Here is a 72089-nt window from a genome sequence, read left to right on the forward strand (position 1 = left end):
AAAATATGAAAGATCTCCCATTCTTATGTATTGTATTAAAAATTGTCATCCTACCAAAAGTAATCTACCAATTCAATGTAGAGTTCTGATTAGGGCTGCTGTGGGTATATGGAGGTCTTTATAGTTACTAGTTCTGAGAAATTCTATATAAAACATGATTGGGATTATGTTGAATCTGTAAATTGCTTCAGTAATATAGCCAATTTCACAATATTAGTTTCTAAAATTAATTCATATATCTTACTTCATATATATTTCTATATGTTTCTATATCTTTTTGAACCAAAGGGTCTATTGAAAATTCTTAACAACTGTATTCTTTCTTTAGTATGTTGTCAGGGTCTTTGATCTTCCACCATACATGTTTTCCTAGGTATTTTTTAAAGTTACTGTAGATGGAACCATTTTTTCCCCAAGTTCATTATTTTTTGTTTGTTCCCCTTTTATTAGCAATAGATTCTTTTCTCATACAATATATCCTGGTTACAGTTTTCACTTCATCCACTTTTCTCAGTTTCTCCCTACATCCCCACCTATCAGATCCCTTTCTGTCTTTCATGAGGAAAGACCAGGTTTTTAAGGAAACTACAAAACATAATAAAAGAAAATATAATAGAAAAAGAGAAAGCATCACATTGGAGTTAGACAAGATATACCAACTGAAGGAAAGAAGAACTAAAGAACCCAAGTGAGGGCAAAGAATCAGTGCCCTAGTCATTCATATACTTAGAAGTCTTATAAAAACACTAAACTGAGAAGCATAATATATGGGTGAAGATTGATGCAGGATTTATGCTTGGTGCTTCAGTGTCTTTCTGCCTCCTCTTCGGTGTTCCCTGACTTCTCTTCTGAGGAAGGGATTTAATGTAGCCATTCCATTTAGAATTGAGTGTTCCAAGGTCTTTCTCTGTCTCTGCCTCTGTCCTCCCTCTGTCTCTGTATCTCTGTGTCTCTGTCTGTCTGTGTCTGTGTCTGTGTCTGTGTCTGTGTCTGTGTCTGTGTCTGTCTGTGTGTGTCTGTGTCTCTCTCTCTCTCTCTCTCTCTCTCTCTCTCTCTCTCTCTCTGTCTCTCTCATACCTGGCAGTTTCTCTCTCTATTTGTTCCAATTTCCTACAGTAGGAAGTTTTTCTGATGTTGAGGAAGGTACTGATCTATGAGTATTTCAGAATATCCTTAAGTACCATCTTGTCACTACTTTTATAAAATGTGCAGTCCGATGCATGGAGCTAGGCAAAAATCATCTCGAATGAGGTAATCCAGATCCAGAAAGATAAATATTTTATGTATTCACTTATGTGGGGATTTTGGCCCTTAAATAAATGATAACCATGCTACAGTTCATAAACTCAGAGAGGTTAGGTTAGAACAGGTCTGGTTGCGGGGAAACATGGGTATCCTTAGAAGGAGGATATAGAATAGATATTATAGGGCTGTGAGCAGGGGAGAGGGACTGAAAAGTAGAGTTGCAGTGAGAAGGAGAAGCAATGTGGAGGAATATATTTAGAATTGAGGGACTTTTGAGGGATGATAGGTTTCAACCTAAGTCATTAGGAATTGTCCTTAAATATATGAAGGTAATTCTAATAAAGTCTCAAAATAATGGATGACATGGAGTCCCAACTGTCCAGCTCTTGTCACCAAATGAACATTCTACTTCTGGAACTGGATTAAATCCAACTGACATGTGAACCAAAGGGTCTAGTGAAAATCACCAAACAACCCAGGTTGTTGCCAAGAGAATAGATTGTTCTTCACAAATGGACAGCTCCATTGCTAAAGATAATGTCCACCCTCTTTATTAAACACCAAGTAATACAGCTTATGCCTAAATTGAACCTTTGCCCCTACATTCTATTCTCTTTGGTATATGAAACAGTACACTTCCAAAAGAGAAATAAAAACAACAACCCAACTGTTAAACCTTTGATCTACAAGGCTGTCCTATCTGTAAAATATGATATGGCAAAAGAGGACACAAAACCTGAAGGAATAACCATACAGTGTTTGATTTGACCACTCCTTTTGGGAGACCAAGAACCAGAAACTAGGTAGCCCAGAAATTTAGGACAAAATCAAATGTAATAAGTGAAACAAAAATCTCTATTTTTTTATATTCATTTTGTTAGTACCTTACTACATTAATGGAAAAATTATCAAATAAGGGTTTTCTGAAGCAGTCTTTTGGGAGGTTTTGTATAGGAGTAACTTAACTCCATGTTGTTATTCACCTCGGAAATATCTTTCATTTGTCTTAGTATAGTAGCTTTTCAAAGCTTGCATTTAGTAGAAATGTTGATAGTGAGTATCATACACCTTTTCAGTTTGGGGGGAGGTGGATGCTCACAATTTTTGAACTTTATTATCATATTGGTTACATTTTGGTCATGTTGTTTACTATGTTGATATAAAAGTAACATCAATTACATATTTCTTCAGGGCTTTTATTATGGAAGGTGTTTATAAAAGTAACTTTGGTATGCCTGATGTAATTTATTTCTTACCCTCATTGGTTCTGTCTGTTAATCTAGGCTTAGGCCTTGATTTTTCTAGCCTCCATGCAATCTAATCTATGCCAAGAATGATTTCAGCCTCTGAAACTTACTGTTAAATAAGCTCACCCTTTCTAGTTCTTTCTGAACTCTAGGTGGCTAGTTCAAATCAGCTGTTCCGGCTAAAACTCCTCTTCAAGCTGACTGATTCAATCTTAATTCTATCACCTTCTCACTGAATTACCCTGGCTGGCTTCAAACTAATTCTAGCACTTTCATCTAATCTTTTAGATCCTTCTAATTTTATTGCTTCAACTGCATCTGCTAATGTGCATTAACTCCTGAATGAAGTCAGCTTTACTCTCTTGTACTCACCGCATTGACTCACACTTGATTGTCTCAAATCCACTATTCTGAATTCAACAACTGAACATAACTGACACATCCTGTGCTGATTAAATGCCCTCTCTTTCCTATGTATTCTCAAAACAGTTGGTTATATTCTATCTCTCACTCATTCTGTCAAATTCTTTTTGATTCATCCATCACTTTGTGTGCTTCTAAATTGTTTATCTGTATGCTAGCCAGAGTATCCATGTTGCTGGATTAAAATTCCTTCATAGATGTTTCCTATTTCAAGGCACTTCCCTTCTGTATTGAGATAACCATATGCTTCTGTCTTTGTATAGATTTATGGATGGTCATCATGATAATAGACAAGAGGCAAAAAAGGTGAATACTTTCATAATATCTATTGTGAGGATATTTATTAAAGTACTTTGTATATATACATGTTATTAATAGCTTGGAACATAAAAATTATTAAATAGGGGTTGGGGATTTAGCTCAGTGGTAGAGCGCTTGCCTAGGAAGTGCAAGGCCCTGGGTTCGGTCCCAAGCTCTGAAAAAAAGAACCAAAAAAAAATTATTAAATATTGTTTGTGGTAGCCTTTCCTTATTGCACATAACCCTGAGGAAACACAAGTTTGAAAAAAGTAGAAAGTTACCATTTTTGAAATTTCTAGAAATGTCAGCCTGAATACTCACAAAATTGGAATATACTGGGGTTAGACACATAGAGAAAGAAAGAAAGAAAGGAAGAAAGAAAGAAAGAAAGAAAGGAAGGAAGGAAGGAAGGAAGGAAGGAAGAAAGAAAGAAAGAAAGAAAGAAAGAAAGAAAGAAAGAAAGAAAGAAAGAAAGAAAGAAAGAAAGACTTATATCATATGTCTCAGAAATGTTGTTACATGCCAGACTAGTGGGGGAATTCTGAACCCCAGATTTAGTTTGCCCGACTTTGAACTCCTCCTTATCATATATAATTGATTACCTGAAGGTTGCGGATTTAGCTCAGTGGTAGAGTGCTTGCCTAGCAAGCTCAAGGCCCTGGGTTCGGTCCCCAGCTCCGAAAAAAAAAAATTGACTACCTGGGTATCAGATAAAGGGTAAGTTTAAGGTGCTTAGTCCACTGTCTTCACATACTGCCAGTTCTCGGAATAAAGTAAAACATATAGACTAAAACTTCTGTTTCCTGGCTTCCATAAGGACAGGAGTCAGGAGCTGGGTTGTACTGGTCACAGTTGACGTTTATGGATTGGCCTTTATGGAACCAGCCAAGCATTCATCCCCAGGATGAAATCAATGTTGTTCTCTTGCATGATATTAATGATTTTTCTATTTAGTTTTTAAAATTTCTTGATAAATTTTGTAATTTTGTTCAGTAGGGAAATTGATCAATAGTTTTCTTTTGTGTTGGTCTAAATCTGGCGTTGGTATCAAATGAATGTTGACATCTCATATTGAGTTGGGAGTCCTGTATCCCTTTCTTTACTGTGAAAATATAAATGTATTGGTGTAAGCTGTTAAATCTTTGGTATAATCATCTTTGAATCTGTTCGATTTTTGACTTCTGTGTGTGATGGAATTTAGAATACCATTTCAATTTTTTTACCTCTCTCAGCCATATTTACCTTCAGAATTTAATTTTGGTAGTAAATAATATTTTACAAATCATTCATCTCTTCTAGATGTTGCATATTCTTAAAATATAAGTTTTCAGAGTTTTTCCAAATATACTATGGATTTTATTACAGTCTATTATAATTACCTTTTTTAATTTTTAATTTTATTAATTTGAGTCATCTTTCTTGGGTTAATTTGGCTCAGGTTTTTTACTATTAATTTTCTTTTAAATGAAACATTTTTTGAATCTACATATTTTTATCATCAATTTATTAATCTTTTTAAACTTCCTTCCATCCATCTATACTGGGTCAGGCTTACCTTTACTCTTTGCAACTTTTACGTACATTATTTAAGATTTTACTTTTGTTTTGTCTTGTGATCAGTTCATATGAATTTTTAGGTAAGCATTTGAAAGTATAAACTTTTATTCTGAAGAATCATAGCTCTCACACACATACTAAAAGTTGGGTTATTACCATCAATCAATATTAACGATTTTCAATTGCTGCTTTTAATTTTCCATTAAAACCTTGTTGATTCAAAATGGATTTTTTGATCTCTGCATATCAGAGGAGCTTCTGTAAATACTATGGACGCTGATTTATAATCCCCTATTAACAAGTATATATAAAGTATAATTTCATTTTTACCATAATTTGCTAATGTTTGTGGCTAAAATGTCATAAACTTATATTAAATATTATTAGATCTTTCTAATTATGTGAAACATTATCTGAAGAATATAATATTCTGAAATTTTCTGTTAAATGAAATGGTGATACAATTATTGAAGTTTCTATGTTGATTTTTACTTTGGAAAACTTATCTAAAATGAAGTTGAGGAATTGAAATTATTCACAACCATTTTATGAGGTATATGTTAATAAATATGAATATGTATGTATAGATATACAGAAATATATAAATATGTATATCTTATGCCTATATCAATATAGAGATAAATAAAATTGTTGAATTTTGTTTGATATGGCTTTCACAATTTTTGTTTTATTAGTCTTTTGTCAGTTTGTTTAGGTTTTCATTTTGAGTTTTTGAGGGAGTTTTCTTTCTCTCTCTCTGTCTCTGAATCTCTCTATAACTCTCTTTCTCTCTCTTTCTCTTGAGAAATAGATTGAAAGAGTTGTAGGAAGGATAATATCAAGTTGGGAGGATCTTAGAGAAGTTGAGAGAGAAGCAAATATAACAATATATTGCATAAAATCATTTAAATAAAATTCTTTGAGGAATTTTTCTTGTGTCGATATATGGTGACCATCTTTTTCTGAAAGGTCTAGCTTAGTACAGGCCTACTTTACCTGGTGTCTCATTAACTATAATACCTAGATGTGCATATTTTCAGTTTCTTTTGGCTTTTAAAGTTGATCAAAAAGTTCTGATGTTGTTTGATGTGTCTTTCATTGTCATTGCTCGAGTTTAGAATTTTTACACCTTTCATCATTGATTCTTGTGTTGCTAACATATCAACTAAAATGTTTAGGATTTCTCTGGTTATTTAAATTGAGATTCTAAATTACTGCTGTCTTGAGTGTTCACTTACATGTTCTGCCACAATTTTATTGAATAAATATTATATATTTAGGGGCTGAAGAAGTGGCTCATGGATTAAAAGTAATCACCACTGCTTGCATGCACATCAAGTCTCTCAGAACCTGAAACTGCAGCTCCAGGGTGATCCAAACCCTCTTGCCTCAATACACATGTACATAAATGCACATATCTAGAGAGACTAACATGGATTTACATGATTAAATGTTAAAAATTTTTAAATAATGAAGTTGGCTATGATTGTATACTTTGCTCAATTTGCCCTCATGTATGTGTCAATTGGCCTCTTGAAAACTTGAAGGTTTTAAATACCATCATTGTTATTATTTAGTTAATTATGTGGCCGTATATGTATCCAAATGTATTGTTTTGCTTGCTTGTTTGTTTGCTATGGATTTATTCATGTTATGTATGTGAGTACTATCGCTCTCTTCATGCATACCAGAGGATGCCATCTCATTACAGATGGTTGTGAGCCATCTTGTGGAGCAGAATGAAAGAAAGAATACCAGTTTTTATTAATGTCACCATTTGCAAAAGATATGATTTCTTCCCCTTTTCTTCTCATGGTCTTAGAACCAGAGCGTGCTATGCCTTATAAGTAACACTGAATTGCATTAGCTTCTACAACTAAGTTCAAATACAGGTGATTAAGGAACATTTAAAATTCATTAAGTATAGCTTTGCCAAATAGGAAAAAAATTATGTTTGTCATACATGTTGGACAAGTACTATACCACTGAGCTTACATACTCGTGTCATTAATTCTTGATTACCTTTTATGTTTTTCTTCTTTTCTTTCTATTTTCTTCCTTTTGTTTTATTGGATTTTTTTAAATTTACATTTTAAATGTTATCTCCTTCCCTGGTCTCCCTTCCAGAAACCAGTTATATCACACCCCTCTACCCGGCTTCTATGAGAGTGCTCCCTCACCCACCCACCAACTCATTCTCCCCTCCCCTCTCTAAGTTTCCCCTATAATGGGGCATGGAGCCTTGGCAGAATCAAGGGCCTATCCTCTCACTGATGCCCAACAAGACCATCCTCTGCTGCATATGCTGATGGAGTCAAAGGTCCATCCCTATGTACTCTTGGGATGGAGGTTTAGTTCCTTGGAGCTCTGGGGAGGGTTATCTCTGGTTGGTTGATATTGTTGTTCTTCCTATGGGGTTGCAAACCACTTCAGCTACTTCAGCCTTTTCTCTAACTCTTATATTCTCAGTTCAATGGTTGGCTATGAGCATCCACCTCTGTATTTGTCAGGCTCTGGCAGAGCCTCTCTGAAGACAACTATAGCAGGCTTTTCTCAAGACGCACTTCTTGGCATCACAATATTGTCTGGGTTTGGTGGATGTATCTGGGATGGATCCCCAAGGTGGGCAGTCTCTGGATGGCCTTTCCTTCAGTCTCTGCTCCACACTTTGTCTCCATATTTCCTTCTGTTATTTGTTCCTCTTCTAAGATGGTCTGAAGCATCTACTCTTTGATTGTCCTTCTCCTTGAGCTTTCATATGCCCTATGGATTGTATTATTGGCTAATCTGTGGTTTGGGGCTAATACCTGGTTATCAGTGAGTTCATATCATGTGTGTTCTTTTGTGATTGGGTTACCTCACTCAGGATAATATTTTCTAGTTCCATCCATTTGCCTAAGAATTTCATGAAGTTGTTTTTAATAGATGAGTAGTATCCCATTGTGTAAATGTACCACATTTTCTGTATTCATTCCTCTGTTGAAGGGCATCTGGGTTCTTTCCAGCTTCTGGCTATTATAAATAAGACTGCTGTGAACATAGTAGAGCAGGTGTCCTTGTTATATGTTGGAGCCTCTTTTGGGTACATGCCCAGGAGTGATATAGCTGGGTCCTCAGGTAGGACTATGTCCAATTTTCTGAGGAACCTCCAGACTGATTTCCAGAATGTTTGTACCAGTTTGCAATCCCACCAACAATGGAGGACTGTTCACCTTTCTCCACATCCTCTCCAGCATCTGCTGTCACCTGAGTTTTTGATCTTAGCCATTCTAACTGGTGTAAGGTGGAATCTCAGGGTTGTTTTGATTTGCATTTCCCTGAGAACTAAGGATGTTAGACATTTCTACAGGTGCTTTGTCACCATTTGGTATTCCTTAGTTGAGAATTCTTTGTTTAGCTCTGTACACCATATTTAAACAGGGTTATTTGGCTCTCTGCAGTCTGTCTTCTTGAGTTCTTTTTTATAATAGATATTAGCCCTCTATCAGATGTAGGAATTGGCAAAGATCTTTTCCCAATCTGTCAGTTACCATTTTTTCCTATTAACAGTCTCCTTTGCCTTACAGAAACTGACATTTAATGATGTTGCATTGGTCTATTATTGATCTTAGAACATAACCCATTGGTGTTCTGTTCATGAAAATTTCGCCTGTGCCTATGTGTTCAACGGTCTTCCCCATTTTCTCTTCTGCTAGCTTGAGTATATCTGGTTTTATCTGGAGGTCCTTGATCCACCTGGAATTGAGTTTTGTACAAAGAGATAAGAATGGATCAATTTGCATTCTTCTACTTGCTGACCACCAGTTGAACCAGCACTATTTGTTGAAAATGTTGTCTTTTTTCCACTGGATGGTTTTAGCTCCTTTCTCAAAAATCAAATGACCATAGGTGTGTGGGTTCACTTTTGGGTTTTCAGTTCTATTCATTGATCTACCTGCCTGTCTCTGTACCAATTTCATACAATTTTTATCACTATTGCTCTGTAACACAGCCAGAGGTCAGGGTTGATGATTCCCTCAGAATTTCTTTTATTGTTTTGAATAGTTTTTGGTATCCAGGGTTTTTGTTATTCCAAATGAATTTGCTCTTTCTAACTCTGTGAAGAATTTACTTGGGATTTTTATGGGGATGGCTTTGAATCTGTAGATTACTTTCCTAAGAAATTGGTTATACTGCTAACTAAAATCAACAATTAAAATATTCTCTTATTTTAACTATGTATTTGAAGAAAATTTTGATGATGTCCTAACTCTAGTTGTGTTCTGGATCTGATTCACAGTGAGCAGTAGTGAGACAAAACTTATCCAAAAAAAAAAAAAAAAAAGAAAGTAATAAAATACTACAAATTCAGGGAGATTAATTTGACTTTTTTCTCCATGGATCATTAAAGTGAAATAGTCCAAAGATTAAGAGAAAAAAAACTCTTACCTTTTCTGAGTCAAACTAAACATAAAATAAAAATGGTCACAAAATGATTTCCATTAAGAGACAATAGTTGGACTTTACACTTATGTAATCCAGGTCCAGAGCCACATTCTTTTGTCATAGTAGCTAAACAGTACTCGTGAAAACCACTGTAGTTGCTCATCCTATGGCTTTCTTAGTCTAAACAATTCTTAATTCTATTACATTTATTTCCATGTTATTATTAGACATTAATTATGAACCAGGTGTGCCATTTGGCTGTAAAATGTAAATGGGCATATCAGCACACTAATTAACACCAAAATGCAAAAACAATTTGGAAAAACATGTATGAAAATCCTATCTATGCTCAAAATCCCAGTGGAAATTATATCAAGGTTTTGTACTTCTCTAATTCTCATTGCTCTCCCATTGGTGACATGGAATGAATAATATCTCTTTGAACCTGTAGGAAACTCAAGGATAGGTTAGGAACACTATTGAACTTTGAAAATAATTAAAGAATTAAAATGTCTAGTGTATATTTTATAGTAACAATGGTCAACTGAATCTGTGTCTTCAATAGTATACACATGAAAATCTGCTGAAAAATATTAATTGAAGCCCAACCTAAAGTTGTAAGATGAACTTTATCTATTTGAAGGAGCAGTAGAAGGAAGTTGAAGCCTATAATTATGCTCTAGTCATATGTCCATATTCTCACATACATGCAATTCAAGTTCTTTAGCCAGAGTAAGCTTGAGATTTGTACAATATCAAGAGTAGCAGATCATATAATTCAATCTAGTCTCTGAGGAATGTATTTTATATTGAAAATATTATTTTATTGCAGCAGAAATTTGTGGATTTATATACATATTTTCAAGTTTTCAACTGACCCGGGATCTATGAACCTAAAAGAAAGGGGCAGACGACGGTCCCGTGGTAGACAGTCTTACTTCACTTTCAGTTTACATTTATGTGTGAACGTAACGAAGAAAGCAATGCTCCAAAGAAGGCTGTTTGAGTTAAGGAAAACACGGTAAGAAGAAGGTGATCAGAAAAGCTTGTAAGTAAATTGCAGTTCGTATAAACTGAATGATAACAGAGAAACCCTTTCCCAAAACTTTCTCAAGACAGATCATTTTAAACACAATTGCTTGGCATGTAGTATAAATTCTATCTGGGAAAGCGTGAAAGGAAGGCAAAAGGCTATATTTTGATTCAGAGGACACTGACCAGATTAGGCTTTATAACTATGATCTGACATCCAGCAAGAATAAATAATACTGAATGTAAACATTTATTACAAGAAGAATGAAATCATGTTTAAGAATAATCCAGGAAACAAAATGCACCCAAGTTAAAAGGTCCTCTGCTTTTTTTTACTGCAGTCTCTTTCACATTTCCTCAAGACAGGCTCACCCTGGGTTTTTCTTTTCACTGTGTCTGGCAAGTATTCAATTAAAATCCTCAGGAAATAGAGTGTGCGAAACTCAAAATGCTAGTATGTCTTAGTTAAGTGTTTATATGACTGTGACCAAATGCCGTGAACAAATATAACGTAAAGAAGAAAGTTTTATTCTATCTTAGAGAACATAGTCCACAGAAGTTAGGGCAAGAGCTTAAGGCTGAACCTGGGGAGGTGGACAGTACTTGAAGCCAAACCATAATGAAAGTGGCTTATTGACTTGCTCTTTCTGGCTTACTCAGCTTTCTTACCGACTCCAAGACTATCTGCCTAGAGACAGCCTGTGCCCAGTGCCCAAGCCTTTCCACATCAATCATTAATCAAGAAAATGCTCCCAAGAACTTGCCAACATGTTAATATTGTGAGGATGTACTTTTAATTAATATTATCTCTTCCCAAATATGTGTAGGTTTATGTAATGTAACAACAATAACAACAAAACAAAATTGTCTCATGGTCAACATGAAAACCCAATACTATACTATCAATCATCTTTCTTATCTTGCTTAGATCAATATCACAATAGAAATGAATTCCCAATTTTAAAAGTACATTTTAAAAATTCAGTATATTTGAAAATATCAATGCGCCTTTAAGAGTTCACAATTTTTCTAAAGTATCCAAAGTCTCATAACTATGGGTTCCTATAAAATTAACAATGTTCAGGAAGATCAGGCCACTGTCTCAATCAAATCAAAACAAAATCAAATTGAAACAGTGAATAACCCCATGTTAGAATTTGGGATCCATGATATTCTGGGCTTCAAGAAGCTTGAGCAGCTCTTTCTCTGGGTCTGCTCCCTGGAGTACACACAGGTTTTCCAAGACTCAGATTGGCCTTACTCAGACATCCTGCTTACCTGATGGATTGTCCCTCTGGACTGGCATTTCCAAAAACCCTTGATTCTCCTGTGCCAATGCACTGCATCTTCACCAATAGCCTCTCCTGGACTCTATTCAAGAACAAAGAACCACCCGCATTGTGCCTATCCCATGACAAGTATCCAATATCAAATTTCCCAGCAAAGCAAAGTTTTTCTTTTAGTGCTACTGGTCTCTTGAGAACCACAGCCATATTTTCAGTTCCAACTCATTAGGACCACAAATTCTTAATTCATATTTTAACTTAAAACAGGTTTGTAAAGGCTGAATATTCTCTCTTCCCTCTGAAACTTCAAAAGTTGGACAGAGTTATTGTCTTCCCAACTCTCAACAATTTCACATTCCAAGTTCCCATACAATAGTCCTCTCTGCTCTTAACCATCACCTTTTTTTTTTTTTCAGCCTAAATGTCAAATGCCACTGCAATCTACCCTGAAACCTAGTCAGGTCCACGTCTGTCAAAGCAGTAGTCCATTCCTGATACCACTTTTTTATTTTAGTTAGGGTTCTCAAGTGGAACATTAACAAGAGAATGGATCTCTCTCTCTCTCTCTCTCTCTCTCTCTCTCTCTCTCTCTCTGTGTGTGTGTGTGTGTTTGTGTCTTGTATGTCTTTGAATTTTTATATCAGCTTTAAAATTGTAAACGATTCAATGACACTTGAGAAGCTCAGCCCATAATGGTTACTTGGTGTTTGAAGACATAGCTTCTTTAAAGTCTGGGGAACTCCAACCAACACATATCAGTCTACAAGTCAGGGTGCCTTAACAGTCCTAATATGATGCCAGGAGAATAGAGGGTTTCTAGAGAACTACTTATTTTATATCCATAATAGCTCAAAAGCACTAGTTCTGCTAGCTGTGAAGGAATCATCATCATCATCACCCACAGTGGAGGCAATGGTGGTAGCAGCAGCAGCAGCAGCAGCAGCAACAACAACAGGAAAAATAAATTCTCATGTAAGAGGTAAGGTCAATGGAACAATAAGGTAATATTAGAATCGTCTTTATGATATCACTTTTTTTATCTAACATGAAGCAGATGGTGATACAAACAATGGGTTCTTCAGGTGATGCTCCATACTACAAAATATTTAGTTTTGACAAACCATTATAGATATAGTAGGCATTAATAAACTCTATGAAACAATTAGAGTAATTGACTTATCCTAGGATTAAACGTTTATTCGTCGATTCTGTTGCTGTACAGAACTCAATATGTATATAGTATATACAAACAATAAACCCCACACATGTTTCTGAAAGTACTAATTTCTTTGAATACAAATATCATATCACCATTTTGCCTTCCTGCTGTGAACCATCCTATTGTTTGAAGCAAAGCATGGAGAAGCGCTCTTCTCAAAGAGATGGTGTTTCTGCAAAAACAAAATTCAGATAAGATTATCAGTAGGTGTATAACCATCTACCAGAGGATGGGAGATCTACCAAACATCAGGAAAACCTGTCAAAATCTCCTAAGCTATGAGTGGAAATATGAACTCAGTGGGTTAAAATTGTGTATAGAGTTTTGGGAGAGAGAATTAGGTATTAGAAGAATCAGAGGGAAAAAAATGACAGGAGGTAAATTTGATCAAATACATTGTATACATTATAATATGTTGAAACATAAAGGACACAACTGGCTTAAATTAGCTTCATTTGAAATCAGTTTGTTCATTCTGACATGCCAATCATGTTCAAAAAACAGGCCCAGTGTTTTATGTCATGATTAGAGAGAGTTGCATTCGAATTTAAATATCAGAATTTTCCCTATGATAATATTAATCTTACATATGTGCCTATTCCCCATGTAGATAATTTGATTAGAGACAAAGTATAAACTAATCCCCAATGTGTGGTAACTCGGTGACAGCTCCCACACAGTGTGACTCAGCAATCATTCTTACACACTTGAAATTATTTTCAATCATAGATATTCAACATTTCCTGCTAATGCCAAGCTGAAAACCTGGGATGTCACTCCCTAATTAGATAATCATGTCCTTGAGATGCTCAATCTAGAGGGAACACCGCTGAGTTACAAGTGCCTGCGATTGAATTAAGATCTCTATTAAACACACGTGCTGCTCTTGTAATGTATCTGTTTCCTTCTTATTCTGACACTCATTTCAGCATCGGTGTTACTGATCATGTGAGAGGTGGGAAAGCACAGATCTCTTCAAGTGAAAGCCAACAATACATCTTCCCCATCACAAACAATCTGTCAGCGTCTAGAAAAGGCAGGAACTTTGCACATTAATATCCCTCTGGAACAATATACCAGAATTTTCTTAGTAAATTTGTATTTTACATAGTGTTTCTTCATAATGCATCATGGTGTCACGTCATTATTAAAACAATGTGTGAACTTGAAATGAGGTGACGTGAAGTCTGTTATAGTTTATTCTCAGAGAATTAAGTTCGTGAAATAAAATACACAAATGTGTTATTTTGGTTATGGGATCTTAGTAGGCATAACCATAAGATAGATTATATTATTTAAAAAATAAGGAAAAAGCAGGAAAATAAGGAACTGCTTCCAATAACTTCTTGTGATGAAGGAAATGTAAATTGTTGTCAAAATGTTAGTTAAATAAAGCCCCATGAATCTGGAAATTTGAATAAAAATCTAAATTATGGCTACAGTACACTCCATTAGCAGGAGCTGGGACACAGTACAAGACTGTCTTAGTTAGGGTTAATAAGTAAAGAAATACCATGACCAAAAGCAAATTGGTGAGGAAAGAATGTATTTTGCTGACAGTTACATACAACAGTTAGTTATAAAATGCAGTGAGGGTAGCAACTCAGAGCAGGAAACCTGGAAGCAAGGGCTGATGCAAACTCATGGAGGGGTGCTTTTTACTGGCTTGATCCCAATGGTTTATTCAGTCTGCTTTCTTATAGAATCCAGAAATTTCAGCCCAGTTTTGGCACCACCCACGGTGGTCTGGGCCCTCCCACATCATTAAGTAATTAAGAAAATGCTCTAAAGCTGAATTCCATGGAGGCATTTTCACCTGCCCTTCAGATAACTTCACCTTTTGTCATGTTAAACTATTCAACAAAAAGACCTCTCCTTATTTTCATTCTTCTCTCTTTGAAGAAAAGAAAATGAAGAGAAGGAGTAGGCCAAATGGTCTTTTTGGAGTGGTTGTCACTGTGGTTATGCTTTGAAGTTACAAAATTTCTTAAACTTTTCAATCTCTCTCTCTCTCTCTCTCTCTCTCTCTCTCTCTCTCTCTCTCTCTCCTCCTGTGTGTGTGTGTGTGTGTTTGTGTGTGTGTGTGTGTGTGTGTGTGTGTGTGTGTTGTGGTTTTAAGACATAAGCTTCCATCTACTGTTTGAAATACATGTCTGTCTGCCTCTTGCCATGATCCCCTAAATAATGAATAAGGACTCACCCTCTGAGATTGTAAATTCCTTCAAATGTTCTTCTCTAAATTTTTCATAGTGTTTTGTCAAAGCAATAGAAAGGTTACTAAGCAAATTCAACAAATTTTTAGCTTTATTTATATTTATTCATGTATCTGAGTTTGTTCCCAGTATGTCTGTGTGTCCACTGTATGTAGGCGGCTGCCTATGGACACCAGTAAAGGACCTCGGATCACCTGGGGTTACCATTATTGACAGTTGCCTTTGTGCGTACACTGGAAATAGAGTTTGGGTCTTCTAGATGTTCAGGTTTTCTACCCAATAAGCCTCACTCAAGTTACATCCTTCACATATTTTTTAATATTCAGAACATTAGTTAAACTTAAAATTTTGAATCTGGCTGTTTTAAAATCATTTGCTCCCTTCCAATTAAAATGGAGTTCCTTATTCCTATAAATATCCCACGTGATTTGTAATCCTCAGATCCATGGTTAAAGTCTGTAGTACTATTATCTTTCTATGTGTGTGTGGATAATTTCCCCTAGATTCTCACAGTACATTTTAGGAAAATCACTCAGTTTGTACTTCTTGCATTCTGTCTTTAGGCATGTCTTATAACTTTATGCAAGCTCTTTGAGGAAGAAGTAGGTCAAAGTTGTATTTGTACTATGGAACAATACGTCAAAATCCTTATGTCCTCAATGTATAATATATTTTCTGAAATATAGAACTGCCTTATAACACCTGCTGAATTTTGGCTGTGTGGTTATGTTATTGTATTCTCTAGTACACTTCAAGCCTTCTAGCATGTCTAAAGGTCTTCTTTTGTGATTTCTGGTAAATCTAAATGGAACATTTTTTAAAGTAAAAGATGGGTAATCCTTCGGCAGTGATTTTGGCTCCATCTTCTCTGCTAAATCTGAATCAAATGCTGTCAAAACTATTGCCATAGCATTAAAATCATATCCAGAAAAAAAATAATTGTTTGCACAGATTCAGGTAATTTTCAAGTTTTAGTCTTGGTTCAATTGACTATATGGGTAGAGCAAAATGATTATTTTTGTTGTTGTTGTCATTGTGTAATTTGAAAGAACAATTTGTTTTGTCAAATAATATGTACTTAAATTTTCATAATAAAGTAGTTAACTTTCTAGTATTTAAAAATTTTTAAAATGATCCATTGGAGGTAGGACATCAAAATTGAAATAAAAGTCATATACACATACATATGGCAATTAGCTGTGTCTGTATTCAAATAATTAGAACTAGATTAAAGATGGAGAAGCATGCCTCGAGTGAAGAGTTGATGGTTTAGAATGATAAACTTGTGAACGTTCTAGCATGGGAAACTTAGTGCACGGAGGCGCATCTGCCAAGATATACAGAGGACTTACACAGCACTCCTCTATTTCAGAGACGTGAGAGCTGCCCAAAGAATAACCATCAAATGGAAATGCTGCAAGATGGTGATGAGGTGTGGCAAGATACAAAATGAGAAAATATAATTTTACAGAACTTGTATAATCTTTAAAATCTTAAATTTATTGTTATCCATTGTGTGTCAGAAATGTGTGCATATACAGACATATGCAACAGTTTTTCAGAAGTCTGTGAGTTCTAAAAACAGAAACTAAACATGAAAATAATGAAACCTCAAGATTTTTATAGCCAATGTAGTCGCGAATATTCTGAACATAATCACTTTGGTCTCTTTTCTTAAGAATTATAAATTGATTTGGAGGGATAAGAAAAATTTATTTAAACCTTGCAAAACAAATTAAATACACCTTGAAAAATCATTCAACGTGGTCAATTTGACTTTGTCACATAGATACAGAGTTGCTTCAACATATATAAATTAATAACTTTAATCCACCATATAATCAGACTGAAAGACAAAAGTCACATGATAGCCTGATTAGATGCAGAAAAAGACTTTAACAAAGTTCAATACCCCTTTAAGATAAACCAGAAAGAGTAGGGATACAAGGATATATCTTGTATAATACACACAATTTATGGTAAGCTCATAGCTAACATCCACTAAATCAGAGAGGAACTCACACAAAGGAATTCAATTAAAATCAGTAACAAGAAAATGTTGTTCACTCTCTCTATACCTGTTCAGTATATTATTTGAAGTCATAGTTAGATCAAAAAGACAACTGAATGAGATAAAGTAAGTAAAAATAGAAATGGGAAAAGTCAAAGACTCTCTGTTGACAGATAATATGATTTTAAGTGTGTTTTCCTAAAAGAGCCACGAGAAAACTCTTTCAGTTAATAAACAGTTTCAACAATGTAGCTGAATGTGAGATTAATTTGCAAAACTCAGTAGCCTTATTAATGCAAATAATAAATGGACTGAGGAAAGGATCATGTTAATCATGCCTTTCAGAAGAGTTTAAAAAATATAGTAGGGTAGCACTCGCTAAGCAAGTCAAAGATTTGCATTATAAAAACTTAAGTAACTGAGGAAGGAAATTATCAGAAGGTGTTGTCCCATGTTCATGGAGTAATATAGCAAAAATAGAGTAGAATAAATATAGTAGAAATTTACCCATCTTATAAAAAGCAATTTATAGATGCAATGCAATTGCAAACAACATTCAAGCACAGTACTTCATAGAAGTTGAAAGGACAATTTTCAACTCAAATTAAAATTCTAAATTCTAGGAGAGTTAAAATGCCACTGATTAATGGAGTACTGCTAGAGATATGACCATCATGAATCTTAAAATGTTCTACAAGAACATAGTAATAAAGACAACATGATATTGACATCAAAACAGACACATTTTTCAATAGAATCAAACTGAATATTCAGGTATTAATTTGCATGCCTTTGGACATCCAATTTTCATAAATAAGTCAGAAATACACACTAGAAAACTTCCGGTTTGTTTTGTGGTAATTACTTACATGTTGTTTTGGCTTGAGTTTTATTGCTGTGAGGAGATACCATGAGCAAGGAAACTCCTGGGTTAGCTTAAATTTTCAGATTTGGTCCATTATCATCATGACCAGAATTACAGCAGCCTATAGATAGACATGGTGCTGGAGAAGGCCTTGAGAGTTCTATATTTGGATCCAAAGGCAACCAGAGAAGACTCACTTCAACACTGGGAGACCTGAGGATCAAGAGATCTCAAAGCCTGCCTATACAGTGTCCAATAAGGACACACCTATTCCAAAAAAGGCCACACTTTTTTTTTCTTTTCGTTTTTTTCAGAGCTGGGGACCGAACCCAGGGCCTTGCACTTCCTAGGCAAGCGCTCTACCACTGAGCTAAATCTCCAACCCCAAGGCCACACTTTTTAATAGTGCCCATTCCCGTTGGCCATGCATAATCAAACCACCACACATGTACACATATACAGTATAATCTGATGATATTCTGATTCTGGTTCCCATTTCTGTCAACCTTCTTCCTTCCTCTAGAAAATTCATGATTCTTGCTTGGTTTTGTGAGGAATAGGGTTCAACCATGGTCATATGTATGCTCATGAGTTTGGAGATACCTGTCTGAGTGATGGGCTCACAAATATTACACAACCTAGGAAACTGCCTGGGCTATCCTCAGAATTTAGCAATAGCCAAAAGGTTAGCAAGGAGAGCACAGGCTCTGTGAGTCCAGTTAGTGACTGGATGTTAACAAGCCAAGTGTTATTTAGGCTCAGGTTAGGCAGGTCAGCAGTCATGAGGTCATAATACCAATGGACTGTTATTTAAATACTCCAAATTCATGGGTAGAGTGTTAACTCTATTCAATGACATTCCCCCCACCCCATATGCAGTCAATTTTTTCTAAGTTATATTTATACATTATTGTAGATACATGTTTTTTATTGTAGGTTTCTATTAAATGACTAATACTGAAAACAAACATGTAAGTATGAGCAGGTTAATCTAGGAATATGTATAGAATATACCTGCAGGTGTTCCACAGCAATTGATGAGGAAAGAGGCTACAAATTTGAAAGAGAGAAGGTAGCAGTGTATGAAAGGATCAAGAATGGGGAAAAGGAAGGAGGAATGATGCAATCATATACTAATTATATATAATAAATAATGATGCATATTTTATCGATTCCTGCTATCTGTAACCTCATAATTCAGCATCTGAAAATATGTTGATTATTTAGATGCCAGTCATTTGCTATATTTTATTGATGAACATATTATGTTACTTGCAACTCTCTTTTACAAGTTAAGGATACACCGTTGAATTCAGATTTGGCTATTATAAATAAAGCTAGCATATGTAATGAAAGGTAAAAGTTTACGCAATCATGTTTCTTTTGCATTAAAAAACCTGTCTGAGATTAACATTATCAGACATTGCTGCAATATTGTACAAGTGACTCTGTCATTTTGACTTTTTCATAGAGGATTTAAGAAGGTGGGAATTACTGTAGCTTCATATTCTGCTTCGAATTTTGCATTGTCCATATTTTAGCCATTGTCTAGATGTGAAGGGTAATTTTTTTTTTACAGCATGTGTGCTTCCATTGACAGAATTCAGCATGTTTCTACAAGTTAATTTTTTTTTTCTAAAAAAGCTTAAGTGGGTACAGTTTTTGTCCTTTAAATTTACTGAGAGTTTTATGTATGTGTTAATGTTATGATGATCTTCTTTATTGTATAGATATTTCATAAATGATTTCCTTCCATTCAGGATATGTCTTTTCCATTTTAAAAAGGATAGATTTGTCATTAGTGTTATTTTGGATATTGTCTAATTTACCACTTTTCTTTTATGCTTCATGATCTATACATCCAATCTATATTTGGTTATTCTTATTCAAATTCTAAAAAAAATTGTTACTGCTATAATTTTGAAACAAACTTCATGGAGCACAGGTTAACTATTTTTTGCTTTCTTTCCTGAATCTCTCCAGAAAAAGTGATTAGATTGAAGTGATTAGGATTGTAGAAGCAAGAATGGTGCAGGAAACCATAAGACCAAGGCCCACAAAACCAACTAAGCAGGGCTCATAGAGTTCACAGATAGCAAAGAGACAACAAAGGAACCTATAGGGTTTGGGCTAGACCCTTTATGTATGTATTATGGTTGTGAGACTCAGACTTCTTGTGAGACTCCTAACAGGGGTAGTGGAGACTGTCTCTGTACCTTTCCCTTCCTTGGGGTTGCTTTCCTCATGCTGATATGAAGGTTTGTGCTTGCTCTTAATGTAACTCGTTATGCTGTGTTTTGTAACTATTCTCTGGAGACCTGCTCTTTTCTGACAAAAAAAAAAATGCAGAAGTAGCTTTTCCCTAACAAGAATGTTGGTGGAGAACCTGGAGTAATGGAGGGAAAGGAACTGTGCCCAGAATATAATGTATGAGATACGTATTCTTCTAATAAAATAAAAAAAAAAATGAAGAGATAAGCTGTTATACACGGGCACAAGTTTCTTTACATTTTCATTCAAAAGGTCTTATAATTGTCAGTCTTATGTCTGTGATAGGGTTTTCTTCTTAGTTAAATGGCATTTTATAGATCATTGATAACATCTTACAAAGACTAACTTTTCCTTTTGTGCTGAAATTTAAATCAATCAACTAATCATACGTAGGATTCCAGTTTTGAATTCTCACTTCTTGTACATTCTAATATATGCATGCTTAGTCTATATTTTTCATGTGAGTACTCTTCTGTGTTGTCTGTGCAACAATATGAATGCACAATAACATATGGGGCTGATCTTTTTGTGGGACGCTACCATGCATTTGATGAAAACCATAAAATTAGTACATGGACAAGAGTTGTTTCCTTCATTCTTCCAATTTACATGTGTAGATGTAAGAGTGCACATTTCCTCTGACTATCAAATTATCATTGTAGAGTTTGAACATAAACATAATGGTTGATTTTATGAAATAAGTCTCAGTGCTTCACAAGTATTATTTTCAGTAAAACAAATAGGTTTGATTATTTATATATAAATAACATTTTTTCTATCTTCAAGCAACAAATTATATTTTCTTATAGTTTCAGTGAATTTTAAGTAACATATAACAACAATCTTTTTATTTTATTGTCCAAATCAATTATTTTCACTTTCACTCTCTCTCTCTCTCTCTCTCTCTCTCTCTCTCTCTCTCTCTCTCTTTCTCTCTCTCTTTGTGTGTGTGTGTGTGTGTGTGTGTGTGTGTGTGTGTGTGTGTGTGTGTTTTCCTTAAGAACTAGTGGCCTAACTTAGAACACATCTTATGCTTTCTAATTACCTAATACATAATCTAATGTACACATTCTTGTTTTCCTAGTTTATGTTGTAAAATTCATTTCATCAATTTCTGAATGTATTGAGCTTACAGGAATACAGTAAACATTTGAATGAAACTGTTTTTATTATTAATATTAAATAATCACCATCTCTGCTGGTGAGTGGACACGTCTTCCCTAGGAAGAGAGAAACCCAACGGAAGAACTATCTCCATCTTAGAGGACATATCTTGAAGGACACTTTTTAAATTGCTTTTTGACAAAAGAAAACGTAGTCCACTCAGGGATTTTGCATCCTTATACAGCTCAGCAAGAGTTAACAAAATTACCAACAAGACAGTGAGAGCCACCCAGCAAGCAGCAATCTGCTTCCTTTAGGGCTCTAGGTTCTCATCTTGAACACCTTCTCCGGCTTTGCTCTATGGTGGAGTATAAGCTATAAGCACAAATAAAGCATTTCCTTTCCAAATTAGTTTTGGTCAGGGTTTTATAACAATAGCAAGAAAACTAGAACACATAATCATAACATAGAATCAAAAGTCATAGAAGAAGGGGATAAAATAGGCTGGGAAGAGTAGTTAGACTACATTCAATATGGGAAGGAAATTGTCAAATTATAAAACTATGAAAGAGTGAAACTTTGATGACATATGGGTTTCAGAGTGTTGTGGTAGCCTTTCTTCACATTGCATTCTGGCACATGTCTGTACTTTTTATTGTTATCTCTACTGGCGGAGAGCTAAGTGCAGGCGGGATATTGGTATTGTCATTTCTGTTGTCCATCATTGGCTTTTCTATTCTATTTTTAAATGTTTGCCCTTCCACACCTGCCCGAAAAAATGAAGGTCATGCAGCCCTCAATGTCTTAGGCAATCTGAGAGATGGATCAGACATTGTCTTACTACTGATTGGTTATAATGAAACACTAACAGTTAACAGCTGGGGTAGCAAGTATGGGGGTAGAACTTCTTGCCAGGCAAAGAGATAGGAAGATAAAAGGGAGTAGGAGACTTGAGAGAAGCATTGAAAGGAACAGGACGGACAGGAACAGGAGCAAGGATGTTAAGAGCTAGCCATGTGTCAGGGACATAGGCTGGGTAGTCAGTTTAAGTTAGAAGCTAGCTCAGAGAGTACCCCAAATAAAGGCCTAATGCTTTAAACTATATTAACGTCTCATTTCTTATTTAAACCGTAAGTGGTTTCTGGAAAAAAAAACCTATAATATCTGTCACAACAACCTGGGGTGTGAAATCCAAGCTTAGGAAATAGAGTCAATCTCAGGCTACGAATCCCAGATATGGGAGCTGGATGAGAGGATGCAAAAGGAAGCAGCATTTTCCTAGTGATTACATGCTCTTTTGTGAGTTCAGTGGTTGTCAGAAGCTGTTGTCCACTCAGTCTGGACGGCATCAGCATCATCTAAAACCAGGTAGAGGGTAAGGCCTACCTTAATGGATTATAGTCATTCTTTAGCCATCCCTACATCAGCAGATGAAGCTGTGTGTCACTATGTCTGAGGAGAGGAACAGTTGTGCACAGGAAGCTGAGTACAGACATTTACCAAAGAACTCAGGACCAGTAGTATATGCTCACAACAGGCAATTACCAGAGGACAGAATTTAGAGAAAAAAGTACTGATATAAGTTTGGAAGTTTTAAAGTTGGAATCAGTAACTGATAAATAATAAAAAAAAATGTTTTTTTAATGTGCCCATGACATAGAAAATAAAAGAAAACTGAGTATAGATAGTCAAAGGAAGAAATACTAAGTTTAAATAATGAGAGGACTGAGAGACAGTATGCTAAATTACAAGCTTTGGAAGAAAAATTACAGGATCTTTTAAATAAAATAAGAATTTTATCAAGTTAGCCCAGCCAAGATAATAATCCCTTATACTAATGCTGAAATTATCTCGTTATGAATAATCAAAGAGGGTTGGCAAAGGGCTGGCAATAATTATTTTGGAGAAATTAATAACAAACATCCTGAAAACAGCAACTTCAGTTTACAAAAAAATATTGGATACTTTCTCATATAGTGAGAGAAACATCAAATTCTAACACTCCTACCTTTTATACATATGCCAATAAATTAAGAATGGCAGGTTATAAGTCAAGACATGTAAGCAAAGCTGTCCAAAGCCCATGTACTTAAGTTAAAAATAATCAGAACTATATGCTACTCCCATAGATCTATTAGATTTTCCAGACTCTCTTAATATAAGTTACTGACTCTCAATATGAAAAGATAGTTTGCATATAGAAATGGCTTAATTTATTCCAGATCATTCAGAATTTACTTTGATTTTTATACAAATATTACAGGGAGTTAGAAACAGATCATTCATTATACATTACCCATATTCAAACTCATACTGCTTTTCCAGGATTATTGGTGTGATTAAATGAGAATATAGAAGAGTTATTTATGAGAGATGCACTAGAAGTTTCACAATTTCATAAAAAAGTATCATGTAAATAATTCTACAATCTTACAATAAGCAAAGGAAAACTATAAAACATTTTCCTTCTTGTTCTTTATATAATCAAGCTATATTAGCTACCAGAAAGAAGTAACCCTAAATGTACCCAGATAAATGAGATTTGGCAGATCAATGTGTTTCAATTTGTAACGTTTGGAAAATTGAGCCATGTCCATCATATAATTGATACCTATTTAGGATTTTAACAGGCCTCTGCTTTGACTTCTGGAAAGGCTGGTTCTGTAGTTATACATTTATTAGAGGTAATGGCTCTCTTTGGGATACCTTATGGATTAAACGTGACAATTCCCCAGCATATGGATCAAGTACAATGAATTTTTTTTCAAATATTCTAACATAAAACAAGTTACATGTCAAACAATTGTGGAAAGATCTAACCGCCTTTAAAAGAAATGCTCATAATACAAAAGAGGAAATATAAGATCTCCCAGAGACAGAATGCATAATCATTTATGAACTTAAAAAAAATTAAATGTCCATGAAACAGGCAACACAGATGCTGAATAACACTGGATTTTAGAAGGGACAACTAAATTAAGCAATCTGTATATTTTAAGGATGTGTCAACCTCAGAGTGTCAGGAAATGTCTTGGGGAAGAAGATATGTTTTTATTTCTACAGAAAACAAAAAAGCATAGACCCATTCAAAATGTTAGTAAAGATGAGATTTGATCACAGAAGACCTGAAAAATCTCCTGACATGAAAGAATAAACCCAGAAGAACAGCAAAACAGATGACACAGATGCTGATCCCCTTTCATGGGAACACCTCAGAGACCAGCTGAGACAGAGGTCTCTGTAGAAGACTACGAATCTTTTTGGGTGCCTGGTTCTTGGAATTTACTCTTTCATTCCATCTTTTAGTATGGCATGGATGGAAATTTTATTACACTTTGCAGTCCAAACAGACTGGTAAAAATTAACAGATGCCGTTTACCTGCTCAAGCATAGAGCAGAGCGTCACCTTTGGCTGATCTGTGCACATTGCACAGCCTGTACATGTGTCCATACAAAACTGTCCTAAAAATGTTACCTTTAAAAGTTAATGTGCTTTCAGAGCAAATGATCAGACACCAACAAAGACAAAACAATTAGTCCCTGGTGATCCAGACTCACGTACCACTTCACCTGATGTTTCCTCAAAAACTACATCCAGGACATTACCCTCGCAGACTGCTTTAGCCAGAGCTTCCATTAAAGCTGTGCACTTCCTTTTCCACAGTACCTGGAGAGTGAGTCAAACAGCTAGTTCTCCCAGGACTTGGCAATATCGCAAGTTTCTTAAGGTCTCCAAAGATGCCTTTACCCCCAGACAGCAGAAAGCTTTCCCAATGATTATAATAGCCACATTTCCCAAGGATGGGGTGGGGTGGTTTAGGTTACCCAGTGGATTATGGATGGTTATTGTTGTTTAAGCGGGTGGTTGCAAGTTGTTATTGGTCATGATCAAGGAAGAAACAAAATGAAGGAGGCAAGATTCAGGAATAACTTTCCCTCCCTCTATTCTTCTTTCTCTCTTATCTAGTATTAACGTATTGAAGGGGGATATAAGGAAACGTAAGGACAAAACAAACAATAAATAAAAATAAAGAAACAAAACAACAAACATAAAAACAAAAACACCGAAATGAAACAAAACAGAACTAGGTAGATTATGGTATCTCCTTAAAAGAGGAAAGAAGGAGAAATTATTGTTCCTCATTTTAGACTAGAAAGCAACAATTCTCAAATACTTGAGATTGGTACAGATTTTTGAATGATGATTGAAGTTTACAGTTACATTTGCTTCAGAATACAGTATATGTGATTTACCTCATGTTTAAGGTATAAGTAAATATGCGACTCATTTAAAAACACAGTGTCCTGTGGAAGCCACTATTGTAAACACTCAAAGGTAATTAAGGAAAGCAAACTAATAGTCAGTCACCTATAAGTAGTCTAACTTGTATGAAGAGCTCTTGGTACCACTTCAAGATACTGACAAGAATATTTACAGTGGGCTAGGACAAGAAAGTAAGCTCTCAGGCAAGAATTTGATAATGAGCTAGGGCAAAGCTCAAGATGAACACAGCTGAGAAATGTGTTGTTTGTATCTTGATCCCTTTATTAAAACCTTAATCTTGGGACCTTTGCTTATGCCTTGCATGTTCCTTGCTACTATGTTTATGACTTGTTTGTTCTTTGACTACACTGTTTTTGTTCTAAGAACTGACCCTATTCTTTGCACTAACCTAGAATGATGTAAAAGCAGACTGGAAAAATAAGAACAACCCTACTTCAACCCTGACTTGGGTCATGTTATAATGTTGTCTAATTGTCTCCTCTCTTCTTATTCCTCACTCCCTCTCTTGAGACCCTGTTGACTGACTGATCTGGCTTGGTCATTGTAGTCATGTTAGCTACTTGTTTTATTAGAGATACAAACTTTATAGGTTTTCAAAGTTAAGCAGAAAGTTGACAGCTAAAAACAAGCAGTTTGCATATTTAGATATACCTTAAATAGATTTATGATCTGAAAAAAAAAAACTTTATGATGTTTTAACAATAAAAGATATTTCTGACAGAAAGACAATTCCAGCTGCTGGAAGCCCCTCAATTCTCCTTGAAGAGAATGGTGGGCAGAAAAGAACCTCCAGCTTCAAAGGAAAGTCTGTCAAATTTTCTTGACTTGGAGGCCAAAGATGGTTGTCCTATTGGAACAGAAGACCATTTGGTAACTTTCCAGGTAGCTAATAAGTTTCTGTCATTTCTATAGGTTTGGAAGGTGCTTGCTCTGTATTCCCTTTTGACTCATGTTCAATTTATCCTTCTCTGGTATCTGGTGAGGTTAAATTTGAGACAGTTACAGTTTTCCTTGTTATCAAATTCAAAATTGAACACTCACAAATGTGGTATAAAGGTTTTTTAATTGGTTATTTTGTTTATTTACATTTCAAATGTTTTCCTTCTTCCCAGTATCCACCCCCTCATTCCAACCCTGCTCCCCATGCCTCTGTGATGGTGCTCCCGGACCCAAGCACCCACTCTCATCCCACTGCCCTATCATTCCCCTATGCTGGAGCATCAAGCCTTCAAAGGACCTAGGGCTTCCCTCCCACCAATACCAAAGGCCATCTTCTGCTACCATGGGTAGCTGGAGCCATGGGTTTCTCCATGTATATTTGTTGGTTGGTGGTTTAGTCCCTGGGAGCTCTTGGTAGACTTGTTGGCTGATATTGTTGTTTTCCCTATGGGGTTGCGAACCTGTTCAAATTCCTCCCTCCTTCCCCTAACTTCTCCATTGGGGTTGCTCTGCTCAATCCTATTAACCAATGGTTAGCTGCAAGCATCCTCATCTGTATTGGTCAGGCTCTGGTAGAGCCTGTCAGGAAACAGCTATATCAGGATACTGTCAGTAAGCACTTCTTGGCATCAGCAATAATGTCTGGGTTTTGTCCCTGCATCTGGAGATGTATCTCCAGTTCTGGCAGGCTCTGATGAATGGTCTTTCCTTCAGTCTCTACTCAACTCTTTGTCTTTGTTTTTCTTTTAGACAGGAGCAATTCTGGGTTAAATTTTGTGAAAGTTGGGTGGCCCCAACCCTCAACCAGTGGCCATGCCTCACCTTTGGATATAGTCTCCATGGGTTCTCTCTCCCCTTAGTTGGGTATTTCAGTTAAAGTCATCCCCATTGGGTGCTGGAGTCTCTAGCTTTTCTAGCATCTGGGAAATTCTGTCATATACCCCCAGTTCTCCACATTGCTACACACCTCTGTTCAATTTCCTGACCCTCTATACATCTCACCCATCTCCTCCCATTCCTAATCCTACCCCTTTTTTTCCTCTCCCCCCTCCACTCTTTCTTAAGATCCCTCCCACCCTCAACTTTCCATGACGATTTCACTCCCACTTCTACGTAGGACTGAGACACCCATACATTGGTCTTCCTTCTTTTGACTTTCATATTGTCTATAAGTTGTATCATGGGTATTCCAAGCTATTGCCATAATATCCACTTAATACCATGTGTGTGTGGTTTTTTTTTTTTTTTTTTTTTTTTTTTTTGTAGCTTGGTTACCTCTCTCAGGATGCCATGTTCAAGTTCCATCCATTTGCCTATGAACTTCATGAAGTCATTGTTTTTAGTGACTGAGTAGTATTCCATTGTGTGAATGTACCACATTTTCTGTATCTATTCCTCTATTGAGGGACATCTGGGTTATTTTCAGCTTCTGGTTATTATAAAAAAAGGCTGCTATAAACATAGTAGAGCATGTGTCCTTTTTATATGTTGGAGCATCTTTCCTGACCAAATGTTCATTGGGTAGATAGTTGTTTATCTTCCATGTATATGTGGGCTTTCTGTAGTTTTTGTTGCTATTGAAGACCAGCCTTAGTCTGATGTGGTCCTATATAATCCATGGGGATAATTCAGTGTTCTTGTATCTATTGAGGTTTGTTTTGTATCCAAGAATCTGGTTGATTTTTGAGAAGGTACCATAAGGTGCTAAGAAGAAGGTACATTCTTTTGTTTTAGGGTAAAGTGTTCTAAAGATATCTATTAAATCCTTCTGGTTCATAAATTCCTTTAGTTTCACCGTGTCTCTGTTTAGTTTTTGTCCATGATCTGTCCATTGGTGAGAGTGGATTGTTGAAAACTCCTACTATTATTGTGTGAGGTTCAATGTGTGCTTTGAGTTTCAGTAACGTTTCTTTTACAAATGTGGGTGCCCTGGCATTTGGGGCATAAATGTTCAGAATTGAGAGTTCATCTTGATGGATTTTTACTTTGATGTGTACATAGTGTTCTTCCACATGTTTTGATAACTTTTGATTGAATGTCTATTTTGTTAGAATGTCTACTCCAGCTTTTTTCTTAGGACTATTTGCTTAGAAATTTTTCCCCAGCCTTTTACTTTGAGGTAATGTCTGTCTTGTCACTGAGGTGTGTATCCTGTTTGTAGGAAAAATTTGGATCCTGTTTATATATCCAGGATTGTGTGTATTGATGCTGCAAATTATTAGGGACCAATGATTGATTCTTCCTCTTATTTTTGTTGTTAGAGGTGGAATTATGTTTGTGTGTTTCTCTTCCTTTGGGTTTGTTGTGAAAAGATTAATTTCTTGTTTTTTCTTGGGTGAAGTTTCTTATCTTGTGGTGGACTTTTCCTTCTATTATCCTCTGTAGGGCTGAATTTGCGGATAGATGTTCTTTATATTTGGTTTGGTCTTAGGATACCTTGGTTTTTCCATCTATGTTAATTGAGAGTTTTGCTGGATATAGTATCCTGGTCTGGCATTTGTGTTCGCTTAGGGTCTGCATGACATCTGCCTAGGATCTTCTGGCTTTTAGTCTCTGCTGAGAAATCTGATATAATTCTTATAGGTCTGTCTTTATATGTGACTTGACTTTTTTCCTTACTACTTTCAATATTCTTTCTTTGTTCTGTGCATTTGGTGTTTTAATTATTATGTGACAAGAGGAATTTCTTTTCTGGTCCTATATGTTTGGTGTTCTCTAGGCTACTTCTAGGTATATGGGCATTCTTTCTTTAGGTTAGGGAAGATTTCTTCTATAATTTGTTGAAGGTGTTTGCTGTCCCTTTGAGTTGGGATTCTTCACTTTTTTCTATACCTATTATTCTCTGGTTTGATATTATCATTGTGTCCAGGATTTCTTGAATGTTTTGAGATAGGAGCTTTTTGCTTTTTTTATTTTATTTTCCTTTATTGTTCTGTCACTGTCTTCTATGATATTTTCTACCACTGAGAGTCTCTTTTCTATTGTTTGTATTCTATTGGTGATGCTTGCATTTGTGTCTTCTCATCTCTTTCCTAGGTTTTCTATCTCCAGTGTTGTTTCCCTTTGTGTGTGTGTGTGTGTGTGTGTGTGTGTGTGTGTGTGTGTGTGTGTGCATGTGTGTGTGTGTGCGTTTAATATTTCTATTTCCATTTTTAGATCCTGGACAGTTTTGTTCAATCCATTCACCTGTGTGATTGTGTTCTAATTTATTTATTTAAGGAATTTATGTGTTTCCTCTTTATGGGCTTCAAGTTGTTCACTTGTGTTCTTTTGTATTTCTTTAAGGAAAATTTTTTATGTCATCCTTAAAGTCCTCTATCATCTTCATGAATGAGAATTTAGATCTTGCTTTATAGGTATGTTGGACTACCTAGGACTTGCTGGGGAGAACTGGGTTCTGATATTGCCAGGTCAAATTGGTTTTTGTTGCTTATGTTCTTAAGCTTGCCTCTTGCCATCTGGTTATCTCTGTTGTTATCATGCCTCCCTGTCTCTGACTGGAGACTGTCCTTCCTGTGAGCCCGTGAGCTTGTGAGCCTGAATATGTCAGAATACTAGGGAAGTCGAACTGCAACTGGGGTTTGGGCTCTGTGGCTTTGGTTCAAGTGCTGAGGCTCCCAGCACAGTTGGAAAGGGAAAGCAAGCGGGTCACGATATAAAGTCTATCAATATTAAAGACATAAAGCTTGGCATCCCAGGAACCAAACGGGATGGCATTAGATGAAATATCTAATAAAGGGGAGATTGAACCTGTAGAGACCACATCTAGTGGACAGGCATGGCCCCTGTCTGAGGGATGGGGCCAACTACTCGTATCAAAAATTTAAACCCGGAATTGATCCTGTCTAAAGGAACTGCAGAGACAGAGTGGAGCAGAGACTGAAGGAAAGGCCATCCATAGACTGCCTCTTCTAGGAATCAATCTCAGCCTCAGAAACCAAACCAAGGCACTTTTGCTGATGCCAAGAAGTACTTACTGGAGCTTTGTATAGTTGACCCCTGAGACAATACAGATATAGATGCTCCAAACAACCATTGGACTAAGCACAGGTTCCATAATGGAAGAGTTAGAAGAAGGAGTGAAGGATCTGAAGGGGATTACCACCCTGTTGGTAGAACAAAAATATCAACTAATCAGATGCCCCCCACACACACACCCAGAGTTCTCAGAGATTAAACCACCATCCAAAGAGTACAAATAGAGGAACCCATGGCTCCAGCTTCATATGTAGCAGAGGATTACCTCATCTGGTATCAGTGGTAGGGGAGGCCCTTGGTCTTGTGGAAACTTGTTACTCCAGCTTAGGGGAAGCCTAGAGCAGTTAGCCAGGGATGGTGGATAGGTAGGTAGGGGAGCACCCTCATAGAGGCAGGGGTAAGGAGAGATATGTTGGGGGGTTGGGGAGGGCAAACAAGGATGGGAACAATATTTGAAATGTAATTAAATAAAATATCCATTAATAATAAAAAATAAATCCTAAGTTGTTTAGGATCTAAACATGTTTTAGAGTATAAGAAGAATTTTGATATGTAAAATGCAAGTTAGAATAGAGGATGTTTGCCCGGAAACCGGGAAAGGGAATAACACTCGAAATGTATATAAGAAATATTCAAGTTAATAAAAAAAAGAAATTTATTTATAAATGTTTATAAAAAAAAGAATAGAGGATATAAATCTGAAATGCTGATAATAAATTGATTTAGGTACAGAACTTTGAACTCACCAAGATAAGTTAGATACTGAAGTGGTTTCTCCAAGGATGTCAAATACAAAGGGACTGGGCATTATAAATGTAATTCTTACCTAATAGTTCTCATAATTGACCTTATTTTATATAGTTTATTAATGATGTAGATGAAGCTATTTCTTTAACTAAATGGAATGACATTATTCTTGTTGTATAACAGTGTATCTATGATTTTTTTTATTTGTAATTCTGTACCAAAAGAGAGGTAAGTGTTGGCAAGATTTTGGTATTGTCATGCTTATAGTCTACCGGTGACTTTTCTACTATTAAATTCTTGTTCTTCCAAATCTTTCCAAATGATGAAGGTCATGCAGCTCTCAATGCCTTAGACAGGGAAAGCAATGAAGCAGACATTCTCTTACTGTTGATTGGTTCTAATAAGTATCTGACGGCTTATTGCTGGAGCAGGAAGTGTGGAGGCAGAACTTCTGGGCAGATATAGACCCAGGAACGACACAACAGAGGTAGAAGAATAGAGACAGACAGACAGACAGACAGGAATAGGATAAGCAGGAAGAGGAGCATGGAGGCAAACAGTTAGCTACAGGGTGGGACACAGGCTGGAAAGTCAGGTTAAGTAGAAGCTTGCTGAAAGAGTACCCATGATAGAGCTGTAAAGTTTTTTTTTTGTTGTTGTTGTTTTTGTAAAGTTTTAAACTAATTACATAGACTCTTTGTGTCTTATTTAAACCACTGTGTAGATCTGAGAAAGCCCCTCAATATTAAGGTTTCACAAAAGCATTGCATTTACTTAATGAAGCAGTAGCACAGGAAAATCAACATTGTGAAGGTTACTGCGACTACTTATTCACCTATCATGAAGGACTCAATCTTAGTAAGCATGAATATATTGTCTGTTACCTCCGACTGTGTAAATTTGACATTGTGTTAGTGATAGAAGTAAAAAGTAGCTGTAGTGAGTTGTTTATTGCAAGGAATTGCTTATCTAAAGTAAATCCACACAGATTTTGTCACTTCAGGCAAGGTAAAAAAAGATACCTCATACAACATGCATTCTTAATACAAACTTAACATTACTGCTGTTCAGAGGAATTGCCAAGCATTTACAGGAAAGTTGGTTATCCAACACTCAAGGGTCAGCCTGAAGAGCATGTACTTATGTACTTAGGAATACATATCATATACTTAGATAACTCATAAAAATATATTTAAAATGACACATTTATTATGTATTATATATAAATATATAATATTCCTCATATATATAGATATAGATATAGATATAGATATAGATATAGATAGAGAGAGAGGGGGAATAGATAGCCAGGGGACTGAAAGAGAATGAGAAGTATAGAGAGGGGTTCAATGGAGGAAAGAAAAAGAAGGTATATAATTTTATTTTATGATCTGTAAATTAAAATATACTAAAATACAGTCAATATAAATCATGTTTATAAATAATTATAAGTAACACGTAATATCTATATGCACTGTTAAAATTTCTATTTACATAATATATAACATGAAAATACATTAATATATAATATAAATATATTGCATGTATAAATTTATAATATCAAATTATAAATAATTTTATCCCCCAAACTATCCACAGAAACAGAAGTTAGTTAGCCATTGTGTGAGAATATTTTTATTTGAAAGGTTGATAGGTTGATTTTTTTATTTGCCTGTGTTTTAAATCATGTAGTGAAAGAATACATTATATCACATATATGTATATATATATATATATGTATGTATGTATGTATTTGTGTTCTTCATTGGATTTTAAATGATTCCAAACTTTATCATGATATATCTCCTTATGTATTTGTGATTTTTATAAGTGTCAGCAGTTATCATTCGTGATTATGTTTAGTATAAAATAGGAGCACACAGTCTGCACCTTCATGACGTTTTAGGTGAAAACACCTATAGGACTACTTAGATTAAACTCACAAAGTCACATGTAAAACTGTCTTTTCTTTGTCTGATGTAATTGTTATCCTGGAGGCCTAACTGCTAAATATGCTCACCCACTCTAGTTCTTGCTGAATTCTGGCTGCTGACTCAACTCACCTGTTCCAGCTCGAATTCCTCTTCAAGCTAACTGATTCAATCTAGCTTCTCTCAAATTCTCCCGGACTTTCTCTGCCTGGCCTCAAACTAACTCTGGGAATCTGAGCTAATTATCTGGCTCCTTCTTATTCTCTGGCTTCAACTGCTCTGCTGACTTGCACTGAACTACCTGAACGCACGGATGAACTCACTTCTACTATTCTGCACCCTCTGCGCAGATTCACAATGGACTGACTCTATCTGCATACTGCTGCTAAGTAGCTACTCTTTCCTGTGCTGTTCTTGTCCAAGTGGGCATATCCTATCTCTCCCTCGTTCATTCAAATCTCTCACCGATTCATTCTGTCAGATATTTCTCTGACTTCTTTGTCAGCCCCTCAGACATCTCTTTCAAACATGGCTGCTTCTATGTACAAACTTATTTTATCTTAAAAGTATGTACTTCACTAAAAGGAATTAGAGGTGTATGGCATGACTGTATTACAGCTGGATCACACAAATGTTATGTCTGTGGATGTGACCCCATGCCATAGTCACCATGGTGTTGGATCAAAATTTCTCTACACACACACACACACACACACACAGACAGACATACACACACACACACAGAACATAGCCATAGGAAGCACAGAGACATGCATAGAGCAAAGGAACATTTCCTTCTTGGCATCTCAGTAGTGACCCTGCTTTCCATTCTTATTACTAGCTTCTTTTCTCAAAGGTATCTGTTACATTAATGTTTATCATCAAATATATTTCCTAATTGAAATTTTTTGTAATTCAAAACAGCAGTCTTTGGAATCTACATTTTCTTTTCACTACATAAACTTACAAATGTTGTATAAACAAACGCATTGTTTACATTACTTTAAATTATTATTCTATAATCTCCCTATAATGTTATTGGCAAATATTTTGGAAACATGAAGTTTATGCCTGTTTTATGCTATACTGAATAATATAATATGGTCATGATTTGTCCTTTGAACAGCAGAGCACAGTCTGTCAGCTTGGAAGGGAAAGACAATATCTTATGCAATGTTATGTACTGACTATCTGCTTATAAATCTACTTCTGATAGCTTAATGCTTCTGCCATTTCTGTCATTTTGAGAAATTGGATTATTTAATATGGTTAGATATATGTAGCTCAACATGTGTCGAATGGAGCATAAATTATTTTTTAATATTGAGTACTTTCATTCTAAATTCCCTGGATTTAAAGGTATCTTTAGTTGCCTTTTGGGTACATAAAGGTGTTTCCTTTGGAGTTATGAACAATAACTTTTACTCTTAAATTCATTCCTCCCTAGTAGGTCAGCTTGTTGAGGTAATTTAGTTTGGCATAAAGAATATAAAAATTACTGTATCATACATGAGTTTTCCTGATTTCATTAATTTTTATAATTTATTATAATATATAATTTATTAATTTCCATGTTCATTTGGGGAATTTAAGAATTGTCCTCAAAGTGGCATAATACTCAAGGGACAATAAGGAAAGATGGATGTATTTATTTGTAAAATGAGTAGGAGATACAAGGCAAATACTTGTTTTTAATTTGAAATATAAGTTATAATTTAATTCATAGCATAATTTAGAAGTAAATTATATTCATATTGAACTATTTACATAGAAAAATGTTTTGCTTAATGTGTGGGATATATCTTGAGAATTTCACAAGTAGGAACATGCTATTCTGTATAAGAATCATCTAGGGAATTCACAAACGGCCAGATTGTTGGTCTTTAGTTCCACAGAAATTCTTGATTCAATCAAGATAAAGTAAGAGTGTGATTTATGAGAGTACTGCTATTGTAACACAGAATTTTATTTTACAGCAAACCTTCATTCTGTAAGTAGAAAAAGGCTATATAATTACATTAAACTCAAATAAGAGCAAACAGGTAAACAAGGAATATAGTCGAAATTTTTACCATTATCACATTAAATATTATCCTTAACTGTATGCCTTATTTTTGATCATGGTTGACTGATGAATAGGTTATTTTTTTTAACATCAACTTGAATATAAGCATATGAGTAGCAGATTGTACTGTTATGGATATGCTGTTATTACAGGACAGCATTAATTATCTTACCTCCATTGTAGTCCTATGGTGCCATGTTTTTATAGGCTGTCAGTCATTGATCATTATGAAGTGGCATTAGTAATATGTGGATGTATTAACTTATCTTGGATGTGTATAAGTAAAGGTAGAAATAACTATTCCACTAGCTTATCTTAATTTCTTTTTTCAGAAACACTTTCTGTAAAAGTAACGGACTTTTTGTTTGTTTTGCCAGATATAACTGTCATCTCAGAGGCTTAGTGCTGAATAAGCTCCCTCTTTCTAGCTCTTTCTAAACTCTGGATGGCTGGTTCAACTCAGCTGTTATGGTTGAAAAATCCCTCTCTAAGCTGTCTGATTCAAACTGTCTTCTCTCAAATTCTCAGTGAATTGCTCTGCTTGGAAAAGCTGTCTCTAAATTCCACAAACTGAACTGCACTGGCTGAACTCAGATGAACTCTACTATGTTGCCTGAACTCAACTAACTCTCCTTCCATTAGACATCACTTTCAAACAGCGCTGCTTCCTTCTACAAACTACCTTACTTTCACATTCAGGATTAAGGTTGTATGCTAACTGTATGTCTATATTCCACCCAGATTATACAGACCGAGAAAGTCTTAGAACGTGACCTCTTGTCAGAGGAGCTTTCTTACTAGATTAACGTTCTTCTTTAACTCTCTCACTCATGAACTTAGCTCATGTATTTGTTGGTTTGAAAAGCAACAACAAAAACATTTTCCCCTCACAACTCTAGGAACTGAGGTTCTACATCACAGGTCTAATTTCTTTCTTTTTTTTTTTTTTTTTTTAGTATAGAATAGAGTCTATTCAGGGCATGGGGAGGGGAGCTAAGAGGGTAGTAGGGCAGTAAGAGAGAGTAGAGTAGAGAAGGAGAGGAGTAGAGTAGAGACTGCCCATGAGTACATGGAGAGAAGAGGGGAGGGGAAAGGGGAGACAAGAGACAAAGGGCAAGAGAGCAAGAGGAAGCAAGAGGAATAGAGATAGGTCCAATTTCTAATAAGCTCTGCTTTTAGGTTTGGCAGAGAGAATGGTTTATACACGAAGTAGACTCCCCTAATCATTAATTTCTCAAAGGCTTTCTCGCACATACCCCCCACCATGAGTATTAGGTTTTACATGTAAATTTAGCAGGCATACACAGCCTGTACCCTGTACTTCTGAACAGATTTTCACTTCTTAAAAATTCTTTGTCTTAATTACATTACATCTATTTCCCTTTCATAAACATGTTTTTGAAGTGTTATTATCACTAATAGTCTCCAGAAGTAGAATTCTTGGTCTTGAAAAGTTTACTCAAGTTAATAAAGATGAAAAGAAAAAAGAAAATAGAAAGCATTTTACTATAGACGTTCTTTACTTTTTACAGGGGACACTTTTCCCCAGACAAATAGTATTGGAGCACTAATATGTTTTAAAGTAGTTAAAAACTGTCTGTTACACAAAAGACACTTGCAAATCTCAAAAATAACAAAAAGAAAACAATCCTTTTTAAAATTTAGTAGAAGCTGTCTTTCTGAAGATATGAATATTTAAATGTGTTCATTGAATATTCAAATATGATGTTGCATCAGTCTGTCTCTTTAGTTTCTATTGCCTTACTTTTCCATTTTTCAGATACAGAGAAACTATTATACTTCATTTAAGAAAAAATGCTTTGAACTGAGAACTTCAGTATACATTAATGGAATTGAGTTACAGTTGAAATACTCCCCTGAAAAAAATTCTAAGGCAGAGAAGTACCAATGAAAACAATCTAGCAAACACACAGAAGAGAGAGGATATTGACTGTACAAATGCATAAGAGGACAGTTGTCATTAATTATTTTAATACTAAAGTAGGCAAATATGGTTAAATGACAGGAAACTGAAAATTAATATCCCTGAAGAACACAAACATGGAAATCTTCAATAAATCCCAGCAGTATCGCAAGGAGATGATGAATCGTGAACAGTGAGCTTTAAAGATATTAGAACATCTTTTAACGAATCCAGCATGTGAAACAATACAGAAAAAGTCTTGAGATTATGACAGGTACTGGAAACACATTGACAAAACTCAGCATATGCACACAGAAAAGGTATTATAATATTTACTAACTTAAAGGATAATTGTGTTGATATTCTGATTCATATACTGAAGTGCTAATTACCAGAAACCTAAATGGGCGTGTATTTGCAAACAAGTCTTTACTAAAGAAATGAATAAACTCAGATATATGCTAGTCTCCTAAGATTACTTATGATCTTTCAGGATGAGGAAAGTACAACTCAATTGTGAGAGGGCTGAAGACGTGTGCAACACACAAGGAACCTGCTGTCTTCTTTGGACCTCAGAGAAGAGCCTAGAAGACAGTGCTCTTTCACAAACCCCAGAAGAGCTGACACTCCACTCAGCACTTCTGAGCATCAGGAAGGAAGCCTCTGTGTCATTTTATTATTGAAATGTAAATGCTAATGCTCACAGTTTTCTTACCTTGCCTTGCTGAATTCAACAAGATTGAGTCTCAAACAAGCATTGCTCTGTGAAGGAAAATTTCAAGCTTGGCCTCCTGAGGAGTCTCAGTCTCCAGTGTTTAGGGTTGATTATATGGTGGTGGATAACCTATTGGTGGGCTTCATACCTGGGACAAAGGCTTATTTTACCTCTAAAAGTACTTCTTAGTTGCTTGAAGTTCTTTGTATAGGAGTGGGACTCCATGAGAAATTTCCCCTTTCAAACAAACCTGTCCCTTAAGATTGCCACTGTCGAATTTTCGTACAGCTATTTCTAGGGTGCACTATTTAGCAGCACACTCCTGGTATTCCAATTCTTACAGACTCTCTACCTCCTCTGATATGATTTTTACTGAGCTATAAATGTAGGAGTCCTGATACAGAAGTAGTTGTTAACAGTTGAGCTTCCCAGAATCAGTTCATGTCTGCATTGTATCTAGTGTGGGTTTTCTGTGATGGTCTTCACTTGCTGTAAAGGGAGACTTCATTGACGAGGAGTAGAAGCTATACTAAGCTGTAGGTATAATGATAGGATGTAGAATGTAGTAAGGCAGAATGCTGCATTTTTAAGGCATCATGTGGACTCTGCTACTAATCCATTCTTTTAAGGAGTTTTCTTATGGCTAATACTTGTGGTTTTGTTAGTCTATGATTCATGAGGAGAACTTTCTCATACTAAGTGAAATAATTTCCACACATATGTGATTTAATATTAGTATAATTTTAGGCAAATATAGTATTATCCTTTGAGGTCTTATCAAATAATTTTCCTGTTGTTAATTCCTCATTCCTACTTTTTCTATATTTGCCTTCCAATGTCTTCCCAAGTTGAAACATCCTTCTCATTGGTGTGGTGGTTCCCATTTCATATCAACTATATCTTGCTACTCACCACTCAAGTTCCCCGAGTCCACCTGGCATGTAGGACATTTTTAATTTCCTAGTTCCTGTAGTTACTCCTTGTTGAATACTCACCTCTCAATATTTGGAGCCACAAATCTCAAATGAGAAAGTAAGTGCATTTGTCTTTCCAGATTTTGCTTAACTTACTCACGATAAATCTTTTCCAGGGCTACCAATAAATCATAAGCTCATTTTTCTGCATTGTATTCAGTTATGTGTATAAACTTCCTTTTCATTGCCTTTGCAATTTCTTTGCATGTGCCAAGGGGTGATATATCTGGGTCATATAACAGAGTTAGCTTTAGCTTTTAAGGATTATTTTTCTGTAGATTCTACACCAATTTGCCTTCCCGATAGCAGTAAATGATGGATCCACTTTCTCTCCAAATCTCTACAACATTTGTTGTCCATTATTTAGTGGATCTTAGTCATTGGGACTATGGCGATGTCAAATCTCAAAGTTGCTTTGATTTGCATTTCCCTTAATTGCTAAGAGATGATTAACATGAATTAACATGAATAAATTTCTCCATCAAAAATGTTGACTGTGGGCTAGTAATCCTCTCCCTCCACTTCAGGCACTGTCTATCTAGTATGTGTGGACTCTTCAAGTTACCTCTCCCCATTTTGGGGCATTTTGGCTAAGATCAGCCCCACTGAGTCCTGAGAGTCTCCCACCTCCCAGGTGTCTAGTACTTTCTAGAAGGTCTCCCCTACCCCCCAATCCTGAGACTGCACATTTACATTCATTCTCCAATTGCTGTGAGCTTCTTTCCTGTTTTCCCCAATACCTGATCATGTTCCTGTTTCTCCCCTCCCTCCCCTCTCCCACCCATGTCCCTTCTTCCCTCTGCTTCCTGTGATTTGCTTTAATATGTTATTTGGCCTTCTTCCCCGACAGCTTTTAATGTTGTTTCTTTGTTCTGTGCATTTAGTGTTTTGATTTTTATGTGAGGAGAGAATGTTGTTTTCTCCTCCAAGCTATTTGGTGTTCTGTAGACTTCTTGTACATTTATTGCCATCTCTTTAGGTTAGGGAAGTTTTCTTCTATGATTTTATTGATGATGTTTTCTTGCCATTTGAGCTAGGAACCTTAACCCTCTTCTACTCCTATTATTCTTAGGCTTATTCTTTTCACTGTGTCCTGAAATTCCTTGATATTTTTGGTTATGAGCTTTTTACACTTTGTATTTTCTTTGATGTGTCAATATCTTCTATGCTATCGTCTGTACCTGATATTCTCTCTTCTCTCTCTTATATTCTGTTGGTGATACTTGCATCTGTAGCTCCTGATCTCTATCCTAAGTTGTCTGTCTCCAGAGTTGCCCCCATTTGTCTTTATTGTTTCTATTTTCATTTTTTAGGTCTTCACCATTTTGTTCAATTCCTTTTCCTGCTTGATTTCATTTTCCTGTATTTCTTTAATAGATTTATGTGTTTCCTCTTTAAGGGACTCTACCTGTTTGCCTGTGTTTTCTTATATTCCTTTGAGGGAGTTATTTCTATCCTCCTCAAAGGCCTCCATCATCTTCAGGAGATGGCATTTTAGGTTAGAATATTGCTTTTCTGGTGGGCTAGAGTATCCAGGGATTGCTATGGTGGGAAAAAAGATTTCTGATGGTGTTGAATGGCATTGGGTTCTGATGCTTATGTTCTTGTGCTTGTCTGTTACCCTCTGGTTATTGTTGGTGTTTACTGGCTTAGGTGTCTCTGTCTGGAACCTGTCTTCTTGCAGGCAGGTAGAACTCTGTGTCCTCCATTACAGCACACCTTCTACAAGGCATGTAGTGCTGTCTCTAATTGCAACGTGGGTGGGCATGGGAGGGGCATCAGAGTGGCTTCTGTGTCTCCCTTTGGAACTGGCCTCCTATGACCCTGGTTAGGGCAGACATCCTGTGTTCCTAGTTAGGGCGAATATTCTGGAAGACAGGCTGACTTTGGGTTCTGTGAGCAGGACTTACGCAATTTCAGATGGAAGTGTGAAAAAAAAACTGTGCTCCTGATTAAGACAGACCTCCCGTATTCCTAATTAAGATAGACCTCCTGGAAGAGAGGTAGTTTGTGGGATGTGGGAGGGTATTAGGCAAACAATCTGGCCCTCTTGTAGTAGCAGATCTGAAGGAAGATGAAACTCAGGTGTGTGTGTGGGGGGGTGGGTAGGTCGTGAGTCAGCGAGGCTTTGTAGCTGTCCCAGCTGGCATGGTATTTGGGATTCCCACCTGTTGTCCCTGGTTACTGCAGACATCTTGGGAGACAGATGGTAGGATATAGGGTGTGGGAGGGTAACAGGCCTGCAAATCAGCCCAGTTGGAGAAGCAGACTGGCCTCTGTTGTTTTCTTGTTCTCAGAATTTCAACAGCCAACTAACCCTGTAAAGCATAGGATTCTATAAAGGGCTAGGCACATAAAATATTTCCTAATATATACTGTGGTAAACAGATTTAAATATACTGGCAACGTTGGATAGCATGAAAACTGTTTACTGGGCCTAATAATAAAAATGACCATCTTGCCTAAAGCAATCTACAGATTCAATGCAATTCCCATCAAAATCCCAACTCAATTGTTCATACAGTTGGAAAGTACAATTTGCAAGTGCATTCGGAATAACAAAAAAACCCAGGAGAGTGAAAACTATTCTCAAAAATAAAAAAGAATATCTGGGGGAATTACCATCCCTGACCTCAAGCTCTATTACAGAGCAATAGTGATAAAAACTGTATGGTATTGGTACAGAAACAGGCAGGTAGATCAATGGGATAGAAACGAAGACCCAGAAATGAATCCACACACCTATGGTTACTTGATATTTGACAAAGATACTAAAGCCATCCATTTTTTTTAAAAAAAGATAGCATTTTCAACAAATGGTGCTGATTCAACTGGAGGTCAGCATGTAGAAGAATACAAATCGACTCATTCTTATTGCACTGTATAAAGCTTAAGTCTAAGTGGATCAACGAACTCCAAATAAAACCAGATACACTCAAACTAATAGAAGAAAAAGTGGGGAAGAGCCTTGAGCACATTGGTCACAGCACTTCTTGAACACCCAGTTATACCACTCACTCCTGGGCATACCCACAATAGATGCACCAACATACAACAAGGACACATGTTCCACTATGCTCATAGCATCCTTATTTATAATATCTAGAAGTTGTAAAGAACCCAGATGTCCTTCAAGAGTGGAAATTCATACAGAAAATGTGGTACATCTATACAATGGAGTACTACTCAGCATTAAAAAAATGACTGCATAAAATTCTTAGGCAAATGGATGGAACTAGAAAATATCATTCAGAGTGAGGTAACTCAATCACAAAAGAACATACATGGTTTGTACTCACTGATAAATGGATATTAGGCAAAGAGCTTGGATAGCCACAGTATAATTCACAGAACTCACGAAGCTTAAGAGGAAGGAAGACTAAAGAGTGAATTCTTCAGTCCTACTTAGAAGAGAGAACAAAATAATTAAGAGAAGTAGTGTGTGGGAGGTACTTGGGAGGAAGAAAGGAGGGAAAGGAGGAAAAGAGGGGCAAAATCAGGTATGGGAGGAGATGGAGAAGATGTATATAGGGTCAGGAAATTGAATAGAGGTGTTTTGCCTTGTGGGATGGGGAACTGGAAGTAGCAACCAGAAAGTCCCAGATGCCAGGTAAGCAAGAGCCTCCTAGAACCCCACAGGGATCACATTAGCTGTAATACCCTACAAAGGGGGGTGGGGAGGAACTGTAGAGACCATATCCAGTGGTTAGGTATCACCTCTCAGTTGAGGGATGAGGCCACCCACTCATCTTCAAAGTTTTAACCCAGAATTGCTCCTATCTAAAGGAAATAAGGGAGTAGACAAAGAGTAAAGCAGAGACTGAAGGAAAGGTCATTCAGAGACTGCCTCACCTGGGGATCCATCCCACATGTAGACACCAAACCCAGATACTATTGCTGATGGCAAGATATGCTTGCTGACAGGAGCCTGATACAGCTGTCTCCTGAGAGGCTCTGCTAGATCCTGACTAATACAGATGCAGATGCTTGAATCCAACCATGGGACTGATCACAAGGACCCCAATGAAGGAGTTAGAGGAAGGACAGAAGGAGCTGAATAGGCCTTATCTGGCATCAATGGGAGTGGAGGCCTTTGGTCCTGTGAAGGCTTGATGCCCCTGTGTAGAGGAATACTAGGGCAGTGAGGTGCAAATGGGTTGGTGGGTAGGAGAACATCCTCATAGAAGCAGGGTAAGGGGCAATGGGATAGGGAGTTTGCAGAGGAGAAATCACAAAATGGGATGACATTTGAAATTTACATAAATAAAATATCCAATTTTAAAAAGAATTCATTTTTCTACTGAAAAAATAAATTTAATAAAATGAACAGTATGAGATAAGTACAGAAAATTATTTGCTTATAATAGCAATAATCATGAGAGAAGTTATGAAATTGCCAGTTTATGCATCTTACAAGAAGGAATTTAACAAAAGATAAGACAACAGAAATTCTAAAACATTGATAGCTTATGAAATCCTAAAATTTCTGTTACTTAGAATGTTAAGCTTAATGACAGTTACCTCGAAAATTTTATTAGTGAAAACTCAGATGGTCATTGTGTTACCTATTTTAAAAATATATTTTGTTATATATTAATATGTTTGTGTGTATAGGTTTATAAAGTCTTCAATATGTAGAAAATGTAGAAAGATTGGATACAGGTAGTATGTATTCATTACCACAAATTCTTAAAATGTATTCCTAAATTTAAAATGAACTCATTGGCAAGTATGTCTGCATCCTTCCCATATCCCTAATTCTTGTAAAATCAGGTTTTCTGCTGGTGATGTTCAATTGCTCTAAACTTTACATCAAGGGGAGAAACATACAGTCTTCGGATTTCTATGCTTAGTTGATTTTAGGTAACCAAAGTAGACACAAATGATAGAATTTCTCTCTTTATTCTATACCATTTCATACTCTAAGACAAAAGAAACCGCCCCTTTTTTGCTTATGCTGCTTTCTTGTTTATGACAAATTGAAGATATTCTTTTTCAAATTTATGTATGGATAAAGTGTATTCTGATGACTTTACTACCTATTACTTTAATACCCTTGTAGTTCATTATTGGTAAATGCATTTTCATGACTTGTCAGTTTTTATGAAGTCTTCTACTAAGCAATTCAAATAACCTGCTTAAAAATGGACAAAAGGCCTCATCAGATATTTCTCAAAAGATATTTAAAAAAGGGCATCAGATACATCAAATGTATTATCAGCATCTCATCATTAAATATAGATACATACTCAGTAAAAGTTATAGAAAATAAATAATGACTTTTGAGTCATTACATAGCAAGATTAAAAATAAATAATTTGAAATTTCAGAAAAGATTTTAAAAAAGTGTAAAATTTACATTACCAATGGTTTCATATATACCTGTAGTTTTCTAATATTGCATAATTTGTAAAGTAGTGAAATAATTGAAAGGAATACTTAATGTAGAAATAATCACAGCATACAAAAGCATCGATTAATTGAGAAAAATATTTCAGAAGTAGATTATATTACAGACTTGAAGGCCAAACTAAATGATCAGATTCTCAAATATTACACCAATTTAATGCTTATTATTTTAAAACAATTCAATCATAATACATTAAAATAGTAAATAATTCACAAAAGTAAAAGAAGCAATAAGTTCTACATCAAAATGTATGTTATGGATTTAAAATATGAAATACATTCATAGAAATTACTGCTCAAAATTGAAAAGGAAATAGAGATTTGAATATATACAAATATAAGTTAGTAAGCTACTCAATATTTATTTTAAACCAAAGCAAAAATTTAAAGATAATACACATTTTACAAATTATATTATACCTAGAACTGAAATTCTTAATTAATGCATATAGAACACCCTAAATAGAAAAATAAAATATAATCTAACACAAGCAAGGTCTATTAGCTCTTTGTTCCAAATGAAAAATGGAACTTTTATGTATTTTTAGCTTTTTAAAGGTTAAAATGTATCAAAAGAATCAAGCAATTAAAGTCAATAATTAGTGTTTAATCTCAAAATGAAAATTGTCCTTTTTATATTCTGTTGAGCTTTAGTAGTTTGTAAAAGTCATTGAAAGGAAAATTCTATCTTTGCTGAGGAGTGTATAAAATAGTTTTAGAAAAATATTATTTACAGTAACTTGCTATGTATATAAAATTTTAAAGAAATTAAAAATATAATTATCTATATTCTATGAAATAATCTAGAAAAAATCATAAGTTGTTTAACAAAATAAGTTCAACAAATATGTTAATATCAGCATATGTGTAATTCAAAATAACTTTATATTGTAGTACTTTGTTGTTTTTCACTCTTGTTATTTCATGTTTTTGATACTCATTGTTCATTTTCTATGCATTCTAACATATATGGGTGAAATAACGCTAATATTTAATGTGTCTATATCTGATAGTAAGATATTGATCATACATTTTCTTTTTTTTTTTTTTTTTTTTTTTGGAGCTGGGGACCAACCCAGGGCCTTGTGCTTGCTAGGCAAGCGCTACCACTGAGCTAAATCCCCAACCCCGATCATACATTTTATATATCTGATTGCCACTTCTTTTTTTCTTTTTTTTTTTTATTTTATTTTTTAATTTGAGTATTTCTTATTTACATTTCGAGTGTTATTCCCCTTCCCAGTTTATGGGCCAACATCCCCTAATCCTCCCCCTCCCTTTTTATGGATGTTCCCTCCCATCCTCCCCCATTGCCGCCCTCCCCCAACAATCACATTCAGTCTTAGCAGGACCCAGGGCTTCCCCTTACACTGGTGATCTTACTAGGATATTCAATGCTACCTATGAGATCAGAGTCCAGGGTCAGTCCATGTATAGTCTTTAGGTAGTTGATTGCCACTTCTTAAACATATTTTCAGAAATATGCAGTCAGACCGTTAGCTTATTTTGCGCGCGCGCGCGTGTGTTTGTGTGTGTGTGTGTGTGTGTGTGTGTGTGTGTGTGTGTGTGTGTGTGTGTGGTACAATACCATAATCATAAGCTAAGAAAGGCAACAGCAATACAATTCAGAAGAAAGTTTAATAAGCTACCACTCTACACAAACTGAAAGATACTATGCAATCCGAAGTATGAGAGGAATGATTTTATCCAGGGAAAAGGCAATTGGTTACCTAGTATCAGTAGTCAGCCCTTGAGATATACATACAATTAACATTGTTCAGACTTAGCAGAATATATTTAGGAACATAAATGTATATACATGTATATATAAAATGGCAGTCAATGGCAAAAGAGAACATTAATTGGGAAAAAATACATGAGGGTGTATAGGACAGTTTAAAAGGGGGAAATGAAAGAAAAATGATGTACATATATTATTATCTCAGGATTTGTAGAAAGAGGAACACTCCTCCATTGCTTGTGGGATTGCAAGCTGGTAAAACCACTTCTGAAATCAATCTGCAGTACCCAATGGAGTACTACTTATTTAAAACAATGACTTTGTGGTATTCACAGACAAATGAATGGAACTAGAAAGTATCATCCTGAGTGAGGGAACCCAGACCCTATAGAACACACAGGCTATGTAATCACTCATATTGGATATTAGACAAAAGTTCAGAATATCTATGACACAACCACACAAACCATATGGAACTTAAAAAGAAGGAAGACCAAAGTGTAGATGCTTCAATCCTACATAGGACTGGGAAGAAAATAATCATAAGAGGTAGAGGGAAGAAGGGTTCTGGAAGGGAGAGGGGAGGGGGAAGGAAAAATGGGGACAGGATCAGGTATTAGAAGGGACAAGAGAGAAGTACAGAAGGTCAGGAAATTGAATAGAACCTGTAGCAGTGAGGGATGGGGACCTAGGGGTAGCAAATAGAAATTCCAGACTCCAGGGAAGAAAGAGGCTCCCAGGATCCAGTGGGGATTACTTTAATGGAAATACCCAACAAAGGGAAGATACAACCTATAGAGACCACCTTCAGTAGATAGGTATGGCCCCCAGTTAAGGGATGGGGTCAATCACCCATCGTAAATTTTTTTAACCCAGAAATGTTTCTGTCCAATAGAAAGATAGGGACAAAACATGGAACAGAGACTAAAGGAAAGGCCATCCAGAGACTGCCCCACCTAGGGATCCATCCCATCTGCAGACATCAAATCCCCACACCATTGCTGATACCAAGAAGTGCTTGCTGACAGGATCCTGATATGGCTGTTCCCTGAGAGGTTCTACCAGCACCTGACCTATAGAGATTTAGAAACTTACAGCTAACCATCTGACTGCCTAGGGATCCAAATGGAAGAACTATAGAAAGGACTGAAGAAGCTGAAGGGGATAGCAACCCCATTGGAAGAATAAAATCAAGTAACTGGACTGAAGAGTATACACGGAGGGAGCCACGGTTCCAGGGGGCAGAGGATGGCCTTATCTGACATCAGTGGGAGGGGAAGTTCTGTGAAGGCTTGATGCCCCGATGTAGGGGGATCCTAGAGGGGTGAGGTGGGAGTAGATGTTTGAGTGGGTAGAGGAGCATCCTCATAGAGGCAAATAGGAGAGGGGAGAGGGAGAGGGGATGTGGGTGATGTGGGGTGGTAACCAAGAAAGGGAATATAATTTGAAATGTAAATGAACAAATGATAATAAGAAAACTATACAAGACAATTTTATTTCAAATTTTTTTTTTAAGATGTGAGACCTTATTTTGTTGAAGTACAATAGAAAATTGTCCTTTGATTCAGCCCATTCAGTTCAGGACCTCTTTTTACAAAAGCACATTAGGAGCCTTATTTTCCTTTTACACTCATCAGTTTTGAACATACTATTATGATTCATTACATTTTATGTTGCTTATTACATATTTTTCTTACCAGATACTTTCTACCACAGACTACAGGCTGTAAGCACGGACAAATTTATTTTGCTAGTTTTCTTTCTGACAAAATTAAGTGCTACTCTCTAAGAGTTGGCCTTAACAATTATTTGGTGGTTAAAATAATTATTATAAAATGCAAAAATGTTTTATAAGACATAAAATTTTTATTTTAAAATAGAAAGAAATATTAAACATATACTAGTATACATGAAAATTTTTGTGTTTGCTAAATCAGATCACAATGTATTAATGATAATCCTTCTAATGTGCATATTCATGAATAAGAATTTTCATAGTTTTAGTACCTAGATGGTAAAACTGAATAAAATCTTTATTTTACCATATTACTATCATTTTCAAGTAATTAACATTTTTGCAGTAAGTTAACCTTTATGTATCACTATTTTAGTATCATGTATGCCTAATAAGCTTTAATATATAAAATAGTTTATGTTGATAATATACTTCAAAATTACATTTTAAAGTAACACAAATATTAGAATATGTTAAGCCACCGATGAGAAATAAACATAACAACATAAAATTCTATAGGAATAACCCACAGATAAGATTCTAGACCTTATTTTTTTAATGTAGAAGCTCTATAAGTCTCTTATTTTTCCAAAGACAATAATGTCCTTTGGCTTGGCTATTTATCATAATGACTTCCAACTATTTCTTTCATTTTTGTACATTTTTCTATATCATCTTCCTATACATAGCATATTGGGTGGGAATTAACATATAAGGCAAGGTATACTCTTTTCATTTGCAGAACACTACATGACTTTCTCTGTCATTCAAGATAAAATGAAAAAAGCTTTAAAATTTTCCACAAGGTATTGCTGAGTCTAAAACATCTCCTACAAAATTCTATGATATTTTTGTACCACATATGAAAGATTTCTCTGATAACTCAGACAAAATAGAAAGACATCAACAGGAAATCTTTCTCATGCTTTCATTGTTTTTTCAGTGTAATTGTAACTATTTGTTATGAATTATATAATTTCTACATGCTCCATGCATATATTTAAATCACATATATGTAAAGAAAGGGTCATAAGCTTATATACATAGGGCACTCAAATATATAGATATAATAATTCCATATATATGTGACTGGCAGTCAGCATGTAGAAGAATGCAAATCGATCCATTCTTATTGCCTTGTACAAAGCTCAAGTTCAAGTGGATCAAGGACCTCCAAATAAAACCAGGTACATTGAAACTAACAGAAAAGAAAGTGGGGAAGAGCTTCATACACATGGGCACAGGGGAAATTTTCCTGAACAGGACACCAATGACTTATGCTCTAAGATCATCAATAGATAAGTGAGACCTCATAAAATTACCAAGCTTCTGTAAGGCAAAGGACACTGTCAATAGGACAAAAAGGCAACCAACAGATTGGAAAAGGATGTTTACAAATCCTACATCAGATAGAGGGATAATATCCAAAATATACAAAGAACTCAAGTAGTTAGACTCCAGAGAATGAAATAACCCTATTAAAATGGGCTACAAAACTAAACAAAGAATTCTCAACTGAGGAATATTGAATGGCCGTGAGGTACCTAAGGAAATGTTCAACATTCTAGTCATCGAGGAAATGCAAATCAAAACAACATTGAGATTCCACCTCACACCAGTCAGAATGGCTAGGATCAAAACCCCAAGTGAGAGCAGATGCTGGCAAGAATGTAGAAAAAGAGGAACACTCCTCCATTGCTGGAGGGACTGCAAACTGGTACAACCACTCTGGAAATCAATGTGGAGTTTTCTCAGAAAATTGGAGGATCTAGCTATACCACTCCTGGGCATATACCCAAAAGATGCTCCAACACCTAACAAGGACATATACTCCACTATGTTCATAACAGCCTTATTTATATTAACCAGAAGCTGGAAACAACCCAGATGCCCCTTAACAAAAGAATCAATGCAGAAAATGTAGTACATTGATACAATTGAATACTATTTAGATATTAAAAATGATGATGTCAAAAACTTTGCTGGCAAATGGGTGAAACTAGAAAATATCATCCTGACTGAGGTCACCCAGACTCCAATGGACATACATGGTACGTACTCACTAGTAAGTGAATATTAGTCCCAAAGCTCAGAATACCCATGATACAACTCCAAGACTATATGAAGCTTAATGGTAAGGAAGACCAAAGTGTGGATGCTTCAAACCCACTTAGAAGGGGAAACAAAATAATCATGGGAGGCCAAGGGAGGGAGGGATCTGATTGGGAGAGGGAAGAGGGATGAAAAAAGAGGGAGATTGGTAGGACCAGGTGTGTCCGACGAGCCTGGACAGAAGCCAGGAGAATGAAGAGAAATAAGTAGCAGTGAGGGAGGGGATTTGGAGAACCACTAGAAAGTCCCAGATGACAGGGATGTTAGAGGCTCCTAGAACCTAATGGGAATGACATTAGTCAAAATACCCAACAGAGAAGAGATAATACCTGGAGAGACTACCTGCAGTAGATGGACATGGCCACCTGTGACCACATACATCTAAAAATTTAACCCAGAATTGTCCTTGTCTAAAGGAAATGTAGAGACAGAAATGGAGTTTCATCCAGAGCCTGCCCCACCAAGTGATCCATTCCATCAGCAGACACCAAACTCCAACAATAATGTTGATACCAAGATGTGTTTACAGAGAGGAGCCTGGTATAGCTGTCCTCTGAGAGGCTCTGACAGCACCTTACTAGAGCAGCTACTCACAGCAAACCATGGAGCCTATCTGGGGGACTCCAATAGAAGAATTATGGGAAGGGCTGAAGGGGCTGAAAGGGATTGCAACACCATAGGAAGAACATCAATAGCAATTAACAGGACACCTCAGATCTCCCAGGGACTGAAACACCATCCAAAGAAAATACATGGGCTGGTCCGTGGCTCCTGCTACATACGTCACGGAACATTGACTCATCTGGAATCAGTGAGAAGGGAGGATGTTGGTCCTGGGGAGGCTTGATGCCTCAGTGAAGGAGGATGCTAGAGGATTGAGGCAAAAGTAGGTAGGTAAGTACATGTGTGTTAGAGAGGCAAAGTGGAGGGGAATGTGATGAAGGGTTCCTGCACCGGAGACCCCGAAGGGAGATAAGATTTCAAATGTAAACAAATTGATTAATAAAACAAACAACCAAAAAATTCAAGTTAGTAATGCTCTTTTGTCATCCATTGCTCAATGTTGGGGACCCAGGAAATAGTAGATTGCCCTATCAAAATATCAGGGCAATTAAAGAATTCTAGTCAACAGCTGAAATTGTTTTTGCTTGAGGAAATTATGATCCAATTACACTTAGTACAATGAAATGATGTAATTCCTGCTACAATCTTTAAATTGATCTTTAAACAAACTTAAATCTGCAGTGTAGTACCTCCTTGTTTATGAACACTGGGGACAGACACTAAGTTCAGTCACCAAAAGCAATGTGCTTCAAATTTATAGCCATGAAATTTTCCAGGAAGAACTTCCTGCCCCTATGAACATGTAGCTGACTATATCCTTGAATAATAGCATGTGCCCAATAAATGAGAAACATTACCAACTTTATCTACGACCATCTAATATCTCTAATTAATAGAAACAAATTACCTAATTATTCAATGAACAGATTAGATAAGTGAAGAAACAACTGTTGATTTGTAAAACTGGAAAAATATAAAAGTGCTTAGGATGGAAGAATTAGATAGTAAATCCTTTAGAAAGAAAAGGGGTTTGTATATTTGAGTTTGTGACTAATCATAACTTGAATGTTTATTTTTCATCTATCAAAGAGATAACTCTCATTTTATCAGTAGATACATAATGTTTGTTTAAGTGACAGAACAAAAAAAAATTAAATGAAGTATTGTAGACATATTCCGTGCTTCGCAATGATTTTCATTTAAATAGGATTAGATTCTCGTGCATTGGCTTGATGTTAAGAGTTTGCTGGAATTGTCCCAAATATGCTTCCTATGAAGTCCTTATTGAATTTGGAACCATCTGTGTTTCTTAATGACCAGTCAAATTTTCGTTTCTGGTGCTACAAAATTCAAGTGTTTTGAACATCCTTGACTCCATACAGATTTAGAAAGAGTAAAGGGATGTGCCAAGTGTTAAAATATTATGATGCTTTAAATCTTGGAAATGTCAAAAACGCTCATGACCTAGAATGCTTACTAATCTAAACATACCCATTGTCAATTGAATTGAAATGTCGTTTTGCTCTCTATTCCTTCCCTCTTTCCATCCGGATTTTATCTGAGTTAATCTTTTCCTATGGGCTTATTTGAGTCTAGTGTCTAACAAGATTAGCAATTTGTAATGTGTTCCCACTCTGTTTTGGGGTAAGCAATTTAAAATAACAAATATTTCAGAGTATATGAACTGAGAAGAAAAGCTTGTCAATGATACTTGAGGTAATTGTTTATACTAGTTATCTGTTTATTGCTCTAACTGGCAGTCTGAACCCGGGAGAGCAGACCCTAAAAATAAGACAGATCAAGTCTTATCTAATAGCTTCCTTTATTCTGAGTATCAGACAATTTATATTCTGAGGTTAAGAAGAGCCACTAGTGGGTGACTCTTACTCCACTGAGTAAAGTTTATAATGATAAAGAAAAGCAACATGTGGGACAAAACACAGTTTCCCATAGAGGCATACCAACAACAATTGCAAAAAAAAAAAAAAACAAAAAACAAAAACAAAAACAAAACAAAAACAAAAACAAAAACAAAAAACAAACAAACAAACAAAACCCTCATTTCTATTCTCACACTTGGGAGGAATACAAAAACACATTCCAAGACCAATTCTATATTTTGAAGAAACTGAGGCCACAGACTCTTGTTTTGTTTTCTTGAAGTATTCTCCCAAGCATTCATAATCCTCATGACTTAAATTTTGGACTATGGCTTGATAGTTCAACAACATTTTTGCAACTATTTTAGGAATCCATGCTAAGAGTAAATTGTGTTGTGTCCTTTTACTTTCTAACCCATAAAAAGTTTCTCAATTTTCCTCAAAATTCAAAGGTGAATGCACAAAATGTTTCAAAGCTCAGAGATTTCATTATGTGTAGCAGCTAAATCATATTGATCATACAGTACAAAAGGCTATAGAGAGTCATAAATTCTGAACAAATCAAACAATGTAAACTAAGTCGTGGTGAGTCATGTTGTCATGTTGTTAGCCCTAGCATTCAGGAGTCAGAGGTAGGTGAGTCTCTGTGAGTTTAAAGACAGCATGGCCTAAAGCGCAAATACTAGGACATCCAGAATTGCCTGATATGAGCCTCTCTGGAATAAAGAAAATGCTAGAGGCATTATAATCCTTTCATGATAAAATAGGTATTCTATTAGACATGTCATAGTACTGTTGTAAAAACAGACATTCAGTCAACATAATAGATTAACTCCTATATTCGCAGACACTGGATTTCGAGAAAGATAGCAAACACATTGTAGAAGGAAGTTCAGTCTTCAACAAGTGTTTGAGAAGATGAATATTGACACATAGAAAATTGTGCTAGGTCCCTTTTCTCCCCATTTTTTTCATATTTTATTGGTTATTTTATTTATTTACATTTCAAATGTTTCCCCCTTCCCAGTTTTCCCTCTACAAGCACCCTATCCTCTCCTCCCTCCCCCACCTCTATGAGGGTGGTGTTCCATCCCCTCACCCTTTCTGCCTCAGCACCCTAGCATTCCCCTATCCTAGTTCATCAAGCCACCACAGGATAAAGGGGCTTGCCTCTCAGTGATGCCAGATAAGGAAATCCTCTGCTCCATATCCAGCTGGAGCCATGGGTACCCCCATGTACTCTTTGGTTGGTGGTTTAGTCCCTAGGAGTTTTGAGTGTCTGGTTGGTTGATATTGTTCTTCCTATGAGGTTGCAAACCCCTTAAGCTCCTATAGTCCTCTGTCCTAGCTTCCCCTATGGAATCCCACGCTCAGTTCAATGTTTGGTTGTGTACATCCGCATCTGTATTGGTCAGGCTCTGACAGAGCCAGTTAGGGGAGAGCTATACCGGGCTCCTGTCAGTAAGAACTTCTTGGCATTAGCAATAGTGTCTGGGTTTGGTGTCAGCAAGCCGGATGCATCTGCAGGGCAATCTCTGGTTGGCCTTTCCTTCAGGTTCTGCTCCACTCTTTGTCTCTGCATTTCCTTTTGACAGGAAGAATTTTGGCTTAATATTTTATAGGTAGGTGTATGGCCCCATCCCTCAACTGGGGACCATGTCTATCCACTGGATATGGTCTCCACAGGTTCTGTTCTATCTCCACTTTGTTGGATATTTCAGCTAAAGTCCTCCCTGTTGGGTCTGGGGAACCTCTTCTGTCCTTGGCGTCTGGGCCTTTCTAGTGCCTACTCCCAGAATCTCCTACCTCACTACTACATACCTACTTTCAAATTCCTGACCCTCTGTGCTTCTCCCTCATCTCCTCCCATATCTGAATTGCCAACCCTGCTTCACCCTCTCCCTCCCAGAACCTCTACAAAAATCTATACAAAATGGAACAAAAAACTTTCATGGGAAACCCAAAACTTTTAAACTCCAAGAGAAAGCATGGGGAAAATATTCGAAGGTATCGATATAGAAAATGATTTTCTGAATAGGACACTTAACAACTTGGAAGTAATAGAAAGAACTGAGAACTTTGATGGACTCAGATAAAGATTTGTGCACAGCAAAGCAATCAATTAGCACAATGAGGAGAGAGACTATGGAATGGAAAAATAATCTGCAAGTTGACTAGGAATAAAAATATATAAGTAACTGAAAAAAGCAATCATCAAAAGAACTACAATCCAATCAATAAAATGAAAACAAATTACAGACAGTTCTCAAAGGAAACACAACTGGCCAATTCACATATTAAACAATTTTCAGTGTCATTACCCAAGAACTGAATTAAAATCAAAACTACTTTAAGATTTCCTCTAATTCTATTCACAGTAGTGACTATTAGAAATGAAACAAATAAACAAACGAAAATGGTGGCAAGGAAGAGGGAATCCTTTTGGCATGTTAATGGCAATGGAAAGTTGTCTAGCCACTTTAAAAAACAGTATAAACAATTGTCTAAATCATAAAATGAAAGTTGAATGTATGATATTACTTCTAAGTCTATCTATAAGTGATAAATTATAGGTACACAAATAGAGATACTTGTAAATCCTTGCATATTTCAGTTTTATTAAAATATAAAGTAATTGAATAATCTTAAGTTCCAACAGTGAATTAATAAACTGAAAATATGGTATACCCATAGGATTATTATATTGTTGAATTTAAAATGTCATTTTCATGAAGCTAGATGAAGATGGGAATATAATTAATAATTAATAATTAATCTATATTATATTATAGTTAAAATTATATATTACATAATTAATATATCAATCAGGTAAGGCTGAATCAAAGAAGATAAGCATCACACATTTTCTTTTTCTCACAGGCACTTCTGTTTCTATTTCAAGAAAAGACATAGGGCTACAGAGACAGCTCAATGTTTAAGAGCACTTGTTCTTGTAGAGGATTTAGTCTGCCTCTCCAGCAGCTACAGGTTGGCTAACGGCCAACCAAGTCTTCAATTCCATGGGATTTAACACACTCTTTATTATACTTAAAATTATTCTGCTTATTTAAGGATAGTGTGATATAGCAGTGAGTATGCAGAATGTGAACTGATTAAGGCATGTTAAGTTGTATAACTAATTTTTAATAAACTATTTTCTGTTAAATGAAATCCTTTCATAATTATTTAATGATACATATTCAACTTTTCACTTACCTTAGGAAAGAAAAGTTTTTCTGTCCTTTGAGAAGATTATCAAATTAGTAAAATCAACAGCATAAATTTTTTCCTCAGTGGGTGCTTTTATCTTTGTTGATCTTTTAGAGAGTTCTAATATCTTATTTGTAAATGTAAAGTTCTTTCTGTAAACTTCATTCTCATGACAGAAAATTAGATGAAACAGACAGGTTCTATGATCTCTTTTAATTTTATTTATTTATAGTATGTAAGGATGTTTTTCCTGCATATATGTCTTTGCACAAAGTGAATGCCTAAGCTGTCATGTGGTTCCTAGAACCTAGAAATTCTGAAAGAGCAGCTAAAACTCTTAAGGGCTGCTTCATCTCTCTAGTACCCTAATTTTAATTTTAATTTTAATTACAGATATTCAGAAAAATTCATATTTGATATCACCAGTAAAATTTTCAATGTTCTGTTGAGAACTTTATCCCAAATTTAACTTCGTTTTGGTGGGTTTAAATTTTAGCTTACATAAAGATGTATTAAAATATGTATTTGTGTTTTATTCATATAGATACATTTGTATAGATAATATATCTCTTTTTTATATAATTACCAAAGCATATAATTTTATATTGGATCAATATTAAAACTCCAAACTTTCGGTTGTATATTTGACTTAGTAACTAGTTTCGAAATATTTTAAAGTAAAGAGATACAGATTGCATAGATTATTTGCTTCTTTTAGTCAGGATGAAAAATCAATATATAGAAATATATATATAATTTTTTTCTGGAAAATAACTTTTGACCTATCAAGATTAAATGTTAAGGTTAGGGTTTTCAAATAGTTCTAAATTCAATTAATTAATTTTTATTTTTTCCTCCACTTATATTCCCTTTGTATGAAAATTTCTTTATTCTCCACTTAACAAATTTAACATTTGTTTGTGACTCACAGATATGTCAAGATAATAGCTTTTCTCATTCATAAATAACCAGCTTACTCTGGAATGCCTATGAATGCCTGATCAATTAGGAAATTCCAAAAAGAGAGTATCTTCATATAGTTATAAAGTTTAGTACATATGTTCCATTAACACATTGTTTTAAAGACATTGTCCCAAATAATAAATGTCATATGGACACTTTAAACTTGATAACATTTGTGTCTATTTCCTTTGTTAGCAACGTACAACTCTATTTCTTGGGGTCATTGTGACAAAATTCCCTTTAGGAAGATAATAATTCTAAAGAGCTAACAAAATGGGGCAAATTTCTTTTCTTACAATAAGAAAAGGAATAGTTTCACAAAATTTCATGATTAACCAAATATTTGATAATAGCTAATGATAATCTTAGGAGAGTAATACATGATTAACAAACTAAGATACTACAATTTCTACCCACCCAGACACATTTTATAAATTAAAACACTATTAGCATCATAACCAAATAGTTGTTATTATTGGTCATTATTCATTTGTTTGTTTGTTTTCTCTATGGACCATATTTCTTTCAGTAGAAATATACAGTTTTATCACAGATGAGTATGGTAGATATTTATTTAAAGACCAAATAAAGATAGGGGTATGTATGGATTACAGTGGTTGTGCACAAAAGTAGATATATTCAAATATTACAAAGATTTATAGTCATTAGCTCTGAAATAATATTAACTTTTATAGAAGACAAATATAAATATGGTTCATTAGACAGCAAAAGAGCTTGTAGTTAGCAGATGGAAGAAGAAATCCTACATCATATTCAACACAGAATTATCTGTACTTCTATTTCCAAGGCCCATGATGCATGATTGAAATAGTCATCTGTGATTCCAAGAGAAATATTTAATATGTAATCCAAATGCTAGTCCATTAATTAAGAGCAATGAGCAAAAATTTGAATGTTCATACTCATTCAAAAATTATATCTGAAATACAGAGTCCTTGGGTGATCACAAAGATCAGGGTATAATGAAAACCAAGAATAAGCGTGATTTAAATTTTTATCTCAATATATCGCAATATAATTTCAGTTCATCTTGTCTGATGCCAAAGGGGTTCTGAAATTATTAAAGATACTATCACAAAATTTATTAGGAGATGTTTCCAACTATAATTTTGAAAACAAAATTATATAGGTAGATAGAAATAATAACTATGCTCATTTGATAATGACATATTGCATATAAATATACAGAAGTTTACACTGTATACATGTTGTTTATGAACATTCTTAAGAAGCTTATTAGTAGTCTCCATAATGAAAAACTTAAGTTTATAGTTCTTAATGTCAACCATAAAAGTTACTAATGTTTTAGATAGGTCTCTTGGGATTTGAAGAAAATATGTGCCATGTCAGAGTATGTTGCCATGTTGGCACATCTTCAGAGACCTATAAAGACTTAGATTTCAAGCTAAGGTAAATCAAAGATTTTTATAGTGTGCTGAAGATAACATGAAACAAAATTTTGATGTGACCTTTAAGGTTCAGCTGAATTAATGAGAGCTAGCTCTCTTTGTAAAATATACGCATTTTCTAGAGTTTTAGTGAACATACGTGGTATGGACTTTGGTAATAATTTTTGTCGTTTTTTAAAATAAATTTTGTATGTTCTTTATCAGATAAAGTTTGTGTTTAATGAAATACCTTGACACATGTTTTTAGCATATTTTTGTGTTATTATTTTGAATTTTTATTCATAGTCTAAACTATAAGTTTGGAAGCACATTCAAAATAACAGTCTCCAATTATTTTAGCTTTTATTTCCTGTCATGAAATCTCTGGTATTCCCAATTTCTGACAACTTTGTTTTCACCATGACTGTTGTCAGAGGATCATTGGGCTCTATATAGCTTTTAAATTTGCACCATCTGCCAGACTGTAAGAAAGGCTAGGGATTTTCTTCAAGTTGACTACATTTTGGAAATCCTAATTGTGTCCGCTTTCTATTACAAAGCTATCCTTCAAGAGGATGATCTGTAAGCTGTGGTGGGAGAAGAGTAGACAATGTTACTACCTAGTTGTGATGCCTATAAAGCACAGTAATAGCCAGAATGGCAAGATCCTAAATAGTTGGGCGTATATTTTATAAGCACAAGCCCATTCACCATCAAGAATATCATTCTTGGCCAGAAATTTAGCTAACTTCCAATGGGTAGTAAGGGTTTAGATCTAGGAGAACTTGCCACTCTCTATTTCTTAATAATTATAAGCCCTAATTGTATTCTAAACACTTATACTGAGAGATATGTGAGGCAGAGTTCTTAAACCTCATCAAAGACGTTTCTCTTCCCAGTATATGAAGACCATTACAAAAAGTCCCAACTGGTTAAAATGACAATAGCAGATCACAGGGTGACCCATCTCCAGTTAATATATGCAAAACACACATCCTTGATGTAAATCTCAGAGAATATCATGTTATGAATGTGAGGGTCAGTAGACTAGGATGTCTACTCTCAGATTCTTTAATTTAGATATGAGTGAGAAGCTATCTCAGAAGAAATCTGAACAGTGTGGCTCCTAAAACAATGTTGGGATAGTAACAATACTAGTCGACATGTCAGAGGTTTGGGAAATCTCATATTGTCCCACCCCTAAATAAAGACTTAGGAGGGAGAGAGAGAGAAAGAGACAGAGAGAGAGAGAGAGAGGTAGAATTATTAGATTTACTCAAAGATGATCTCTCTTATTGTATATTCCAACAGCAAGTGGTCATCCTTAAAGCTGTATAAATATACATGTGTGTATGCATATATGTAATGCTTAATATAATAAGCAATATATATTGTATATAATTTTCTCTAATTAATAATAATTAAAGTAAAAGAGTCAATTAATTGAGAGAAAAATACAGATAAGGGATGTATAGAAGTGTTGGATGAAGGAAAGAGAACAAAGAAATTATATACTGTATTAATTCAAGTTTTTAAGATAAAATTATTTTAAAAGCCTTAATACCACTGTCTAGCATTCTTGAAAGATTTAGAGACAAAACAATCCTTTCAAATTTTAATCATGAAAATGGTGATGCCTTTTTTTCATCCAGCTCCTCTGGGACAGGAATTCTTAGTGTAGGCACCAAGTGAAACCAGCAACTGTTTTTCTCCATTAACATAGGATTTTTTATTTAGAGAAAGCTAGTTTATTAACATATGACCTCTTCCTGCTAAGTTTCATTTTCTACCATACCATTCAAGTTAATATTCACATCACATTATTAATGCAATCTTAGCATTCTGGACCGCTAAACCTGAATTGCCTTATTGTAAGTTTATTTTATTCCTTTAATCTTTTTATCTTTCTTTTCTTTCTCTTTGTCTTCTTTTCCCCACTTCTCTTCCTCTTTCCTTTTCACTTCACTCCCTCTTTCCAGCTCTGATTCCAACTCTCTCTCCTCCACAATTTGTCTGCATTTTCTAAACATCTAATGTCACATAGTTGAAGACAAAATTCTCTCTATGGTCACTAACGTTTGCATGAGATAACAAATTTCTGGGAAGTGTATCATATTGTCAGCCTCTCAAAATCCTTCCTTTACTCCAGGATTACCAATTATCACAGTGTCTTTTAATGACATGGCAGGACTCCAGCAACAGCCACTTGATTTGGCTTCTTATTTCTAAGACAAATACTTATTTTGATCATTTCTGAAAGTTAGAACAAATAGGATGTCAAGCAAGAAAAAAAAAACCTCTGTAAAATGTCTTCTAATAGGAGCTTTTTTCTCTATATATTAAATATGTAGAAATCTCATTAGATAATTGGAAACTCATTTCTCTAGTAACATACAACATACTTGAAAAATGCAATCTTGATGGATTACTTCAGTTGGATGCTAGAAGTCTAACTTATTGCACAAACAAGTCTATTTATTTCTATGGGAGATATTGACCTGCTCCTATTCAATTTTAACTCAAACGCAGATCCAATGAAGAGTAAAGTAGATGCTTTGCAATATTTTCAATTACACATAAAGTTAGGCTGTTAAATGAAGATTTCTATAGTCTATTCTTCAAGAATCAGTGGCAAAATCTATAACAAATTTGAAGCATAGCTCACATTCGGAATGCTCATTAGGATATAAACATAAGCTCAGAATTGGAAAACTATTTCTGTCACACTATATCAGCTAAAAGTAAAAACGTAACAGAAAAATGACACTTAATAGCCAAACTGTTAGCATTTTCCATTGAGTGAGAAAAAGGCAGGAAATTGTGTTGCATTCTGTAGTTCATTTACTTATATTTATTCCTTTTACTGTAGGGCTTTCATTATCAATATATTTATTAATTAATTACTATATACAATATTTACAACAGTCATTTGAATGCATCTTTTACTCAGAAATGGTGCTTTGAGTAGTGTCTATTTTCTGCTATTTATAAGCTCTCTGCTGAATCAAGGTAACGTTTTAACTTACTTTTTATCCAATAATCTGTAGTGATTCTTGCAAGATGTCAGGTTTTGTGACTAGTTGTTGAATAAGTGGGTTAACTAAACTTTTATATACAAATAAAATGCAATATGAGGTGGGGAAAATTAGTAATTGAAAAATATAAAATTTAAGTCTCATGCTTAACATCTATTTCCTAGTCTAAGTAAATCAATACAGAGAAAGAATTTTAGATAAAGATAGCACTAACATTAAGCATTAGTAGATTAATTCATGCATACCAGGAGTCCACATACAAGACCATTGAAAGGACAGTACACAATTCCTTTATCTGGCAGGTAAGTAGTGTACAGATGCATCATTTTTATATGATTCCCATATTTAAGTAATAGTGTTTCTAAATTACTTTTGTCTAAATTTATATTTTTTCATGTTCATCTAATCCATTCTCTCAAGTGTCATATAAAATGAAATTACGTCTGAAATTTGATGCTACATGTATGACACACAATTTTCTATATACTGGATTTAGACAAACTCAGGCATACACATACACACACACAAACACACACACACACGCACACACACACACATATGAGCTAATTTCTTCCAATACTATGTAGATAGAAGAGCTTTCTAAATACATATTGATAGAAATATGTTTATAGGTATCAGTGAAGAAAGAACAAAATCTGGAAACACTTCAAATATATCTTGAAAGGGCATGGTTAAGAACAAAACCTAACTAAAGGCAGTGTATTCGTGCATTAGTCAAAGTTCTTTAAAGGAAAAGACTCATAGGACCATACATATATTGGAAATTATTCATTGATTAGCTTATAGCATGTAGTCCAGGTAGTCAAGCACTTACTGTCTTCCACAAAGAAACCAGGAATCCTGTAATTCTTCAATCTATAGCTAGACATTTCAGCCTTTCCATTCTGGTGCTGAAGGTCTGGAGGATTATTAGGGACTTGCTGATCTTGAATTATTTGTTTCTAATAATGGGAAGAAATGGAACTACCAGCAAGACTGATTTACTTGCCAATAATCAGAGAAAGGACTGGAAGAACTTGAAGGGGCTTGAGACCCCATATGAACAACAATGCCAACCAACCAGAGCTTCCAGGGACTAAGCCACTACCCAAGACTATACATGCACTGACCCTGGGCTCCACCCTCATAGGTAGCAATGAATAGCCTAGTAAGAGCACCAGTGGAAAGGGAAGCCTTTGGTCCTGCCAAGACTGAACCCCCAGTGAACATGATTGTTGGGGAGAGGGCGGTAATGGGGGGAGGGTGGGGAGGGGAACACCCAAAAAGAAGGGGAGGGGGAGGGGCTAGGGGGATGTTGGCCTGGAAACCGGGAAGGGGAGTAACAATCGAAATGTAAATAAGAAATACTCAAGTTAATAAAGATGGGGGGGGGAGGCAAACAGAAAAATCAAGGATTCCTTTTTCCGTTTTCTTTTATCTGTCTTGGCCCTCAAAATGCTGCCCACATTTCCACAGTTAGGATTCTCATCTTGCTTCAAGTAATTTGATGAAAAAAATCTCAGACGAGTGTCCACAGGCTTATGTTTTTACTGATTCCATATGTAGCCAAATCGACAACTTTAGCCTACATAGACAATCAGCTATAAAACATTGGACTGGTTCCAGGGCTCTGTCTTCTCCTATATTTTCAATACTGAATCCTTCCTGGGACTGCTCTCTGATATCTTGTTGTTGTCCTATGTCATGGAGATCCTTCAGCTTTGAATCTGCATGATGGGGCCCTTCCCTTCATGTGCTCCAACAGTTCCCAGTTGTGGTGGATGTTGAGTGGGCCAATTCAAAGCCCTGGATCTGGCCTGGGTGTTAGCTGAGTTAGTCAGCCTACCAGCTCTTCTGTACCCACACCTCCAAGTTAAGCTCTCCAGGACTTCCCTGGATTGATCACCAAATCACACAGCCAGAATACAGGAGGTAACGCACTCTCCTGTTATATCCTTCGGGCCAGCTTACCCATGCTTTCTCCATTAGAGTTAGCTCTACTGTGTTGCTCAGGGAAGGTGCAGGGCCTGCTCTCTTGAGTGCTGCACCAGGTGACAGGTCAGCCCGCTCTCCTTTCATGGTGTTAGGACCAGCTTTCCTGCCTGCCACAGGTGGCCAGGAGCAAGCAGCAGTCGGGGGGACAGAGAAAAGACACTGGTGGGGCAAACTCTCCTGAGTCCACACCTTCTGGGCCAACTCACCCCCACCCTATAACCAGGACCCTCCATGAAAATGCCAGAGCTACTGAGGGATGTGACCATCTCTGCACAGCTCTTGGACATCAACATGTTCCAAGGTGGAAGCCTAGACCAGGGGAATCCACATGGATTTTGGTAGTAATATGAACCAAAAACATCAACACAGACATGTGCTGCTTCATGGTTACTGACCCGGACTTGTCCCTCAGGGGCAGTATGGACCAGAACTTCACCATGGCCTCAGATGACAGCACAGACTACTCATAGGCAATTCTTCTCCACTCTGAAGTCTCCAGTTCTGCTTCTCCTCATAGTGCTTAAACTAGTATGTTTCCATTTCTCTCCGATCTCCACATTCTTGGACTTTGTGATGGGTTGCTCTGCAGTCAGGCCACTGGTGTCTTCCTCATAGCAGCAGGCAGGACTCTGATAGATATATTTTAATCACAGTAGCTGGCATTTTCTTCTTAGAGGCAGATATAAGGGACATTGAATTAAAATAATTTTACAAAAAAATCACTTTAAAGAAAGCTCTGTGAAGAATATTTCATTATATACCAACTGTTTTGACCAAGTAAAAGGAATCAGCTGGAAGGAGGGAACAACGTTTTAGGATTTTCATGATGGTATTATTGATTGCCAACTGCAATAAATCTGTAATTAATTAAAAACCCCAAGTAGAAGGACACACCTGTGAGGTATTTTTGAAAATTTGCAGAGGGCAGAACTATTTCTAATCTAGAAATTTGATGTAAGAAGACGTACATCTGCATCTTTTAATTTAATCTACATCTCTTGAGATGGAAAAATTCATCTCTAATATTTTCCATACCTTTTTCTGGAAGCCTATAAAAGCATATTGGAAAAGGAAGCTTTTGTTCTTTGCCTCTTTTCTTTTGCCTGCCTTGCTAGCAAGTTTATTTTCACTGGTGTTAGAGCTTACTTTTGGATTCCAGCATATACTGAAGACCAGTTGAAACACCAAGTCTTGTGAACTGAATAATACTAGATTCTTGGACTTCCCTTCCATACCCTGACATTATCGTGTTACCTTGACCATACCCTGTAAGTCATTATAATAAATACATAAAGAAATTCAATAAATAGAGAATATGAATATATGTCTATATATGTATATTATTTGCAAGTGATTACACATATTTGTTCTAGAGCTCAGAAATTAGTTTTATTTTTGGTGCCCACTATACATACTGTATTGTTTTATTTACCCTGTCTTCATGCCTACTGATCCATCTAACTGTACCTTACCTATTCCAAATCCTACATGGTTGATGTGTCAACATCTTCATGTGTTTGATCAGATATTACTCATAACTGTATGCCTTAAACTACATTTCAATACAACTGTAAAGATAACAGCTAGAAAATAATATTTAAAGCTCAAGCAATCATATAAAAGTATTGTTTAAATGATAATTCTGATGAAAAACTACAATACAGTCTATATTTGCAGAAATTTTTACTTTTTTTTCCTGGTCATTTTCTTTATGAAACTAGAATATTTCCTACAATAATTTCCCTGATTTACATTATAATTTTTATGTTTGTGCAATGACCCAACAATAATTATTAATGTGTGCTATTATTTCAAAATATATAGTTCATGGTATAAGCAATTATAGTTTGTATTGTTTCAGTATTCTTGTGATACTTTTATATATTAAAATTTATATAATTTGATGTTAAGCGTATGTTTAAAAATCAACTTCATGATATTATTATTCAAAAATTATAGTATTTGCTGTTTATTCAATTGCTTGATTTATTAATTCCACACAAGTAAACACAATGTAGAATGTATTTTTCAACCTATGTCAATATCTACTCATTCACCATGTGAATAAGTAGTTGATGAATATAAATAATCATATAAAATTATCACGTCCAAATGTTGAGCATAAAAATAGTGTGGCACAATAGGAACAAATAATAATGAAACTATCCAAGCTAGATGGCAAAATATCTGGTTGTATGTGTGTGTGTGTGTGTGTGTGTTTGTGTGAGTGTGTGTGTGTGTGTCTATGTAATGAAAAAGAATTTAAACTTCAGTCAAATGAATAATTTCAAAAGTACAGAGAGCTAAGACAATTGTTCATAGAAAATACAAGGTGCTTCCAATGAAAACTTAATCAATTTAATTGATATATTTACATAAAAATATTTATTTTAAGGAATGATTTTACATGATTATAGACTAATACTATTCAAGTTCTGTAATAGGTAGAATAAAATTTGTATAGTATCAGTCTGAGTCGTATAAAGACAATAGCCAATGGGGTAAGTTCTACATAAAGGTACCAGTGGTGAGTCTGGTTCTGTGGCTTATTAGGGGAAAGATTTCTTAGTGTCTTAGTTACTTCAAACCGTAATTATTGAATGCCAAACAAAAGCAGCATAAGGGTTTGTTTTGGAACACAGTTCAAGCTACTGTACATCATGGTGAGAAATCAAAAAACAGAGTCTTGATGTAGGTGATTGTATTACATACATAAGCAGAACAAAATGACAAAGAGGCATGAATGTAGTACTTAGTTCTTTTTCCTATTTTTATTCATTACAGTGCCTTATCCCAAAGCCATTGCCAAGAACAGTAGGTAGCCATTCCCATTTCAATTAATTTAATCAGAAAATATCCTACAGACATGTTCAGTGGCTCATTTTGTAGAGAATTCTAGATTCTATCAAATTGACAAGTGAGATTAACCATAACAAGTTCACCTGTTTTCTACATGGGACCTAAGAAGATCACTTGAAATCATAACCTTTATGTCATAATTAGCTTCCATTTTCAAGTTGACAGAACCGGCAAAATGGACCTCAGTTAAAGAATTTTCTTCATCAGATTAGATAATGACCATATTTATAGGGCATTTTCATAATTGCTGATTGATATAAGAAAGCTCAAGAAACTGTGGTTGGTGCCATCCCTAGGCAAGTGGATTAGTAGGAATGCAGTTGTACAATCTAGGCTACGCAAAGCAGTAAGACATTTTCCTCCACGGTCTACTTCAATTCCTGCCTCTAGTTTTGTACCTCAAGCTCATATTGTGTTTTCCCTCAATGATAGATGAAGATATGAAATGTAAGACAAACAAACTCTACCCTCCAAAGTTGCTATTGGTCAGTGTTTTATTACTGCAAGAGAAAGTAAACTAGAACATAATTTGGTACCTAGTATACAAAGGATATTTCTATAAAGGATTTACCCATGTTGTTTTATGGGACTACTGTGTATGTGTTTGGAATTTTCAGGCTAGAAAAGCCGTCAAGTGCTTAGGGCTTAATGGGTTTTTCTGAGGGATCCTGGAAGATAAGAATGCTGAAAAATTCAGCAATGAGGCTGACCCATAGTTTCAGGGAATAACACAGGTTCCATTGGGACTCTTCGTATGATGTGTTCAATTATGAATCTATGGTAACAAACCCTTTGCTTGTCTTCCTGGGAATCCTGGTTAGTTAGAGCTGAAAAAATCAACTGTGCTTATAGCTGTATCATTATAAACTATTCATCAAGTACATGGTATATTCTAAATATAGAAGTACTTATCCAATTACAGAATTGTGATTCGATGTACTTAATAATGGTACGTTATTCCATTATAACAAAAATAATAGGTAGAATCATATAATACATATTATAAATAAGATAAAGAAAAGAGCTAATTAATGGTAAAAATACATATTAATCAAGTTAAATTTTCTGGAAAGTATTTGCTCACGAAGCTATTGTCCACAATGGGTCAAAGCTCCATGTAATATGAAAGGCAAACTTGTCAAGAGATAAGAGTATGTTGCATGCTATTGGTTTTGCATACATGATGCTGTCGGGCAGAGCAGCTAAATACTGGCCCTGTAGGAGGCATTAGTGAACGAACAACTGCAGTTGCTATGGAGACTCCAGAATATTGGAGTTTCCAGGACCAGAATTCCAGGATGACCATGATGGATAGCTGATGGGTAGGAGAACTCTACAGTTAATAAGATAAGCTTTGGATGTTGTAGATGGGTGAACTGATCAAGTGAAGCTGTCCATACCCTTTGGAACCCAGAAGGCGATGAGCTCTGGAGATTGTATTTTGAGATATTTATATAGCTGGATTTGGGCTTTGTTTTTTTACTGCATCTGTGTTCCATTTTTTTTTTTGATCTATGAATAAGTAACACTGTACCTTATTTTGGATTTATTGGAGCCCAAAATAAGGAGACTGTGAATTTTTAAGGAGAACTCAGATATTTCTTTAATTATACGTTTTAAAATGTAAATTTCATTTATGGGTGCTGTATTGACATTGTTTCCACCATTTCTTTTCCCCACCCAACTCTTCTTTTGTCCACACCACTCTATTTTGATTAGACTATGAGCACATCTGTGTGTCATGTTTATATGTTTTGTCAATGGAGGAGGGCCCAGACCTCTCAAAGCAGTGTCAAATCTCAGAAGGTGAGCCTGGACTGTATAAGAAAGGTCACTGACAAAGGCAGGGAGTAAACCAGTAATCAATATTTTTTCTTTCATCTTCTCAAGTTCCAGCTTCCAGATTCCTTCCTAAGCTCCTGACTTGGCCTCCTCCGATGATGGCTTGCCTCCAGAGAGATCTTGGCCCAATAAACTCTGTCTATTAAGCCAGATACATAAAGCAACACATTAAGCAGTTTTCTTCATGGTCTCTGTTTCATTTTCTGTGCCTATAGCCCTACCTTGTGCTCCTCTCCTGACTTTCATTGATGCAAATGGCTGTATGAAAATATAAGACAAGAGTTTTTTTTTTTTAATAGAAACAGAAAGTCACTCGGGATATCCTCTATTGCTTTCCCCCAATATTTCATATTCTTTCATAATAATAAAACATACACAATTCATGTTCACTGTCAGGCTGGAGAGATGGCTCAGTGGATAAGAGCCCTGACTGCTCTTCCAGAGGTCCTGAGTTCCATTCCCAGCAACCACATGGTGGCTCACAACAATTTGCAATGGGTTCTGATGCCCTCTTCTAGTGTGTCTGAAGACAACTCAGTATATTTCTATACATAAAATAAATAAATAAATAAATCTTTAAAATAATAAATGCTCACTGTCCACTTACACTTCAATAATTCCAACGTTTTAATGGTGTGACATTATACTGTGTCTTTGATTCAAAGCAATTTCTAACTCTGACTTCCTATAAAATATAAAAATATTACATACTTACAGTATGAAATGGCATATGATACACACATTACAAAATGGAAGAGTCAAGGTCCAGCAAAGAATGATCAAAACAAGACGAGACCAAAATGCAGCATGGCAAACACCAAATTCTGCTGTTCCATGCCTTACTCCTTGGGCTCATGATGAAATTAGATAATATCCACTGAACTTATCCATAATTTTCTGGCTTTTATCACCTTTAGAACAGATATCCTATCTAAGATAGTTCCATCTCATATCTGTGACATACATGCATGCATTTGCTATGGTCTTAGCCTCACTAATATCCTGATGTCTCCAAGGCATCACCTTCACAGGTTCATGAAATGCCCACAGATGCTTTCTGAAAGGGTGGATTAGGAATCTACAGTGCCTAAAACTCTTTTGTTATCCATCTTGCATAGCCAACAGGAATAGGATAAGAATTACTAAATTCTTTTTGTCAAACTGAGATTTGGCCTAGCTTCCTTGAATCACAGCTGAGTCAGGTTCTGTGTGTTGACCAAAAGAAAGCATTGTACAGATAACTCCTTTCAGTTTCTTTTTCCAAATGGATTTAGATGTATATAAAATGGAGTCATCAATGAGAACAAACTTGTTCTGAAGATATATTTTGTGTTTGCCAGTATAGCAAGGCAGTTTCTCTTCAGTACTTCTTATCTCTTTAGCAATTGGAGCTTTTTCAGCATCAATAAAAATGCTATCCTGTCTTGAAATTTCTCCTGCCAAACAAGTTAACCTTTACCTGAAATTTAACATTGGAGTACTTCTCAGGACACGTGCAGAATTAAACCAATATGATACTCATAGCCCCTAAAGCTGCTACTGATAGAATCCTTGTTTTCTGATGAAATGTTCTAAGCCCAGCCTTCGTCGTATACATTTCTATCAGCATTTGCTTATTCTAATCTTTCACCAAAATTGTCTATTATGGTCTGTTTGCAACATACAAGGGAGTTTCTAACCTAATGTGCCAATGAACAATGTTATCTATTTACCAGCATGTGGCATCTGGGTAGAGTACATTCAGGTTCTTTTCCTCTTATTCACACATACTTCAGTTGAGAAGGTAACTTTATTCTCAGTGAGAAGACAGTCTTGATTATAAATAATACAATGACAAGATTGACAGTGGGCCAAGTGAGGGAGGGTACTCAAGGGTTCTAATTATTATTAGGGTATTATTTTATTTAATGTTAAGGTTAATGCTTCTATTCTTTAATCAAATTTCTCACTGTCATATCCTCACCTCTTAGTAGGCTAGTTAATTTTCAAGTTATTGCGAATCTTTACTATGTAGTAAAGAAGGCTGGAGAGATGGCTTGCTGGTTAATTGTAATAACTACTCCAGAAGAGGTCCTCAGTTCACTTCCTTTTACATTCATAGAATGGTGCACAATTTCCTGTACTCTATATTAGGGCAATCCAGTCACCTCTTTCACACTGTAAAGAAACCCTCACTCACATTCCTGTACCTACACCAAACAAAAAAGAGGACATAAGTAAAAATGAATACTGTACAGAAGTAATTTAAGAAAGAGAAAGTTCATTTTGGTTTGGTAGAGTCCATCACATCATACGAGTTAAATAAAGATAGAAGGTGATTAATACAAGTGATTACATTGCATCCCATATCATGAAGTAAAGAGTATGATGAATGATTGTTTAGTTCACTTTCTCCCCCTCTCCTCCTCCCTCCTCCTCCTCCTCCTCCTCCTCCTCCTCCCTCCTCCTCCTCCTCCTTCTCCTCCTCTTTTTGCATTTTGTAGTTCAGAATCCCTGTTGAAATGCCACCCATGGTGAGATGTTTTCTCTCTTCAGAAGTCAGTCTATTAAACAAAGATAGTTCTGTACTTTTGTAGGTTCTAGGTAATTCTAGATTGCAAAGGCTTGGTAACTGAGATTACCTCTTACACTTAATATCTACACAATGCTTATCTATAAGGTTAGTCCTCAAGATGACAAAATGAATGAGGTAACCGGTCTTGAAACTGAAGAAAAGTTCAAAGAAAGTCAGGAAAGCAATAACCCTGTGTGTTGGAATGAACCAACATACAGGAACTTCCTGTTATTCTTGAGAGGGTCCTTTCTTCAGCCTAGAGAGATACATATTAACCCTAGTAATGTAAATGTTAGTGTCATTTCAAACACATGTTGAGATATCCAGAAACACATTTAACCAATATCTGGGTAAATCGGGATTTGACTAACTTGTTTCATAACATTAATTTTTGTTTTAGCAAATTGTTGGCAAAAATAATAGCTAGGCATAATCACAATGAAGGACCAATTACTAAAATAAGAATACTCAACATTTTCCTGAGGATATCAGTGGAAACTATTTATTGATTAATGAAGAGGGTTGGAGCAAATGCTACAATTATATGAAATGAAATTTAAGAAATGTGATTGTTGGGGGGAGGGCGGTAATGGGGGGAAGATGGGGAGGAGAACACCCATAGAGAAGGGGAGAGGGAGGGGTTAGGGGGATGTTGGCCCAGAAACCAGGAAAGGGAATAACAATCGAAATGTAAATAAGAAATACCCAAGTTAATAAAGATAAAATAAAAGAAATTTAAGAAAAAACTGAAAGTAATGAATTTTAAAATTTTCATTTACTTTATTTAATAATTATATGTACATTTAATATGTTTGGGCTAAATCCATCCCCACTTTCTATACCCAAATTTTTCTCCAATTTCCCTAACACTTTGCTTCTTAATTTGATGTGTTCTTTCTCTTTTTCAGCACCCACTGAATTTAGTACTGTCTGTGTATGCATGGTTATGAAACCATGAACTGGATTAAAAGTATCCTGTCAGTGCCTCATCCATTAAAATACTCACTCTCCCTTCCCCAGAATCTATAAAGTTCATTTAGCATCTCAGAAAGGAATGAGAGACATCCTCAGCTGCATTGTCATCCATGCTGGCATTTTATCTGGCTTGACAGCCAGCCTTTCTTATTCAAGTTGCCCTAGCCTCTGTGAGTTCATGTGTACAGCCTTCTATTATGTCTAGAAAACACTGTTTTCCTAAGGATATCTACTCCTTCTGACACTTACACTCCTTCCATCATCTCATCCTTGAGTATTTCTGGATCTTCAGGTAGGAAATTTGATATGAATAATATATTTAATGCTGAGCCACTCAAGTCTCTTATTCTTAGAATGTGGACTATTTGTAGGTTTGTTTCTCCTCCACTATAAACTATATTTTATCAAAGACATGAGAATACACACGCCAATGTGGATGAAAGAGATCCCGCCAGGTATTAACCCTACCTAAAGTACATATATATCACATTATATATTATATATTAAAATATTGATATTATATATTAAAATACATTAAAATAGGAATGCCTCTTTTGAAAGATGAAAGTGTATTATGCATGTATGTATGTCATAAAGTAGAAGTATAAAAACGTGCTCAAGTAATTTTTCTTCTAGATTTCAGGGTAGAACCTGGTTGTTGAGATGGACAGATGGCTTAAATTTGTCTAAGGGCTTTAGATCTTCAACTGTTCTTAAAGTCTATATGATTCTCCATAGCCACGTAAGGCTCACACATATATCTGCCATTCAAATTCCAGGATAATTAATGGCCTCTTTAGGCCTTCAAGAACACTGCATGGACATGGTGTACGGATGACTGCATGAGAAACACACATACATAACAGTAAAAATAAACATGGGAAAATTGTAAAGATGCTGTTCAATGTGGAGAATGTTAAGCAAATGTTCTTCCACTGATGTACATACACCCCAGCCACTCTATGTCAGTTTTCAAGATGCTCTGGAATAAAAATAAATAAAGTATCCATATGTAATGCATATCTAACTTCAGTTTAATTCTAATCCTAA

This window comes from Rattus rattus, chromosome 11 (genome assembly GCF_011064425.1).
Source record: "Rattus rattus isolate New Zealand chromosome 11, Rrattus_CSIRO_v1, whole genome shotgun sequence".
NCBI lineage: Eukaryota > Metazoa > Chordata > Mammalia > Rodentia > Muridae > Rattus > Rattus rattus.